The sequence below is a fragment of the Staurois parvus genome, unplaced genomic scaffold (genome assembly GCF_062004578.1).
Source record: "Staurois parvus isolate SC_StPar_1 unplaced genomic scaffold, SC_StPar_1.0 ptg001044l, whole genome shotgun sequence".
In the NCBI taxonomy this organism is placed as follows: domain Eukaryota; kingdom Metazoa; phylum Chordata; class Amphibia; order Anura; family Ranidae; genus Staurois; species Staurois parvus.
This window is the reverse complement of record NW_028318840.1, coordinates 480,292-552,380: the sequence shown is the minus strand read 5'-3', so window position 1 is coordinate 552,380 and position 72,089 is coordinate 480,292. Positions and strand designations below refer to the sequence as shown.

General features: G+C 44.2%; 1 long non-coding RNA gene across 1 annotated transcript; it reads left to right on the top strand.

Annotated features, from left to right (window-relative positions):
- Positions 1-29,948: 29,948 nt before the first annotated feature.
- On the top strand, positions 29,949-70,337 carry LOC149440954 (uncharacterized). Its single transcript, XR_016307460.1, has 4 exons — positions 29,949-30,272; positions 59,841-60,065; positions 65,321-65,382; positions 68,438-70,337. It is a non-coding gene; the product is annotated as an uncharacterized LOC149440954 (long non-coding RNA).
- Positions 70,338-72,089: the final 1,752 nt, after the last annotated feature.

Here is a 72,089-nt window from a genome sequence, read left to right as displayed (position 1 = left end):
TTGTTTTTAATAACGGACTTATCAAAGACTGTCCTATGTAATTTTTTACACTACACTTTTCTTTTTATGAGTAGCGGCACCATGTACCCCATACTCATTCACATGTCGGGGGGTCCCCTTGTTAAAGGGGGCTTCCAGAGTCCGATAAGCCCCCCGCCTGCAAACCTCCACAACCAACAGCCATGGTTGTGGGGAAGAGGCCCTTGTCCCCATCAACATGGGGACAAGGTGCTTTGGGGGAGGGGTGACCTCCTCCCATGATATATTGCTAAATTATGTTTTTTCAGCTTAGTTTTGGATAGACTCAGGGGACAGGAATTTATTCCGCATTAGGTGTCACCTACACAAGCATCAAGCCAGCTGCTGATGAACACTGTGAAGCTTCCTCTCATTTATTAAGCTTTGGAGCAACCACATTTGGAAAGTGCACAATCTATTTGCCTTTAGTTGGGGTTGATTTACTAAAACTGGAGAGTGCCAAATCTGATGCAGCCGTGCATGACAGCCAATCAGCTTCCAATGGCAGTCTGTTCAATTGAGCTTTGACACAAAAAAAAATGGAAGCTGATTGGAAACTGGAGCTGCACCAGATTTTGCACACTCCAGTTTTAGTAAATCAACCGTATTGTGTTCTCAATTTAGTATAGTATAGTTTCCTATCCTTAAGCCCTGATGAAAGGGGTACGTTTTGGCCCCCAAAATGCATTGATATATTTTCTTGGTCTTCCACCTGATTTTATACTGGAATACACTTGTATCTAAGCTATTCATTTGTGGTTTGGCAATTTACTCTCAGATCTATTTATTTGCATCAGATCTATTTATTTGCATACAAACCAAAGAAACTGGGAGTCTTTTGTTGTATAGCTGCCAACTCAGAATCCAGACACAATGTATAAACACAAGTGCATTAGTATTCCATAGTAATACCAAAAGGACAACCCCAGGGTTCCACTGCATCCTTCAAAGAGCAACCCCAGGGTTCCAGAACGTCCCCAAAGTGTAATCCCAGAGTTCCAGTGCTTCCTCCAAAGGGCAACCATTTTATTCCAAGAATTTCCCCAAGAAGCAACCTCACAGTTCCAGAAATTCCCCTAAAAAGGCAACCCCAGGAACCCAGTGCTTCCTTCAAAGGGCAAACCTTTTGTTCCAGGAGTTTCCCCAAGAAGCAACCTCCAAGTTCCAGCATTTCCCTTAAAGGGGCAACCCCAGGGTTCCAATGCTTCCTCCAAAGGGCAACCCTTTTGTGCTTCCTCTTGTTCCAAGACTTTCCCCAAGAAGCAACCACAGAGTTCCAGCAATTCGCCTAAAAGGGCAACCCCAGGATTCCAGTGCTTCCACCAAATGGCAAACCTTTTGTTCCAGGAGTTTCCCCAAGATGCAACCTCCAAGTTCCAGCATTTCCTTTATAAGGGCAACCCCAGGGTTCCAATGCTTCCTCCAAAGGGCAACCCTTTTGTTCCAGGACTTTCCCCAAGAAGCAACTTCAGAGTTCCAGCAATTCCCCCAAAAGGCAACCTCAGAGATCCAGCAATTCCCCCAAAAGGCAACCTCAGAGATCCAGCAATTCCCCCAAAAGGGTTCCAGCACTACCTATCCAATCCCCTAGGTAATAAAAACATGACAAGCATTCTAACCCCTCCTTACAAAGTGTGGATTCAGATATACTGAACGTGGTGTAAATGGACTACAACTGGATCTTGTGATCTAATGGAATGCCTTTATGACATTTCCTGATTTGAAGTTATGAGAATTTTACAAAACAAGTGTGGATTTGTACATTAACATAGTGCTTGCCCAGGCCGGTTTGTACAGAAGTCAAATCACTAAAAATAAAAATTTCCTTTCATAGGATGCAACATATAATTGTAGCTGAAAGTCAGCACAACTATGCTCATAGTCACATGGTCAACCCTAACAAAAGGCCAAGAGCTTTAGCTGATAGACTGGGATCAGGAAGGAATTTCGTAGACTCGCAGATGGAATATAGACAGATAAACCTGACTGATCTTTCAGCCAATAGGCAGAATAAACCCCAAGCAAGAAGGCAAGAAAAGAGAAAAAAAGCTTTCCGAATACTTTGCACTCAGCTAAAAGCAGCAAAGGAGACATCTCTGACAGGTCATCCAGTCTTCAAGAAGCGTTCTGATTCTTAAACACAGACCGGGGAGGTTTTGTTGAATTATTCCACGAATGAGTTATCTCGCTTTAAGCAAACTAAACTTTATTCCTGTTTGTTCCTGGACAGGATCTATATTGTTGAGGAAAATATTAAATATAAGGTATTGAAGGTATTGAAGCAAAAGCCATCTGCGAGAAGTCTGAATGACTTATTTTCCAAGAGGAAGCTGTTCGAGAGAGAAGAGTGATATATAAAAGGCTACAGGGAAAAAAGGCAGTTTATAAAATCATACATAGAGTGGACGTTCACCCTAGAATGTCTCTATGAATGTTAAGCAGCCATATAATACCTTGATAATTGATGTACCTTGGTAAATGCATAGCTCCATGTTTGACTTTTTCCCTTGGTTGTCCAGGATCAAGCATTGGAAACTGAAGGATATTTACCAGTAACACCATACAGCTCATGTTTCAGCAGAGCCACCACTATTTCAGATCCGTCAGGTGCAGATCGTTCCACCCTTTGAGTGATTTTAGCCAAGATACATTCATTTGAAATAGGTAATAGTAGGACCTTGGCTTTTTTGCTGATGCACCTAGAAGGGCCAACTGATTATCCTCTGGTCCTCCAGATGGCCAGTCTGAGTGTGGTGTGGTTGACCTAGTGCTGAGGCATAACTAGAACCTTCAGGGCCCTGATGCAAAAAACCATGAAGGTTTTTATTGTTCCTGGGACCCTTTCCATCGGTCCTGGAGCCCTTCCCTCCAAGCCTGGGGCCATTTACTCCCATCACAGGGTCCTTTTTTATGGTCCAGCAGCAGGACCCTTTCACGTGTTCTTTAGTGGGACCTCTTCCTGCTGTTTTGGGACCCCCCCACATGGTGACGGAATGCCAGGGCCCTGTTGTAGGTGTGACCTTTGCGACCCTGGTAATTCCAACGCTGACGCAGTGGTTGAAAATCACTGGTCTAGAAATTTTAATTGATCCACCTAATTGAACCCAGCACCAGCAGAGTACTTTTTTGGCTTGACATATTTTTGGCCTTACTGGAAGCTTTATAATTGATACATATTTAAGCAAGAGAAAAAAAATTCATCCTCTTTCCCTCAGAATTCCGCCGAGAGATAAAGCAGACCAGATACAAGAATGAACACCTTATGGCACATTAATAATTCAGGATTCTGATATTCCGAGAGCATCGGACATAATTTGTAGCTCTTAGCACATCTTAGTTAAAGAGGGAAAGCCCTGGTGGGCTGAGAAATCTTACTATTACATTTCCTTGTCAAAATGTAAATGTCAGGATCAATCAGAACTGCAGAAAGCTGTACAATCATATATGTGTAAGTCACTGGCGTCCAGATAATCTGACAGGACCATTGTTTCTCAAAACATAGGGACTTGTTTACGCGTTTCAGGAAAAAAAAATAATATGTTACTGCAGGAGGAGGAATGTGGAATATTCTATAGAAAAATGTTCTGTTTTTTGAATATCATTTAAAAGAAGCATTGCGTCTAACATTCCTATGTCTTTTAAGTGATGTACCAAAAATCCTAAATGTTCTTATTCTAAGACTCTGCTCCCTTACAAATAATCATCCTATCTAAAGGCAGACATATCTGAGCCTTGAATGGAGTAGGGTTTAGAACAGTGGATCTCAACCTGTGGTTCATGACCCCTTTGGGGGTCAAACGACCCTTTCACAGGGGTTGCCTAAGACCATCTGGGAAAACACATATTTCAGATGTGTAAAGAGCAGCTACTGTGTAGAAAGCAGCTACTGTGTTGAAAGCAGATACTGTGTTGAAAGCAGCAGTATTGGAGGTAAAATGACACTTCATGAATTATAATTACTGGGTAAATAATTTTATGGTTGGGGGTCACCACAACATGAGGAACTGTATTAAAGGGTCACGGCATTAGGAAGGTTGAGAACCACTGGTTTAAAACATTGGTGGTCAACCCACTGAATTTAGGAGGCCTCGAGTGTTACCCATGACATGTCTAAAGCATTGCATAATGGTTTCGTTTTCATAAATCTGTGTTGTGTTAATGCGTTGTAAAATGTATATCCCATCATGCATTACTGTAAAGCCTGGTAACCTTTGACCCAGTGAAACCTGATCCAGCCCCAGTAGTGGTCTACTTGATGGCAGAAACCAGCCATCAATAGATCACTATAGCAGTGATCTATTGCTGAATAGCAGGGATCTCCAAACTGTGGCACTTTGCTTGTTTTTATCCGGCCCTTGGGGCACTAGTCCTCAGGGGTGGACTGACCATTTGGAAACTCGGGCACTGCCCGAGGGCCCAGGGTCAGTAGGGGGCCCCATGAGATGCCCCTGGTACCTTTTTCATAGGCTTTTTTGAGGTTGGGCAAAGACACAGGGGCCCCATGATCCCCTATTGCCCGGGGCCCCATGAGTTGTCAGTCCACCCCTGCTAGTCCTTCCACTGATATGAAGCATTATTCCTTCCACTGACACAAAAGACAGGGCATTATTCCTCCAACTGACACCAGAGATGGGGAACAAATTCCTTCATTGACACCAATTATGGGGCACTATTCCTCTTACTGACACCAATGATGGTGTTTTTTTAATCCCAATGACCACCAAGCCTAGGACATTGTTTACTCCCACTATTGACTGAGCATGGTCTACTCCTTCTGACCACAGTCTGTCCCCCCTAATGTTTTAAGGGAAGTAAACTGGCTCTTTGTTTTTAAATTTTGGAGACCGCTGCTGTAGAGAGAGTCTGGACAGGACTGCTTCATCTACCCGAACTTCCATTCCAACAGGAAGTACCGTGACCTCATTTCACTTGGGATGGAAGCATGGTTCTGCATCGTCTTTACATTGCCTGCTGCCAGTGCCCCTATCAGAAGCCAGAGCAACTTTTATTCACATATTACCTGGTACTATGATGGCCTTACTCAGGCACTTCCTGTAAAAGAGTGACAACTGTTTCCCAGTTGTGCTCCAGCATCGTTACCCTGTCATATGCGCCCCCAATGGAGAGTACAAATGGCCATGCTGACACTGATTGTACAAGCACGGTTTGACGTCTCCAAGAAGCGGGTCGAGAGGAATGATGTGTAGCCAAAGGTGGGGTGAGTCCATATAGACAGGAAAAGACTGAAAAAGGCTGGAGGATGTCTGCAGAATTGAGATGGGAAGAGGATGGGAAAAGGATAGAGAAAAAAGGATAAAAACAGTATTTTCTTTAACCTCCCTGGCGGTATGATTATTTCAGATTATTGGTGCTGAAAGCGGTACCATTATTTTTCATGGAAATTTGTCGTTTTTTTATTGTAGGCCTGTAATTTTTAGGAATAACTGAAATCTGTCCGGACAAGAGTCTAGTAAACATCCCGGGTATGATAAAACTTGAAACACGAAATCATAAATTATAATTTAATAAATAATCATAAAAAATAATAATATAATAAGAAGAAATTTAATTCAATTATGTCATTAAACCAAAAACACTGAAATGTGAAATATAGCGCCAAGTTCGCACATCGCTGAGCAAAGTCGCAGAATCGTTTTCAGTGTCTGATGAGGAATTTCCCCCACAAATCATTATCACTCAATTCTGCAAGTGGTTCTGATTTACTATCGCTGTTCTCTAGCCGGTCTAAAACCGATTTTGACCTAAAGGGACGCTTTTTGGACGCCATGGACGTTTCTCAGTTTCCAGGCAGAAAGAACAGTAAAAATGCAGGCAGGGCGCAGGACAAAGCACTCGGGACAAAATGTATGTGAAATGCTTTGAAACAGCAATGTTTTGCTATGTAATAATCGTTTTTAAAAAAATTACATTTTTTAAAACTTTCAAATTTGCCGCCCGTACGTCCCAACGTCACAGGGACCGGAACACGGAAGCCGGATGCCGGCATCGGCCGGAGGAGATGGCCGGGGACACTGCAGGGGGGACATCGCGGGAGTGAAGGACAAGGTAAGTGCTGCAGGGACTCCCTGAGCAGCGCCGCATGGTAAGCCCGAGTGTAGCTCGGGGTTACCGCTTGTGGTACTGAAATTTTACCCCGAGCTACACTCAGGAATACCGCCAGGGAAGTTACGTCAATCTGAAGTTCTGTATTTAATCATGAATAAAAAAAGAAAACTCCTTCAGGTTCCATGCACACGGGGTGTTTCAATAATGCTGGTAACTTTAGCTGTGTAAAATCACGTTAAAAACATGAGTTTTTCATCTTTATTGCATTAGTGTTTAGCCGCGTTTTTTTTTTAGTTTACGTTTTTCCGCGTTTTTCTTTTTTGGTCAAAAAAAGTCCAAAAATGCTGGTTTGCCGCGATTTACTGTATATTGCCGCGTTTTTCAGAGTTAGAACGTTTTTACAGCTAAAAAAACTCCTCCTAGAATCCCACTAGTCCTGAGTTTTTTTCCAGCCAAAAAACATCCCAGCCAAAAAATGTTTATTACAGTCTGTGTGTGTACGGACACATAGGATAACATGCTGGGGGGGTTTACTGGCTGTAGAAAAAAACGTCAAAAGCCAAAAACAGCCGCTGTAAAAACGTCAAGTGTGCATGAGGACTCAAGGTTGACTTCTTACTGAATTGTTAAATAATATATACAGTACATTCTGCATTATACCAGACAGGTCCACTGATAGAGGGGTGAGTACTCATGTACTGGACCCAGGTCAGCAGAGGGACCAGGGCCCAGACCCAGCAGGGACTGACTATGGATGGCCCCAGTGCAGCGTAATTCCAAAAGTGCAAAAGTCTAAAGTCAGTTTATATCTCTGTTCTACTTACAACTCCCTGTTGTCGTATATTATAGAAGGGGAGGATGATAATTATTGTTATAATGAATGTTGTTGATGCAAGAGTTCGCTAGTCAATAGGGAATGTAAAACTCCTCTATCTCACAAATGTATTTTCCCACAGCAATAAGTTCAACGATTCTTTTCCAGAGCAGGGGCGGACTGACCACTGCCCAAGGGCCCGGGGTCAGTAGGGGGGCCCATGAGATGCCCCTGCTACCTTTTTCATTGGCTTTTTTGAGTTTGGGCAAGGACACAGGGTCCCCATGATCCCCTATTGCCCGGGAGCCCCATGAGTTGTCAGTCTGCCCCTGTTCCAGAGAGATGCATTTAATCAGCTCAGAAACAATCCATAAGACAAGGCAGATGACAGGGTATTTAGATTATTCATGCAACTATCAGACACCTTCAAAGAATCCACTTTCTCCTGTCATAAATTAATCAAAAGAACCTTCCCTAATATACACATTTTCCCCATTCAGTAAAATGACAAGCACTCAAATTGGCCACTTTTAGTAGCCATTTTGACCTTCGTGGTGACAGGTAAGGCCTTTTGGCCTTGGACAGCTGCAGTCATAAATTCTAATCGAAGTTGTCCAGATATTTCCTAAACTGGATTCTTTTACCATTAATTATATAAACAAGTTACCATATTAAGAATGCTATTTACCATACTTAATACCCCTTTTCATGTCATTAGATAATTAGATGCTGGACAAGTCCCTTCAAGTCCAGCTGAGCAATCTGCATTTAATCACCCTTGCAAGTTTCCACATCACCTCCTTTGAAATACAAGTTGGCCCCCAAGTGCCAAGGTGATCTTGCATAAAATTAACATAGCAAAGAGTCCTTGGCTATCCATCTAGCTCAGTCAAATGCTAGTCTGGTCAATAACATCAACTTGCACTATATATATATATATCTATATATATATAGCATCCCTACAAAAACAGAAAATGCTGGATGGGATTTTATCGGTTCAATAAATTTACTACTGCTTGTAAAAAAAGGCCAGAAGAGCCCTTATTTGTGAACAATGTTCCAGCGCATTTCAATTTTTTGAACGTCCCTGAAGAAGACATATGACATTCAAAAGTTGAAACGCGTTGGTGTGTTGTTCACAAATAAGGTTTCTTTCTGTTTTTTTCTGATTAATGAAGTTGATGGACTGTTACCGTATTTGCCGGCGTATAAGACGACTTTTTACCCCTTAAAAATCTTCTCAAAAGTCGGGGGTCGTCTTATACGCCGGTATACGGCATACTGACACTTTTTAGGGGGGCGGCGCGTTGCCGCCGCCGCCCCCCCCTCCCTTCCCCCAATGGAAGGGACACTAAGTACAGGGGTGGGCAGTGGCTGTTTCTTACCTGGTTCCGGTCCAACGACGATCCGGTCCAGGAAGCGCGGCTGCGCCTTCAGTTGAGCCACTGGATGTTCGTGCGGCTGCTTGGCTCCGCCTCCTCACCAGTGATTGGCCGCCAGAACTGTAGCTCAGGAAAGGCACACAGGCGGCCAATCACCGGCGAGGGGGTGGAGCCGAGCGGCCCCGCGAAAATCGACTGCAGGACCAGCAGGTAAGTGGTCAGTGTAGAGGTGCTGCTGCAACCACATATGCTGGCTGCAGCAGCACCATACGAGAACAGGGTCAGCAAGTGTCAGTGGGAGGAATAGTGCCCCATCATTGGTGTCACTGATACCAATGATGGAGCACTATTCCTCCCACTGATACCAATGATGGGGCACTATTCCTCCCACTGACACCAACGATGGGGCACTATTCCTCCCACTGACACCAACGATGGGGCACTATTCCTCCCCCCCACTGACACCAATGATGGGGCACTATTCCTCCCCCCCACTGACACCAACGATGGGGCACTATTCCTCCCCCCCACTGACACCAACGATGGGGCACTATTCCTCCCCCCCACTGACACCAATGATGGGGCACTAGTCCTCCCCCCCACTGACACCAACGATGGGGCACTATTCCTCCCCCCCACTGACATCAACGATGGGGCACTATTCCCCCCCCTTACTGACACCAATGATGGGACACCATTCCTCCCACTGACACCAATGTTGGGACACCATTCCTCCCACTGACACCAATGATGGGGCACTATTCCCCCCACTGATACCAATGATGGGGCACTATTCCCCCCACTGATACTAATGATGGGCCACTATTCCTGCCACTGATACCAATGATGGGGCACTATTCCCCCCACTGATACTAATGATGGGGCACTATTCCTGCCACTGATACCAATGATGGGGCACTATTCCTGCCACTGATACCAATGATGGGGCACTATTCCTGCCACTGATACCAATGATGGGGCACTATTCCTCCCACTGACACCAATGATGGGGCACTATTCCTGCCACTGGTGTGCATTGGAAGAGGGGTAGTCTTATACGGCGAGTATAGCTCAAACACTAAATTTTAGCAGGAAAAGTAGGGGGGTCATCTTATACGCCCAGTCGTCTTATACGCCGGCAAATACGGTATATGATTTTATATAAAAAGCTGTGGATATCACTGTGACTTTTGGTCTGTTTTTAATGAACTTTTTTTATATGATAAAACTTTATTAATCTATTGTTGCTTACAAGCAGTAGTGCATTTAAGGTGTTGGTAAAATCCTATCTAGCATTTTATGTTTTTGTACATGAAGTAGGTAGACTTTCCCTCATTTCCTGTTCTGTCCAACACTGTCAAATGGACCAGAAGTAGGTAGATGTACCCTCATTTGACTATTATGACGCCGGTCAAAGAGATTAAGAAGAAATATGCTCATCACCAGGGGCGGACTGACCATTTGAAAACTCGGGCACTGCCCGAGGGCCCGGGGTCAGTAGGGGGCTTCATGAGATGCCCCTGGTACCTTTTTCATAGGCTTTTTTGAGTTTGGGCAAGGAAACAGGGGCCCCATGATCCCCTATTGCCCGGGGGCCCCATGAGTTGTCAGTCCGCCCCTGCTCATCCCTTACAAGCCCATCACAGTGGGTGACCATCTTCGGTTGGCTAGGTTCCAATAACGGAGCAGGAGTTTGTCCTATGCTCTGAATTACCAGTGAGTCCCAAAAAGAAACAGCCACTCCATGGTGCTCCAATAAAATACCATGCAAATGTGGCTTTGTTCTTCCAAGTAAACATGAAACCCCACCTTGGATGGCCAGTGACGTGTTTCCCCCATAAACCGGGCTTAATCAGTCAGACCCAGGAAGGGGAAGGTATTTATGCAGTCATACTAGAACTAGCAAATAGTAGAATTGGGGGGGGGGTTTCTTTCATCTCTTGTTCGGTTGGAAACTGTTCAAAAGAAAGATTTTCCCTCATTTTTCATTGTGTCCTGGCACCTGGCAAATAATAAAAAAGAAAAAAAAGAAAAAAAGGTAGATAGATGTTCCTACAGGGAGTTGTAAGTAGAACAGAGATTTAAACTGACTTTAGACTTTTGCACTTTTGGAATTACGCTGCACTGGGGCCATCCATAGTCAGTCCCTGCTGGGTCTGGGCTCTGGTATATATATATATATATATATATATATATATATATATATACACACACATACACACACACAAAGCTCCACATTTTGTTTTTTTTTTTCAGATTGAACGTCTTCATGCGACAACGGCATTGGAGAAAACCCATTTTGTTTCCCTTGTACTGGTCTCATCGGATTGCTGCCCTGAGCTCTCGTGCCTCTTAATACTTATCTCTCCATTCAGTTTGGACGTGTTCTGTAGAAAGCCGCATGAACAGTTTTTCCAAAGCCTGACCTTTACAGCTACCGATTCAACAACTGCGTTTGTAACACATAAATAACTATAGTTCCATCTCCTTTTCTTTTTTTTTTTTCTTTCCTTTTTTAATCTCCTTTTCATAAAGGGAAAGTCCTTTAAGGTACAGATCCAATTCCACATTCACACTCTTCAAGTACACATCTAATTAAAACCAATCCAAAAGAAGTCATCCTCGAGGGCATCGGGAAGAAGGAGAAAACACAACATGTCGAGGTATTATGTGTGAGAGAGACATCAAAGTTAGCATTACGGGAGGCCGAGGAACAAGTGCGCTTTAATAAAATGCCAATCTTTGCCACGCCAACAGACACCTATCATGCCAAGTAAAGATTGGAACTTCATGTTCTCTATCATCCAAGAAAAGTCTTGAAGAAAAGCATAATCTATGCAAATTAAATGACGAAATGGATTTAAATTCAAAGGCAAGTAGATATTGTTTTGTAACATGGAAATCCCACTCATTGTCACACTCAGAACTAATGTAGTAGAGTCCAATTTTAGAACAGGAAATAAGGGAAAATCTCCATATTTCTGTCACTTGAAAGATCTCTGAAAAAATGAAATAAAGGAACACCTTCTTAAGTCTACTATTTGCCAGTTCTATGAATGGAAAATACCTCTCCCTTCCTGTAATGCCTTGTCTCGATGAGTAATCCCAGTTTTTGGGTCAATTGCATTAGTAGAGATCTAGGGTGGAGATTTGTGTTTTCCCTGTAGTCCCTTAAGAAGAAGTCGAAAGTGACGAAACGCGTCAGTGTCGTGACGTCAGACGCAATACTGGAAGGAGCGGCGCGGCCATCTTGGTTTTGGAATTTGGCTGTGTGAATTACTGGAAGGATGGATGGGTCCTATGCCTGATGTAAGATGGAAATAAAATATATGTGTTACCCTTATATACTCCACTGAATTTGTCCTTTCTGCCTTATGAGGAGCGGGGGAGATTGAAGTGGATACATCCGCAGGGAGGAAGTAATAACTACCCTGGAGTGTTTGTACTGCTAGATTTAACAGAGAGAGGGTAATTGTATGAAATCCTACTAAAGTGTGGAACCACTTAATTGAGCACATTATCACGGATTGTGTAATTGCTGTGGATTTATTTTCACGAGTGAAGAGTCACAGATTGTATATTTACAAATTGGAGCATTTAGTATGTTTATTTAGTGTCACAGAGTGCTGTGTATTTTGATTCACTTTATATAAGTGCATATACACATAAATTTAAAAATGTTTTTCTTTTTTTTTTCTCACTAGTGGTGTGCATGTACTCATTATGTTTGTTTTTGTATAAGGGTAATGCACTATATGTAGTTTTTCTAATTTTTTTGAGGTATTCGGGATTCTCTCACGATTTGGAAGATTGAAAAACAGTAGTTGTGGAAACTTTGGACTATATTTGTTGTGGACATTTTGGACTTATTTTGGTTATTTATAGGAAGTTTTATAGTGTATATAGGTTTTGTAGAAAAGGTTTTATATATATTTTGCACTTTCAAGGGTGAAAGTTTAACTTTTCATAGGGGGATTACAGTCAGAGTGTTATTTATTATTATTTGTTTTTTCTTGTCTGGAACAATAAAGTTAGCTTTCCTTGGAAATTTAATAGAGTGCCACTTTTTTTTTTTTTCTTTTTGGGACTCGCTAGCAATTAAGGGCATAGGACAATCCCCAGTTCAGTTCCTGAAATCTGTTTACCAAGCAGTCACCCACTGTGATGGGCTTGTGAGTGGGGAACATATTTCTTCTAGATCTATTTGAGAGGTATCAGATAAAACAGAAAATGAGAGAACATCTACATATTTCTTGTCTATATTCCAGGTGTCAGACAGACCAAGCAATGAGGGAAAATCTCCCTAATTCTGTTTCTTGACCGGGCTCCAACAAACCAAAAATTAGGCAAAACCTTCCTAATTCTAATACATGTTAATCCTATGGCATAAAGATTGGAACTTTAAGTGTTCTCAATCCACCAAGAAATGTCTTGAAGAAAAGCATAATTTATGCGAACCAACTGAAGAGATGGATTTAAATTGAAATGCACGTAGATATTGTTGTGTAACATGGAAATCCCACTCATTGTCACACTCATAACCAAGGTAGTAAAGTCCAATTTTAGAACAGGAAATGAGAGAAAAACCCCTATAATACTGTTACTTGACAGGCCTCTGACAATATGAGGAATGAAGGAAAACCTTCCTAAGTTTACTAATGGCTAGATCTACGATTGGATAAATACCTCTCTCTTCCTGTACCTCCTCATCTCTAAGATTAAGCCCAGTTTTTGGCTGAAATCAATCAGTGGAAGTCTTGGGACTCACTGGAGATTTAGGGCATAGGACTAGCTCCTGCTGTGATGGGCTTATGAGTGGCAAACATATTTCTTCTAGATTGGTTTGACAGGCTTCAGACAAAACAGGAAATGAAGGAACATCTACCTACTTTTTTTTTTCTTTTTTACTATTTGCCAGGTGCCAGGACACAATGAAAAATGAGGGAAAATCTCTCTTGAACAGTGTCCAACCGAACAAGAAATGAAAGAAAACCTCCCTAATTCTACTATTTGCTAGTTCTAGTATGACTGCATAAATACCTTCCCCTTCCTGGCCCTGATTGAGTAAGCCCGGTTTATGGGGGAATCACGTCACTGGCCATCCAAGGTGGGGTTTCATGTTTACTTGGAAGAACAAAGCTACATTTGCATGGCATTTTAATGGAGCACCATGGAGTGGCTGTTTCTTTTTGGGGCTCACTGGTAATTCAGAGTATAGAACAAACTCCTGCTCCGTTATTGGAACCTAGCCAACTGAAGATGGTCACCCACTGTGATGGGCTTGTAAGTGATGAGCAGGGGCGGACTGACAACTCATGGGGCCCACGGGCAATAGGGGATCATGGGGCCCCTGTGTCCTTGCCCAAACTCAAAAAAGCCTATGAAAAAGGTACCAGGGGCATCTCATGGGGCCCCCTACTGACCCCGGGCCCTCGGGCAGTGCCCGAGTTTCCAAATGGTCAGTCCGCCCCTGGTGATAAGCATATTTCTTCTTAATCTCTTTGGCCGGCGTCATAACAGTCAAATGAGGGTACATCTACCTACTTCTGGTCCATTTGACAGTGTTGGACAGAACAGGAAATGAGGGAAAGTCTACCTACTTCATGTACAAAAACAGAAAATGCTAGATAGGATTTTAACAATACCTTAAATGCACTACTGCTTGTAAGCAACAATAGATTAATAAAGTTTTATCATACAAAAACAGTTCATTAAAAACAGACCAAAAGTCACAGTGATATCCACAGCTTTTTATATAAAATCATATAACAGTCCATCAACTTCATTAATCCACAGAAAGAAGAAGCCTTATTTGTGAACAAACCTACGTGTTTCAACTTTTGAATGTCATATGTCTTCTTCAGGGACGTTCAAAAGTTGAAATGCACTGGAATATGGTTCACAAATAAGGGCTCTTCTGGCCTTTTTTTACAAGCAGTAGTAAATTTATGGAACCGATAAAGTCCCATCCAGCATTTTCTGTTTTTGTAGGGATGCTCTATATATATATATATATATGGTGCATGTTGACGTTATTGACCAGGCTAGCATTTGACTGAGCTAGATGGATAGCCAAGGACTCTTTGCTATGTTAATTTTATGCAAGCTCACCTTGGCACTTGGGGGCCAACTTGTATTTCAAAGGAGGTGATGTGGAAACTTGCAAGGGTGATAAAATGCAGATTGCTCAGCTGGACTTGAAGGGACTTGTTCAGCCTCTAATTATCTAATGACATGAAAAGGGGTATTAAGTATGATAAATAGCATTCTTAATATGGTAACTTGTTTATATAATTAATGGTAAAATAATCCAGTTTAGGAAATATCTGGACAACTTTGATTAGAATTTATGACTGCAGCTGTCCATCAAATTCATTAATCCACAGAAAGAGGCCTTACTTGTGAACACACCAACGCGTTTCAACTTTTGAATGTCATATGTCTTCTTCAGGGATGTTTAAAAGTTGAAATGCGCTGGAATATTGTTCACAAATAAGGGCTCTTCTGGCCCTTTTGTGAGGATTGACAAAATTGCTGAACTATATAAGTGACAGTGTATTTAACAAATTCTCCAAAAAGCAATAATCCTACAATCACCTTAATCCCCAAATTTTTACAAAAATATATAAATCCACTACAAATATAAAGTCCACTACAATTCTTTTTCAAGTCCACTAAAATATCCAATCAATTCTTCCAACGATATTCATAAAAATGTCCACCTCAAAAAAAGGAAAATTCACATAGTGCATTATCTTCCACAAAAAATATATATATAAAAAAACTTTCATATACTTCCTACAGTGAATATAGGTGAAAACAGTGAAAAACGTGAACCAAACGTGGTCAGTGAAAAACAAATCAGTGTACATAACACTCTTTTAGTGCCGCATCAAAAACTCAGATTCAAAAAGTGTACACTTCTATTTGCAGTAAGGGTACCCTTACCAACCATCCCAATATGGTAAGCTTTATAATAATCCAGGAACTTCACAGGCTAGACCTCTTAGATCCCTAGCCTGTGAAGTTCCTGGATTATTATAAAGCTTACCATATTGGGATGGTTGGTAAGGGTACCCTTACTGCAAATAGAAGTGTACACTTTTTGAATCTGAGTTTTTGATGCGGCACTAAAAGAGTGTTATATACACTGATTTGTTTTTCACTGATCACGTTTGGTTCACGTTTTTCACTGTTTTCACCTATATTCACTGTAGGAAGTATATGAAAGTTTTTATATATATATTTTTTGTGGAAGATAATGCACTATGTTTATTTTTCTTTTTTTGGGGTGGACATTTTTATGAATATCGTTGGAAGAATTGATTGGATATTTTAGTGGACTTGAAAAAGAATTGTAGTGGACTTTATATTTGTAGTGGATTTATATATTTTTGTAAAAATTTGGGGATTAAGGTGATTGTAGGGTTATTGCTTTTTGGAGAATTTGTTAAATACACTGTCACTTATATGGTTTGGTACACTTTCAGGGGAAGGTGTTGATTGTGTTGTGGGGTAATTATAGTACTAAGGAGGTGGTTAATTTATGAAAATTGCTGAACTGTTATGTGATTTTGTGCAATAAGCTGTTGTTTTTACTGTGACTTTTGCTCTGGTCTATTGAACTTTTTTTTGTATAATAACAGTTTATTAATCTTTTGTTGCTTACAAGCAGTAGTAAATTTATGGAACCGATAAAATCCCATCCAGCATTTTCTGTTTTTGTAGGGATGCAATTTAAAATGTAATTTAGCCTGCATGAATGTACTATGTTCTCTACCTACTTCCTCTTTATTTGATGGGTGTCAGACAGAAGAGTAAATAAGGGAAAATCTACCTACTTCTTATCTATTTGATGGGTTTCTGACTGTTCAAACATAACTCCACTAATGTATGGCCAGCTTAAAGGCTGGAGGCATAACAAAGTATAATTAGACAGGTTATGGTGAGGTTGGCTACAAGTAACCAAAACCCTCTACAGAACCAGCATGAAGCACAGCAGAACCTTGTTCATTTTCATCACAAACCTCAAAAATAAAGGGCTTATTCCTCTAACACCCTCCAGGTTAGTTAGGTAGTTTTTGTGAGATAGAGGCTGTGTAGCAGCCTGGGGATGAGTCAGCCTGGGGAGTGAGGTTACCTCAGGACAGGCTGGGAGGCTCTCACAGGTCAGGGCTTCTGGAGCCCTCTCACCTCTCCAAAAATCTGAGATCTTTGTGGAGGAGGGGAGGAAGCCTAGATCTGCATGTGTGAGGGACCCTGGCCAATTCCTTGGCAGGAGGCTGGGCGGGTGCAGTGTTGGGTGGTAGATGCATTGAGGAAGGCTGGAGTGTGGAGCCTGGGAGGGGGCCCCAGGGAGGGGAGCTTACCTAAAGGCTGGTCGCTGGAGAAGAGTATCTCCACTGCCTGTCTCCTGGAAAGGACGGCCTGTATAGCAGGCAGGGAGCCATGTAAGGCCTGAAGGCAGCCACCAACCGCAACTAGCTTCTCATCTGGGACTGTTCAAATGACAGCTTTTGGGCCCCCTTGCTCAGGGAATACCCTCAGGCATTTAGGTGAAGAGAAGTAATCATACAGGGTCTGAGGAGGTACCCCTAAGTGCCTTTGGTACTCTTCAAGAAAAGACTGTTGCTGATCTGAATCTTTGTACATAGTTGTTAAGGAGTTTTATTCAAATTCTACAGTTCCTCAGGCATCCCATATACCCCTAGACCTTATCCAAGTTTAACTGCTTAATAAAAACCACAAAACCGCTTAACAAAAACCACAAAACCAAGCTCAAGGATTGCTTACTGATCCCAGTGTGCAAAGTGTAAAAATACGTGTTGCCCAGCCGTGCAGAGCATAGGGGGACCAAGATCAAATGCAGTGTCCCTTATGATGAGGGTTGTGCTACATTCATTTTTAAGGAACGTTGGTGGAGCCATTATTATTATATTATTATACAGTATTTATAAAGCGCCGATAGTTCGCTCAGCGCTATACATTACAAAGGGGGACAGAACATGTGACAGAACAATACCAATACAATGCAAAACATGAGGGGATTGAGGGCCCTGCTCTTTCGAGCTTACAATCTAGGAGGGAGGGGATGGTGGCACAGGAGAAGATAGCTGTGGGGGATGGGGTGGTAGGAAGAGTGGAGAAGGTCGGCAAGTTAGCAGGGGGTGGGGTAGGCTTCCCTGAAGAGATGGGTTTTCAGGGTGCGCCTAAAGGAGAGGAGAGTAGGTGATAATCTGATGGGTTGGGGCAGGGAGTTCCAGAGGATGGGTGACACCCTGGAGAAGTCCTGGAGGCGGGCATGGGAGGAGGAGACCAGGGAACTAGAGAGAAGGAGGTCTTGTGAGGAGCGGAGTGTGCGTGCTGGGTGGTACTTGGATATTAGGTCGGTGATGTAGTTCGGGGCAGTATGGTGTACAGCTTTGTATGTCATTGTTAGGATTTTGAATTTGATCCGTTGCGCAATCGGAAGCCAGTGGAGGGATTGGCAGAGGGGGGTGGCGGAGATGGAGCGGTTGTAAAGGTGAATGAGTCTGGCTGCCGTATTCAGGATGGACTGAAGCGGGGATACCCAGCGGTGAGGCAGGCCAGTGAGGAGGGAGTTGCAGTAGTCGAGTCGTGATATGATGAGGGAGTGGATGAGCTGTTTAGTGGTTTCTGGGGTTAGGAACGTACGGATTTTGGCGATGTTGCGGAGGTGGAGTCTGCATGAGCTTGTTAAAGATTGGACTTGGGGCTGGAAGGATAGGTTGGAGTCCAGAATGACACCAAGTACTCTGGCCTGCGGGGCGGGTTTGATGGTGGCGTTGTTGGACATGATGGAGAAGTCAATGGGGGGGATGTACTCCTTTGTACCTCTAGGCCAACACTGCATCCAGAATCACTGGTTTCAAGCACAGATACAATCAAATATTATAGAGGTTTTTTAATGTCTGTGCTTTTACAGATATGCATTTGGGGGTGTTCATACTTTTATATAATGACTTTAAATCTTATTATTTGGTAATTTTTACACATATTTACCACATGATAATCAACTGTTAGCACCTAGTGAATTCACCAGCTTATGCTTGGTTTAGTTCATAATTCATATATGAAATATTATTGTGCAATGGGAATTTATTAACGAGAAACTTCACTAAGAAGACAATCAAAAAACAAACTCCAAAACTTTTTTTTTAATCATGAAGTGGTTGAAGGATCAGAGCCTCTCTGTACATAGAGGAGATTATCTTTCACTTTAAGACAGGAAATAACGGGAGATCTCTCCAGCGAGGGATCTGGTTTAGGCACTTCTAGTTGGGGTGACAACTGTCTACCAATATGCGCATGCATTGCCATCTTGTCACATGATCCACCTGTGCTACACATTGCGCAGGCATGGTCCACCACTGTCACCATGGGGAAGCCAGTATGCAGCAGTAAAAGGGCATAGTCGTAGGCTAAGCCCTACTCGATGAAACACGTCATTACATTACATCGAGTTTATATACTGTAGCGCCAAAGGGTTTGCTCAGCGCTGTACAATAGAGGGGGGGACAATACATGAAACAGTACAGCAACTACAAACAGCACACGAGGGGTTAGAGGGTCCTACTCTTTCGAGCTTACAATCTAGGAGGGAAGGGGTAGTGGTACAGGAGGAAGTGGCTGTGGGGGATGGAGTGGTAGGAGGAATGAAGGAGAACGGCTGTTAGGTGAGGGTGGGGTAGGCTTCCCTGAAGAGGTGGGTTTTCAGGGAGCGCCTGAAGGTGAGGAGGGAAGGTGACAGTCTGATGGATTGGGGTTGTGAGTTCCAGAGGATGGGGGAAGACCTGGAGAAGCCTTGCAGTCTTGCGTGGGAGGTGGAGACCAGGGAGCAAGATAGAAGGAGGTCCTGAGAAGAGCGAAGGGTACGGGTAGGGTGGTACCTGGGAATCAGGTTGGTGAGGTAGTTAGGGGCAGTGTTGTGAATGGCTTTGTAGGTCAGAGTGAGTAGTTTGAATTTGATGTGTTGGGCGATAGGGAGCCAGTGGAGGGAGAGGCAGAGGGGGGTGGCAGAGGTGGAGCGGCTGGTGAGGTGGATGAGTCTGGCCGCTGAGTTCAGGATGGTCTGAAGCGGGGAGAGCCTGCACTGGGGTAGGCCGGTGAGGAGGGAGTTGCAGTAGTCGAGGCGTGAGATAATCAGGGAGTGTACGAGTAGTTTAGTGGTGTCTGGGGTAAGGAAGGAGCGTATCTTAGCGATGTTGCGAAGGTGGAGCCTGCATGTGTTTGTAAGTGATTTGACATGAGGTTGGAAGGAAAGGTTTGAGTCCAGAAAGGCCTAGAGTGGGTACTGTCATTGTAGCGATAGTGGTTGTTTTTGCACAATAAATGTGGATTTCAATGATATCATTGATGTACGGCCATTTCTAATTCCTGCGGAGAGGTATGAGCATAGACTGCCCAGCTTGATTCCCAGCACAAGATGTTCGAATGACAGCAGATGCAGCTTGGAGTGGATAGGAAGTTGTCAATGCCATCCAAACATTCAGCAAAGCAAGCTATTAGCTAACTAATTTTCTGGCAGCATCAACAGGTATTCTTTGCACTTACTTAAATAAATTTAACAAAATAAGAAGATTATTGTTCAGGTTTACATGCCCTTTTATTCATTTTTCAGTTGTATCAGCCCATAGCACATTACAGGCGCTCACGGCGCTTGAAATATGAGGAAATCACTCACCCTGTGTAGTATAATACTTGTATGTTAGACCCCAGCTGCACATGCCGAAAATGAAACACATCTCATTGTATTATATCACGGCAACAGAGAATAGAGAGACACTTGTCTTTAATGGAAGCTGCCAGGCCGTTCTCATGTCCTAGCGGTACAGTCAGAAGAAAACAGAAGGTGCTATTTCGACTGCCACGGAATACGCAGGGAATGACGATCAAAAGGGAAAGACGGACTGAGATGGAAAGCTTGGTGATCCTTTAGTGTCACTACAGAATCAGCAGGGCCAAAGATTTCCAACTCTGTAGGCTACAAAAGTACAATAATCCTTTAGAAAAAAAGAAAAAAAAAAGCTGTATTTCTGTGCTTTCAAGAAACAAAAGCAAACATATGACACCCAAAAAACCCTTTTGACTTATTCATTCAGTCATTCAAAGAACGGCGTAAACCCATTACAGCCAATCACAATCCATCCTCTGCCAATTAGAACCACAGGGCACTAATTTGTAAAAATCCACTAAGCTGCAAAACTAAAAATGTTTTTTTTTCCATGCAATTAAAAACAAGTTCTTTATTACAGCTGGATAAATTCTGGTTGTCAGAAGGCCTTGGTGATGGGAATGGGTCAACCAGTGACCAACAGATCCTGCCCATGGGTTCCCCCACTTGCACCAACCCTCCAACATCCTGAGATTATGTCATCTGACACTGAACACTATACCAAGAATGAGACCCGGGGGGGGAGCTGTAGTGGAATTATTTCAAAATAATTTGGGGGATCGGGGTTGTATATAAAACCACTATGATATTTTCATGCAATCAAGTCTATCCATGTTTAAGATAATACAAGACACAATCCCTAATGCAGTGGTAGGGTTTGAACCCCAAAACATGTTGGTTTTCTTTCTACTGGTTATCCATAAAACATTATTTTGAACTCTCTGACCAACAGTGTTGCACTCTCAGGGTGAACCTGTAGACTGAAGGATGAATGCTGGTTCATCATGTAGATTGAATGTGTCTTCTGGAAGGGTTAAAGCTTTAGTATCCCCAATTTAAACAGCATCTGATTGTTGCATGTAAGTGTACAATCCAAACGCACACGTTCTTTATTACAGCTGGATAAATTCAGGTTGTCAGAAGGCCTTGGTGATGGGAATGGGTCAACCAGTGACCAACAGATCCTGCCCATGGATTCCCCCACTTGCACCAACCCTCCAACATCCTGAGATTATGTCATCTGACACTGAACACTATACCAAGAATGAGACCCGGGGGGGGAGCTGTAGTGGAATTATTTCAAAATAATTTGGGGGATCGGGGTTGTATATAAAACCACTATGATATTTTCATGCAATCAAGTCTATCCATGTTTAAGATAATACAAGACACAATCCCTAACGCAGTGGTAGGGTTTGAACCCCAAAACATGTTGGTTTTCTTTCTACTGGTTATCCAAAAAACATTTTGAACTCTTTGAGCAATAGTGTCAGGAATGGACTCAGCACTGGTGGTGGGACTCACCTGCCGTGTGGGCTGCAGTACCAGGGCTGACCAGCGGGTGGTCTCAGCAGCCAGAAGCTCACTCCTGCAGTCAGCCAACACCTGGGACTGATTGCAGGAGGTGTATTTAAGGAATGACCAGGCCTGTGATCAGGGCCTTGGTGAATGTTTCCCATGAGCCCCTGTACCTGGTATCCTGTGTTCCTGCCTATCTGCCGACCCTGCTTTGATCCTGACCTCTGCCGACCGTCTCCTGTTGAACCCCTGGCTTGCCTGACCATTCTTCTGCCTGATCCTCTGTACCGCGCTGCCCGTGAGTTACTGAACCCGGCTTGTGACCCTGACTATTCTCTGCCTGCTCCTCCGGTACCTCACTGCCCGCACGTTGCTGACCTGGCCTGCCTGATTACGCCTGACGCTACCCAGACGATCCATCCATCCAGTCACTACTCTCCAAACCTGCCAGCCCCTTCACATCAGACTTTCCCCCAGTACATACCCTCGGCAGACCCCTCTACCACAGTTGGGTGCACTCAGGGGCCGCGACCTGGTCTCAGTCCTGCACCAAGTCCATCCCCACCATCAGGGGCTCTGGTGAAAAGGCAGACTGGGGCTTAGACTCCGCGCCCTGGGGAATCGTGTTCTGTGGGTCACTAGAGATCCCGCCGGGCGGTGCCTGACAGTACCTTACGGCCCGCCTGACCATTCCACCTCTCCAGCCCTGACTACGCCTGTGTTCCTAAAGCCTGCTACTTCCCTGTGTCAGTCCACACATTTCTGGTCATACCCGGATCCCTAACAAATAGTGTTGCACTCTCAGGGTGAACCTGTAGACTGAAGGATGAATGCTGGTTCATCATGTAGATTGAATGTGTCTTCTGGAAGGGTTAAAGCTTTAGTATCCCCAACTTAAACAGCTTCTGATTGTTACATGTAAGTGTACAATCCAAACGCACACTTTCTTTATTACAGCTGGATAAATTTGGGTTGTCAGGAGGCCTTGGTGATCGGAATGGGTCAACCAGTGACCAACAGATCCTGCCCATGGGTTCCCCCACTTGCACCACCCTGCAACTTCCTGAGATTATGACATCTGACACTGAACACTATACCAAGAATTATTTAAAACTAATTTGGGGGATCGGGGTTGTATATAAAACCGTTATAATATTTTCATGCAATTAAGTCTATCCATGTTTAAGATCATACAAGACACAATCCCTAATGCAGTGGTAGGGTTTGAACCCCAAAACATGTTGGTTTTCTTTCTACTGGTTATCCAAAAAACATTATTTTGAACTCTTTGACCAATTGTGTTGCACTCTCAGGGTGAACCTGTAGACTGAAGGATGAATGTTGGTTCATCATGTAGATTGAATGCGTCTTCTGGAAGGGTTAAAGCTTTAGTATCCCCAACTTAAACAGCGTCTGATTGTTGCATGTAAGTGTACAATCCAAATGCACACGTTCCTGCGTTAAAAATGGCTGTGTGCATAAATCACATGCCTGACGAAGGGGTCCTGCGAGACTCTGAAACGTTGCCTTGCTGTAACTATGTGATCATTCATTAAAACTTTTGGACCCATATTGGTGATCCTCGGTGTGCTGGTGACATTTTCCCTTGCTGATTGTTGCATGTGACTCTTTCGGCTTTGGAGGCTCCTGATGTTAAAGAGGAATTTCATCCTGCCTAAATTCTCCTCCTGTTGTCCTACTACTCCCATTCTGAAGTATCTTTCACATGCATGCTGTTGTGCCGTAGGTTTCTATGAGGTACTATATTTTGAATAGACCTTCGGGAAACTCCCATGCATGCACACACATGCTGTTGGTTTATGAGTGCCAGTTTGCAAATATCTGGCAGAGACCAACGTAGTTTCTGTACATACATGAATCCCATGGCATGCATGCACTTGTCGGTAAAACAATGCCTCCAAGGATGTGTGACATAGACATCTCAGGAGGCAGGGGAGGGGTCCTTATGTCATTCTTGCCTAGAAGAAGAAGCTGGGCTGCAACGCAAAAAATTAGACCGAAAATGGTGGAACATTTTTCTATTGTGGGTGTGGAGGGGAGGAAACTGGAGAAAAAGAGTTCCTTTAATGGGTGAAGGTCCACTTCAAATGACTCCGAAGCTGAAGCAATGTTTCTTGAAGTGTTTTGTGGTTCCAGGAGAAAGCGTAATCACCACAGCTTACATTTACATCATATAAAGTTTCTACTGTGGTGGGGGTTGTATTTAAGCATACTATTGGGTCGAGGGGGCATAAATACATGTAAGTCTACTGTAGTCAATGACTTTATATACAGTAAAACTGCTGGTTGGGGAGGTGCATAGTACATATAAAGATGCTGGGTAGGCTGTGCACAAAGGATGCTGGGTGGAGGAGTGTATAGTACAAAACACTTTGGCTGAGGTGAATAGAACTTCATATATAATGACTTTGGTGGGTTTGGGTATATATTAGACTAGTGGTCTCCAAACTGCAGCTCAGGGTCCAGATGCGGCCCTTTCCTTGCTTTTATCTGACCCTTGGGTCACTATTTCATACACTAACACCAACAATGGGGCATAATTACCTCCCCATTGACACTAATAATGGGTCACAATTTCTCCCAATGACCAGCAATGTGACAGAATTCCTCCCAATGACTCCAATGATGGGGCACACATCCGATTAATGATACCAACGATGGGGCACAATCAGGGGCGGACTGACCATTCGAGCACTCGGGAACTGCCCGACGGCCCGGGGTCAGTAGGGGGCCCCATGAAATGCCCCTAGTACCTTTTATAGGCTTTTTTGGGTGTGCTTTGAGTGTGGGCAAGGGGGCCCCATGATCCCTTATTGCCCGGGGGCCCCATGAGTTGTCAGTCCACCCCTGGGCACAATAACACCAAAAGATGAGGCCCAATTCTGACCAATGATACTAGCAATGGGGCACTATAACTGTAAGGGACCACCTGGCAGCACCTCTAGCAATCCACTGATAGGGCCTCCCCAGGGCGCGGAGTCCAAGTTCCGGAGCACTTGTTCACCAGGGCCCCTGATGGTTGGGATGGACTTGGAGCGCTCCGAGACCAGGTCGCAGCTACTGGATATCCCTACCGGTGGTAGAGGAGTCTGCCAGAGGCTCCCGCAGGGTGAGAGTCTGATGTGAGGGGACCAGGGGGTCCTAGAGGGATGGATGGATGGAGGAGCGAGAGCTAAGTCAAACAAGCCGAGTCGGTAGCCGGGAGGTCGGTGCAGTACAAAACAGTAGGCAAAGAATGGTCGGGTCACACGCCAGGTCAGTAACAGGAGATCAGATCTAAAGGGGAACATCAAGGAGCAAAGTCAGACCAGCCAAGGGGTCAGGATAGGAGAAGGCAGCAAGGTCAGACAATCCGGATCAATAGTACTCACAACACAGGTATCAGATAACAGGAATCGCAGAAAGACCATTCGGCAACAAGTGTCTGTGCAGGGCTGGTTTAAGTAGCCCGCCCTGCACCTGACAGGTGCAGCCTAGGTCCTAGTGCCTGCCCAGTACTGTCATAGACGACGGGTGCGCCTGGGTCCTAGTGCCGTACTGCCTGCATGTCTTGACAGACACCTACGCATGTGTAGACCCAAGCGTCGCGATGGTTCCTGACAATAACACCGATGATGGGGCGCAAGTCAATGGCACCATCGATGGGGGCACAATGACAATGATAGGACACAATCCTATCATGGACACCAACGCGGTGGCACTGTTTACTCACATTGACGCAGGGACACTGTGTACTCCCAATGGTCACAGACCCCCTGCATTAGACTAATAACACACTGTAATAGCCCCTAATTTTTTGGACCTGACTTTAAGATTTTGGAAAGATGAGCTTAGGCCTGGCCAGAGAGTTTCATTTCATACACATACAACACATTACATTAGTTATACAGAACCTTTACAAAATATAATTACACTGAATGGGCCATCTGCAGGGCCGAGTGCACTGCAAACACAATGACATAATCATCCACGGTGATATTTTCAGGATATTTCCACTACACAACCTGTAATATACATTACAACGTATAGTTGGGGTTATTAATTAAATAGAGAGTGGGGTTTAATGCCATTAGACCGCTGTCATTGCTAATGAACGGACCCCATATCCATTCTCAAAAGTTCAATAACTCCGCAGAGCCGTGTTCTGGCGGCATCCTAGCAGGAAGGAGCCACCGCAATCTCATTACTAAAGAAAAGATGACAAGACGACGTATTCATTAAAACAGACATGACAGGCTCAGCAAGGCTCTTATTTACAACTAAATCACACTTATGTTGGATAATATGACATGCTTTTTAGATAAAATACCTCTCACTTGCTATAGAGCCATATTTCTTCTACTTTAAACAAGTCAGCCAACATCTCTCCATTTGCTGGAGAGGCACATAAATCCAGGATGTTAATTAGGAGAGATAAACAGGCGTAGCTTCCAAATATTCTTTTTATTAAAGGAACACTCCAGTCAAAATTGAAAATGAAACATCGAAATGCAAAGAGCATAGTCTACATGGGGAAAAAGAACTCAGCAGTATAAATTCTGGGAGGTATGAGGGCTACCATTGCTGGTCTCCTGGAGGCAATCCTAGTTGGCTCTCTGCTCCTTCGTCCTGGAAAATGGGTGCCTGCCTGGGAGTGTGTTCCCTGCTGAGCTGTTCCCCACTTGCAGAACCTGTTCAAAAAAGGGGACCCCAGATGGTGACACGTTTGAGACACGTTTAAGAATCTTGGAGTGCCTACCCCGAGTTGCGATTGGAAGGTGTATGACCCTGACCTTACCTTGGCAGTAGATGACCACTACCTGATGTAACAGGATAAATCTCACATGCGTATTTTTGACGCACTTCTGGTGAGTACGCATTTTTTACCCCAGATTCACCGTGTGGTACACTGGAACACTGCCCCATGCACTCATTAGAATCTATTGGATCCCCACGTTGGGCCTTCATTTATCTTGGGACTTTTTATTCACTCAATTTCACCTCAGTGTGATCTGATATTTGCACTTGATTTTATACTATAATAAGATGTTTATATTTATGTTATTTTAGCGCTGCACCTTATATGTATGTAATCCTAGTTGGCCAACTGTTTCTGTTTTAGGGGTGTATTAATAAAAAAAAAATGTTTATAGCCATTCTTTCAGTGAACGTGCATTTGTTCTGTGTGAATGGGGCAAATGGACACCCTGCACCAGGTCCCATGCACCATCTTTCATTCTGACATAATCAGGAAGCTGCCAAATCATCTGATCACACTGGAAGAAAATACTATATGTATGTGAATCAATGATGCAGTGGGCATTTTTGGACCTCCGAAACGCATTGACAACTCAACTTCAATTGACCCCGACCCTTAGTGCCATAGAGTCGTATCTGGTGTGGTGCTTCATTTCACATTTTTTATTACATTATGCCACCAACCAAAAACGGAGATCCTTTTTGGTAGTCATTCGCTACCAATGTTCTGTGGAACCCTAAGGTTACTTCACAGGTAGCTGGAGGTTGACTACTCTTTCAGTTGACCCCCTGACCCATACTGACATAGTCAGATCTGGACTTTTCAGAAGTGGTGTGGCACTAAAATCCACATTTTTGTTAACATACACTACAAGCCAAGGAGACCATGGAGATTCTCTGGGGGCAGTCATTCATAACCAGGATTCTGTGGAACCCTGCGCTTGCTGGAGAAAACCATTGGGTTTTCTCCAGTTGTGGCTGATTGACTACCTCCCATCTAATGGTGCCTGCATAGTTCTGAGGCCAAAGCCACTTGATGATGCCATCAACATGACACCAATGATCTTTTTAGCTGCCTGTAGGGGGGAGCATTTTGAAACCACTGTAAGATGGACATTTTTTCCACTAGCCACCAATGTAAGACACCCTTGATAAATTAACTTTAGCATGGGTTCCTGAGTTAAAATGTTATCCTAGGTGTCCATACACACATAGACTTTTAGACGCTTTTAGTAGAGGAAGCGTTTACCAGCAGGAAAAAAACCCAGGGCCAGTACATCCAGGACCAACAGCATTTTGGCTGAAAAAATGCTTGACGTGTGTAAATACGTCTAAACGCTTGTTAATGCTAGGTGCATTAAGCAATGAGTGTTAATTAATTTAAATGGCCAGAATAAATTATTCTGGCCAATTAAATTAATTAACCCCCCAAGCGCTTGACGTTTGTAAACGCACCTAAATGCTTGTAAAAGTGTTAGACACTGACAAGTATCAGGCGTTTTTTCTGCTAAAACGTTGCTGCCAAGAGGAGAAATGTTTTTAAACGTCCTGTGTGCATGAGGCTTTAACCCCCCCCCGGCGGTATTCCCGAGTATAGCTCGGGGTTAACTTTCAGTACCAGAAGCTACACTCAGGAATACTCTGCAGTGCTTCTCGAGTTAACTTGCCTTGTCCTGCGCTCCCGCGATGTCCCCCCTGCAGCGTCCCCGGCCATCTCCTCCGGCCAATGCCGGCATCCATCTTCCGGGTTCCATTCCCTGCAACGTCGGGACGTACGGTGGGATGGAACCGGCGGGAAATTCATAAATGTCAAAATGTGACATACACTAAAATCACATAGTACTCCATTCCTGTATCAAACCATCTCAAATACATTTTGTCCCGAGTGCATTGTCCTGAGAAACGTCCATGGCGTCCAAAAAGCGTCCCTTTAGGTCAAAATCGGTTTTAGACCGGCTAGAGAACAGCGATAGTAAATCAGAACCACTTGCAGAATTGAGTGATAATGATTCGTGGGGGAAATTCCTCATCAGACACTGAAAACGATTCTGCGACTTTGCTCAGCGATGTGCGAACTTGGCGCTCTGTTTCAAACTTCAGTGTTTTTGGTTTGATTATATTATTGAATTAAATTTATTATTATTATACTATTATTTTATGATTATTTATTATATTATAATCTATGATTTTGTGTGCCAAGTTTTATCATCCCCGGGATGTTTACTAGACTCTTGTTCAGACAGATTTCAGTGAGTTATTCCTAAAAATTACAGCCTACAATAAAAGAACGACATATTTCCATTGAAAATAATGTACCATTTTAAGCACAGAAATACTAACATAATCAGACCGCTAGGGAGATTAAATACCATGGTGCCTTTCTGGGAGGAGTTAGAGAAGGCTGCATAGCGATAATTAGTAATAAGTGACCAATAGTGCAATAGTTCCAGATGGGCGGACTGACAACTCATGGGGCCCCCGGGCAATAGGAGATCATGGGGCCCCTGTGTCCTTGCCCAAACTCAAAAAAGCCTATGATAAAGGTACCAGGGGCATCTCATGGGGCCCCCTACTGACCCCGGACCCTCTGGCAGTGCCTGAGTTTCCAAATGGTCAGTCCGCCCCTGGCTGGAGAGCAGGAAGCCTGGGAGGGGCCCAGATGGGCAGGGGCTCACCTACAACCAGGGGCGGACTGACAATGCATGGGGCCCCAGGGCAATAGGAGATCATGGGGCCCCTGTGTCCTTGCCCAAACTCAAAAAAAGCCTATGAAAAAGGTACCAGGGGCATCTCATGGGGCCCCCTACTGACCCCGGACCCTCCGGCAGTGCCTGAGTTTCCAAATGGTCAGTCCACCCCTGGTTCCAGATTGTTCAGATTTTACAGAAGGCTGCATAGCGATAATTAGTAATAAGTGACCAATAGTGCAATAGTACCAGACAGGGGCGGACTGACAACTCATGGGGCCCCCGGGCAATAGGAGATCATGGGGCCCCTGTGTCCTTGCCCAAACTTAAAAAAGCCTATGAAAAAGGTACCAGGGGCATCTCATGGGGCCCCCTACTGACCCCGGGCCCTCGGGCAGTGCCTGAGTTTCCAAATGGTCAGTCCGCCCCTGGCTGGAGAACAGGAAGCCTGGGAGGGGCCCAGATGGGCAGGGGCTCACCTACAACCAGGGGCGGACTGACAACTCATGGGGCTCCAGGGCAATAGGGGACCATGGGGCCCCTGTGTCCTTGTCCAAACTCAAAAAAGCCTATGAAAAAGGTACCAGGGGCATCTCATGGGGCCCCCTACTGACCTTGGGCCCTCGGCAGTGCCCGAGTTTCCAAATGGTCAGTCCGCCCCTGGTTCCAGATTGTTCAGATTTTACCATAAGCATTAAACTGAATTTTCACGTATCTACAATTTTTGCTGACGAAGTAAAAAGGAAAAAGACTCCGGTCCACACCGAGACACACATGCAGCATTAAAAATAGCTCAGGAGTTTTGTAAAATATAACAGACGTTGACGGGGTTAGCGGTGACGCCTCGAACATTTGTACAACACGGGCGACGATTTATTTCCTCTTCGACTCATTATTTCCGCGCATTTGCGCAGGTTCGTTCAGATTGTTTTTGTCAGCAAACTGGATGGCAGGTCTCCCGTGCTAGGCAAAACTGGAAATTTTTCATCATTTAGGGGGAATCGTGATTGCCATGTTTGCAAACTCGGCTTCTCCGCATATGGTTGACTATATCTGGTTGTTAAAACCGGCCCTCCCGAGGATGATTCCACCTCGTCAGATCAACATCTCCGGCAAAACAACCTCCCCGCTGATTAGCAACAATCAACTCTCGGCTCGAAACACATCTCTGAATATTTTACAAGCCACAGAGGTGTCATCTCCCAGCACCGGCTCTTCAGCCTGCTGCAAAAAAAAGACCTTCAAGACGTTTTCAAGGTTTTTAAACATTTAAAAGAGCAAACCACGTCTAAGGTAGTCTATGTTCTCACCCCTATTCTACACCGAAGCAGCAGGTAAGATATTGGCCGATTTTTAGATTTTATCTTTTTTCTTTTTTTTCTTTTCAAAGTTACAGGTTTGAAGAATACAGTAAAGAAAGATGTTGTCCTACCTTGGTGGAAACCAAGTCTCTTTTTTTTTTCCTAGGTGGGTCTAAAGGGATGATAAAAAGAGTACAACAAAAATGCTTCTTTTTACATAAGGATGCAAAGACTACAGAGGGATATGTGTGCTTTACAAAACACAACATGAACATCCCCTGTTGGGCCAAGGAAATCTTTACAAGTAGCAAGCGAGTGCTTAGTATCAAACCCTTGTGGTTTTTTTTTTTTAGGTCGACTCACTGAGCACAATAAAATAAATATTTCCCAGTAAATTATTTGTTAAAATTCTAGCAGTTTACAATTTTCAGTGCTGCTGGCTCCTGCTTTCTCGGTGCTGCTTCCCTGAGCTTCCACATGAAAGCGTTAGCAGTGGACAGTGTAGTCTGTAGTCAATCTGTTAGCTTGGAGAAGGAAGGGGGGAAGAACAGGGGAGTGCCTTGCCATCTTAGGCTATGGGGCTGTGTGTTTCTATTGATAAACACAGTGTAGGTATACTTCAGAGACCAGTGCATACATCCATACATTCTAACCTCAGCACTTGCAGTTTACAACTTTCAGTGCTGCTGGCTCCTTCTTTCCCGGTGCTGCTTCCCTGAGCTTCCACATGAAAGCGATAGCAGTGGACAGTGTAGTCTGTAGTCAATCTGTTAACTTGGAGAAGGGAGGGGGGAAGAACAGGGGAGTGCCTTGCCATCTTAGGCTATGGGGCTGTGTGTTTCTATTGATAAACACAGTGTAGGTGTACTTCAGATACCAGTGCATACATCCATACATTCTAACCTCAGCACTTGCAGTTTACAACTTTCAGTGCTGCTGGCTCCTGCTTTCTCGGTGCTGCTTCCCTGAGCTTCCACATGAAAGTGTTAGCAGTGGACAGTGTAGTCTGTAGTCAATCTGTTAGCTTGGAGAAGGAAGGGGGGAAGAACAGGGGAGTGCCTTGCCATCTTAGGCTATGGGGCTGTGTGTTTCTATTGATAAACACAGTGTAGGTATACTTCAGAGACCAGTGCATACATCCTTCTCTCTCTACCTTCATCCCCCCCCCCCCCCAACACTTATTATTATTATACAGTATTTATAAAGCGCCAATAGTTCGCTCAGCGCTGTACATTACAGAGGGGGACAGAACATGTGACAGAACAATACCAATACAATGCAAAACATGAGGGGATCGAGGGCCCTGTTCTTTCGAGCTTACAATCTAGGAGGGAGGGGATGGTGGTACAGGAGGAGATAGCTGTGGGGGATGGAGTGGTAGGAAGAGTGGAGGAGGTCGGCAAGTTAGCAGGGGGTGGGGTAGGCTTCCCTGAAGAGATGGGTTTTCAGGGTGCGCCTAAAGGAGAGGAGAGTAGGTGATAATCTGATGGGTTGGGGCAGGGAGTTCCAGAGGATGGGTGACACCCTGGAGAAGTCCTGGAGGCGGGCATGGGAGGAGGAGACCAGGGAACTAGAGAGAAGGAGGTCTTGTGAGGAGCGGAGTGTGCGTGTTGGGTGGTACTTGGATATTAGGTCGGTGATGTAGTTCGGGGCAGTATGGTGGACAGCTTTGTACGTTAGTGTTAGGATTTTGATTTTGATCCGTTGTGCAATCGGAAGCCAGTGGAGGGATTGGCAGAGGGGGGTGGCGGAGATGGAGCGGTTGGAAAGGTGAATGAGTCTGGCAGCCGTATTCAGGATCGACTGAAGCGGGGATAGCCTGTGGCGAGGCAGGCCAGTGAGGAGGGAGTTGCAGTAGTCGAGTCGTGATATGATGAGGGAGTGTACGAGTAGTTTAGTGGTGTCTGCGGTAAGGAAGGAGTCTATCTTGGCGATGTTGCGGAGGTGGAGTCTGCATGAGCTTGTTAAAGATTGGACTTGGGGCTGGAAGGATAGGTTGGAGTCCAGAATGACACCAAGTACTCTGGCCTGCGGGGCGGGTTTGATGGTGGCGTTGTTGGATGTGATGGAGAAGTCAATGGGGGGTGGTGTCCGGGCTGGGGGGAAGACAAGAAACTCGGTTTTGGAGAGGTTCAGTTTAAGGAAGTGGAGCGACATCCAGTCTGATATGTCGCTCAGTAGGTGTGTGATTCGGGCGGAGACTGAGGGGGTGAGGTGGGGGGTTGAGAGATAGATTTGTGTGTCGTCGGCATAGAGGTGGTAGTTGAAGCCGTGAGAGTGTATGAGTTGGCCAAGGGAGGAGGTGTAGATGGAGAAGAGAAGGGGCCCGAGGACAGAGCCTTGAGGGACCCCAACAGAGAGGGGGAGTGAGGGGGAGGTGGTAGCATTATAGGTAACGCTGAAAGAGCGTTGTAACAGGTAGGATGACATATTTTAAGATATTATGATATTATGATCTTATCAATTCATGATTTTATGTTCAGCTGGATTATGGACTTGAATTTGTATACGTTTTACTAATATGGATCTGCATTTGTTTTAGCGCTGCACTTTCTTTTTAAGTAACGTGTAACATGATGAAAGCGCAGGGGAACAATTAAGAGATGGGGCCAGGGTGTTGTCACTTTATAACAGGAAGTTCCTGAACATGGACTATCATGGCAGGATCACTCGGTTCTCTTGAAAGCTGCAGATTTTAGAATATTGAAAATGACTTTTGAAATGACATGAAGGTGTTAAAGCTGATAAGTAATTTTATGGAGTGGGTTTTCATCTACCAGGAAGGTTCCTTGAGCTGCCATATCTCTATGAATTCCTTCAGTGTTAACATTATTTTTTTCTGTCTGGCTCCTGTCATTACTTGGCTAAGGGAGGAATGTTTTGATGAAGGGAATGGAGCCAAATGACCCCCGAGGTCAAGAAGGAATTGTTTTCATCCTGAGTGGCAAAGCTGGCAACATCTGCACAGTTTCCTTCCAATGGCCCAGAGCTGACAGGTTGAACTTGATGGACATTCTCTATATACTGTGCAGCCAGATCTGTTGTGGGGTGGGGGTCATAAGTTTTAATTTACAATTCTTCCTTCTCTTTCTGTACGTGGATGACGGCACTGCAATTATTTTAACCCCTTGCCCTCCAGAGGATTTCTCTCCCTTCCTGACCAGGTCATTTGTTGCGATACGGCGCTGCGTTACTTTAACTGACAATTGCGCTGTCATGCAACGCTGCACTCAAATGAAATTTACGTCCTCTTTGTACCACAAATAGAGCTTTTTTTCAGTGACATCTGATCACCTCGCATTTTTTCTTTTTTACACTTTAACCTCTTCACGCCGAGCGCACGGCAAAAGTGCAGCCTCTTGGTGTCTGGGCCTTGACGCCGAGCGGCCGCACATTTACGTGCAATTAAAAAAAAAACATGTGCTGAGAGGTCCCGATCGAAAGAGCGGACGGGGACCTTTCCATGAGTACCTCACATGTGTGCTGGGAGCATGCAGGGCGTGCGCTCTCAGCACATATGTTTTTTGTTACATGAACGCAAATGTGCGGCCGCTCGGCATCTAGGCCCAGACGCCGGGAGGCCGCACATTTGCGTTCGGCCGGCGTGAAGGGGTTAAATGCCACGGTGCCTTTCCTGGAGGAGTTACAGAAGACTGCATAGCGATAATTAGTAATAAGTGACCAGGGGCGGACTGACAACTCATGGGGCCCCCGGCTAATAGGGGATCATGGAGCCCCTGTGTCCTTGCCCAAACTCAAAAAAGCCTATGAAAAAGGTACCAGGGGCATCTCATGGGGCCCCCTACTGACCCCGGGCCCCCGGGCAGTGCCCGAGTTTCCAAATGGTCAGTCCGCCCCTGCCCTGCACGCTCCCAGCACACGTCCTGTACTCACGGAATGGTCCCAGTCTCCTCTTTTGATCGGGATCTTTCCCGATCATGTGACCGCCGTGACAGTGAATCACGACAGTCACATGACCCTAAAGCCCCTCCCCGCCTCCCGGCTTCTGAAACCCTAAAGGGCCGGGAGACGCCGGCGCCAAGTGGTTAAATAAAAAAAGATTGACAATTTTGGGGAAAAAAAAAAACAATATTTTTGGCTTTATGCTATAAAACATATCCAGTAAACAAATTTAAAAAATCAAATTTCATAAATTTAGGCCAAAATGTATTCTGCTCCATGTCTTTGCTGAAAAAAATTCCCAATACGTGTAAATTAATTGGTTTATGGGAAAGTTATAGCGTCTACAAATGGCGGTATATATACTGGATTTTTTTAATACTAGTAATGGCGGTGATGAGCGACTTATACCGGGCATTCTGACACTGGGGGGGAACTGACTAACTACCATTGTCATCCCCAGTGACACTAATACAGGGATCAGTGCTAATAAAAAGCACTGACACTGTACTAATGGCACTGGGCAGGAAGGGGTTAACATCTGGGGCAATCAAAGGGTTAACTGTGTGCTGTTTTACTGCATGTGCTGTGTGTGTGTTTTACTTGGGAAACATGCTGCTGTGTATTTCTCTGCTGTGCAGAGAAATACACAGCAGCATGTTACTGCTGGCAGGAGAGAGACCCGTGTTGTTTACACACAGGCCTCTCCCCTGTCAGTGTTACTCAGCAATCGCCGGATGCCGGTGGAGAATCTCCGGTCGGGACCTGGTGAATTACATCCATAGCCACCAATGACAGCGCTTGGGTGGCACCGCGCGGGCATGTGCCCCCTACCCGGAAATGCAAATCATAAATATATATACGTGAGTTTGCACAGCCCTGTAGCAGAATTTCTGCTATAGGATGACGGGCAATTAGTTAAGTGGTTAATGTTGTGGATTTACTGACACCTTAAGCACTATGCAAATCTTTTGGCGCATAAAGCAATTGGTCCATACAGTACATGCTTGCGTCTGGCCATTTGCTCGAACTTGCCCTTTAACAAACCGCAAACTCTTCGAAAATGAATTTCCACTCCAGGATCAAAAAACTCTCTGAGGACAATTTGTGTAATAACTGGCGGTGACAAAGCCGCAACATAACAAGAAGCAATTTTTGACACCCTCGTACAGAAGTTTAATTTGATTAAAGTAATTCATAGAGTCTCAATGTCATTCCGCCCAGGTGTGACGCATCGTGTCAAGGAGTGACATGACATAATTCACTGTCACCCCTCTCCGTCCGTCAAAACTCACCCGCGGATGGATTTAATACCTGCTTTCCGTAAGGATGGCGACCCTTTCTTGCCAGGCCTCACTTAGGTGTTTACTCGTGCCATCGTTTAGCCATGCATCAAATGTGACGTGACAGCGGCATTAAACGGAAAGCTCGAGGATAATAAAAAAAAAAAGGCGTTCATTTATCTTCGCTGGCTAGAGCCTGGAAGAGTCTGTCTTGCGCAAAACTGTCACTGAACTTTCTTGATTATGAGAAGCCGCACTGTGAACTTTCGGCGTAAGGGACTTTACATGGAAAGTCAAGCATTGCAATTACTGAGAGCGGCATGTGTCAGGCCCGGCGCCCCGCTTATCCCCACCGGCCAATGAGGACGAGTGGCTTCAAAGTCACGCAGCCTCCAGTTTAAAGGCTGCCAATTGAAGAACTGTAATCTTGTAAAAGCAACATGCATAATTATTAGAGACATCATTTGCAATGGAAATTAAGTACAATTGAAGACTTGCACAATTGTATCCAATTTGCTACTCAACAACAGTTATATTGTTACTCTATTAGGGGAGTTTGATACCGCTTCTAATATAGAGTCCATACAACTTTTATTCTGTGTTGAGCCCCGATGGAGGGTGTTTTTGCCCCTGAAACGCGTTAACACACAAGCTGTCAAGGTCCTACCTTTCCTCAGGGCTTGTGCTGCTCCATGTGCTGGCATCCATCTTAGGTGTCTGCAAAGCATTGTGGGATCCTTTATGCTTTCAGCCTCTGCGGCTCCTCCCCCAGGAGGTGGCGGCTTATCACATATAAGTCTGCTGTTTGTAGCTGTCCATTGCATTCGTGTCCTGTCTGTTGCACAGCAACAAGCTCCTGTTTAGTTCTCATTGCTCTCCTGGATACCGACTCGGCTTTGGCAAGACTCCTTCCTGGCTTCTGACCTCGGCTCTGGCGACCATTCTTCCTGGCTTCTGACCTCGGCTCTGGCGACCATTCTTCCTGGCTTCTGACCCCTGCTCTGGTGTCATCCTTCCTGGCTTCTGACCCCGGCTCTGGCGACCATCCTTCCTGGCTTCTGACCCTGGCTCTGGCGATCATCCTTCCTGGCTTCTGACCCCGGCTCTGGCGACATCCTTCCTGGCTTCTGATCCCGGCTCTGGTGACGACTCTTCCTGGCTCCTGATCCCGGCTCTGGCGACCATTCTTCCTGGCTCCTGATCCCGGCTCTGGCGACCATTCTTCCTGGCTCCTCATCCCGGCTCTGGAGACCATTCTTCCTGGCTCCTGATCCCGGCTCTGGTGACGATTCTTCCTGGCTCCTGATCCCGGCTCTGGTGACGACTCTTCCTGGCTCCTGATCCAGGCTCTGGCGACCATTCTTCCTGGCTCCTCATCCCGGCTCTGGCGACCATTCTTCCTGGCTCCTGATCCCGGCTCTGGCGACCATTCTTCCTGGCTCCTCATCCCGGCTCTGGCGACCATTCTTCCTGGCTCCTGATCCCGGCTCTGGCGACCATCCTTCCTGGCTTCTGACCCTGGCTCTGGCGACCATCCATCCTGGCTTCTGACCCCGGCTCTGGCGATCATCCTTCCTGGCTTCTGACCCCGGCTCTGGCGACCATCCTTCCTGGCTTCTGACCCCCGGCTCTGGCGATCATCCTTCCTGGCTTCTGACCCCGGCTCTGGCGATCATCCTTCCTGGCTTCTGACCCCGGCTCTGGCGACCATCCTTCCTGGCTTCTGACCCCGGCTCTGGCGACCATCCTTCCTGGCTTCTGACCCCGGCTCTGGCGACCATCCTTCCTGGCTTCTGACCCCGGCTCTGGCGATCATCCTTCCTGGCTCCTGATCCCGGCTCTGGCGATCATCCTTCCTGGTTTCTGACCCCGGCTCTGGCGACCATCCTTCCTGGCTTCTGACCCCGGCTCTGGCGACCATCCTTACTGGCTTCTGACCCCGGCTCTGGCAACCATCCTTCCTGGCTTCTGTCCTACCAAGTCACCCACTGTTGCTGTTGGACTTACATAGACTCTGTCTTGTTTTTGTACAATAAACCTACCTTTAATTGCACCTCCTTGTGTGTCTGGCTCCTCGCTCCGACACAAGCTCTAATGTGTATTAGGTTGTGCGCTAATTTGCACTGTGCAAAGGTAGCCCGTTTATTTGAATGGGCTGCCTAATGCAACAAAATGTCGATTCTAATATAGATAGGTGAGGTCGTCTAAGATTTATTCTGTATTGAGCCCTGACGAAGGAGAAAGAATATGGTTTAAAAAAAAAAAAAACATTTCTCCTTCATCAGGACTCAATACAGAATAAATCTTAGATGACCTCACCTATCTATATTAGAATCAGCATTTGGTTGCATTAGGCAGCCCATTCAAATAAATTATACAAAACATAAAAACAGCGCAAAAAAAAAAATATATATATAATTATATTAAATACCACTCCAAAAAAATATAATATAATAAAATGATATATAAAATTATAAGTCCCACTCCAAGTAAGTGAAAAAATTAATTATATAATAAAAATAATAAAAAACCATAAAAAATTCTTAAAGTCCTCTTTCCAAAGAAACAAAATGTGCTTCCACCAAAAATAGTGCTCAACAAAATATACTGCACTCACCAGATATTGGTGAAAAAACGCCTCTAGGTTTTTTGGGATTCTAGACCCAGTCAGTAAGCCTCCAGATCTCCACTCTAAACCAGAATCCCTGACAGCATTGTATGGAAAAAACAAATATATAGCGTTCCCTACAATGCTCTGAGTGTTCTTGGAGAGTGGAGTCTGATGATCCCGGAGGTTGGCTATATTCTGGTTTGGAGTGGAGATCTGGAGGCTTACTGACTGGGTCTAGGATCCCAAAAAAACCTAAAGGCGTTTTTTCACCAATATCAGGTGAGTGCGGTATATTTTTTTGAGCACTATTTTTGGTGGAAGCACATTTTATTTCTTTGGAAAGAAAACTTTCAAAAAAGTTTTATGTTTTTTATCATTTTTATTATATAATTATTTTTTTCACTTACTTGGAGTGGGACTTATAATTTTATATATAATGTTATTATATATTTTTTGGAGTGGTATTTAATATAATTATTATTATTTATTTATTTTTGTGCTGTTTTTATGTTTTGTATATATTTTGGTGTGGGTTTGCACTGATGAGCAGCAGCATTTATTTGTATATTCAATTTGTTTAATTTTGGCACTGGTGATTTATGTTTAAAAAAAAAAAAAAAAAAAACATTCAAATAAATGGGCTGCCTTTGCACAGTACAAATTAACGCACAACCTAATACACATTAGAGCTTGGGCGTTGTTAAGGCATTTCAGGGGCAAAAACACCCTCCATCGGGGCTCAACACAGAATAAAAGTTGTATGGACTCTATATTAGAAGCGGTATCAAAATCCCCTAATAGAGTAACAATATAACTGTTGTTGAGTAACAAATTGGATACAATTGTGCAAGTCTTCAATTGTACTTAATTTCCATTGCAAATGATGTCTCTAATAATTATGCATGTTGCTTTTACAAGATTACAGTTCTTCAATTGGCAGCCTTTAAACTGGAGGCTGCGTTGACTTTGAAGCCACTCGTCCCTATTGGCCGGTGGGGATAAGCGGGGCGCCGGGCCTGAAACATGCCGCTCTCAGTAATTGCAATGCTTGATTTTTCCATGTAAAGTCCCTTACGCCGAAAGTTCACAGTGCGGCTTCTCATAATCAAGAAAGTTCAGTGACAGTTTTGCGCAAGAGAGACTCTTCCAGGCTCTAGCCAGCGAAGATAAATGAACGACTTTTTTTTTTTTATACCGTATTCTATGTGTGTGTATTGTGGCTAGGTCTCTAAAATTGGACATTATCTCCCAAATATACAGTACTTGGCATAAATGAGTACACCCCTTTTAAAAAGTAAGATTTGAATCAATATCTCAATGAACACAAGAACAATTTCCAAAATTTTGACAAAACTGAATTTTATAGGAAATTTGTTCAGCTCATTACATGCAAGTAAGGTTAATAATAGAACTTAGATTGCAAAATCTTCGGTTTCACTGAAATTAGTTGATGCAAAAATGAATCCACCCCACAACAAAAACGACTACATCTAGTATTTTGTATGACCTCCATGATTTGTAAGGACGGCACCAAGTCTTCTAGGCATGGAATGAACAAGTTGGTGACAAATTGCAACATCAATCTTTTTCCATTCTTCAAGAACGACCTCTTTTAGAGCCTGGATGCTGGATGGAGAGTGATGCTCAACTTGTCTCTTCAGAATTCCCCATAGGTTTTGGATTGGGTTCAGATCAGGAGACATACTTGGCCACTGAATCACTTTCACCCGGTTCTTCTTCAGAAATGCAACAGTGGCCTTAGATGTGTGTTTTGGATCATTGTAATGTTAGAAAAGTACCAACGACCGAGGGCACAGAGTGATGGGAACATGTTCTCTTTCACTATAGAGCAGCATATCTGTGAATTCATGACACCATCAATGAAATGCAGCTCCCCGACACCGGCAGTACTCATGCAGCCCAACAGAAGGACACTGCCACCACCATGTTTCACTGTAGGCACCTTGTATTTTTCTTTGTACTCCTCACCTTTGCGATGCCACACAGTTTTGAAGACATCAGTTCCAAAAAAATGTATCTTGATCTCATCACTCCAGAGTACAGAGTCCCAGTAGTCTTCTTTTTTCCAGCATGGGCCCTGGCAAATTTTAGGTGGGCTTTTTTGTGCATGGGCCTTAGGAGAGTCTTCCTTTTGGATGACACCCATGCATGCCATTTCTCTGCAGTGTACGCCGTATTGTGTCACGGGAAACAATCGCTTTAGTTTGGCTTCTACCTCTTTAGCTAACTGCAGTGAACTTGCATGGCGATTTTCTTCAACCCTTCTCATCAGAAGACACTCCTGTTGAGGTGTTAACTTCCATGGACGGCCTGGACGTCTCTGTGAGATGGTTTCTGTTCCATCTTTGTTAACTAATTGTATCACTTTTGCTACAGTATTCTGACTGATAAGTAAAGCTTTGCTGATCTTCTTGTAGCCTTCACCTTTCTTGGGTAAAGAAATCATTTTCTTTCTCAGGCCTTGTGACATTTCTCTTCCATGTGGTGCCATTGCTGCCACCATGAAATGGGAGGGGTTTTCTTAGTTAAGTAACGCCCTTTTATAATCACCTGTCTGCTGGATATCTGTTTATTCACCTGTAGTTGAATTCTTGTTAATTAGGATGTTGTCTTCTAAAATTTAGCTTTGTTCCTAAGACTTCCATTGGGGATGTAGTCATTTTTGCAACATGGTCTTGAATGAATTTGTTAGGAAACATACTTTTTTTGAATGTGCAAATTAACAAATCTTGTTTGCAATCAATGGCCGGCATTTGGGGGAGTATTTTGTAGTATAGCGTCCCATAGTCCCATGGATTCTGAAAGGAAAGTAAAGGATTTCTAACAAATCTGTTGGGGTGTACTCATTTATTCTGAGCACTGTCCATTGAGACTACAGAAATACAGCAGACCTCCAACATAGAAGACTGGGGCAGGGGGATACATTACGGTAGGCGTCACTACAAAGTATAAAAATACATACAGGCTTAATTATACGATAAGACACATCATATAGTTAAAATATAATCCATATCCCAAGAATTGTGATCACAATAGTGCAACTGTAGCACTTAGTGAATCGACGCGTTTCGCATACATCCAGTGCTTCCTCAGGATCTACGCGCTCTTCATTTATATGGATATGGAACATAGCACAGGATCTATAAAACAAAAGATGTCCCAGGAAAAATGGAGACAGATTGCGGAGGGGGGGGGGGGGGTTCACTTTCTTTTCTCTCTTCCCTCTAGTGGCCCTCCATCCCTCTTGTGATGTCATATAATGAAGGTAATGATATATAAGAAATGTTGATATATTGTCTTATATTAAATACCCTTTATTAAAATAGGTCTCAGGGGATGCCTCCTAAAAATGGAGCCCACCATACATTAGCATGATCAATATATTGTATAAAGTTTTAAATATAAAAAAAAATAAAATACAATTATATATATATATATATATATATATATATATATATATATATATATATATAATTTTTTTTTCATTTTATTATATATATATATATATATATCTCATATAATTTTATCATATATATATATATATATATATATATATGAAATGTGGCATATCTGTGGGTGGCATTGGCACCAGTGAGATATATTGCTTAATATCTCCCTACAAAATCATTTTCGGTATCATACTAAAATGAAATGACTACTAACAGAACAGCAATGCAGACAAAAAACAAAATTGTGTATCAGTACTCTGAGACTATAGCAAACTAAATGTCCGTTGGGTTTACATCGACATTGATTGCAACTCAACAGAAACATTTTTAACCTTTTTCTTTATTTTTTCCTGAGAAATCATAACGATAAAGGTCCGTTCCCTGTTATTGTAGAGAAAAGAGGAACATCATCAGTGTCAGAACACACGGGGGATGATCTGTGGATGAATATAGATATTTGTTCATTTTTTTTCACAACCGAACACAGAACTTGTTAAACAGAGTTCAGTGTCATTTACCACCAGCTGCCTGTGAGCCCAAATGTGTCCTCATCTCTGCAGATGGTTTCTATGTATATTGGTTTACATGTGTTCTAAACAGGTTACTACCAAGGTTTGCAGTGAATCTTGGGATGGGTGGGTGGGTGGATGGATGGAGGAAGGGATGAGGGGAGAAAGGGACAGAGGGGTGGATGGGGGAGGGATGGATGAAAAGAAGGGAGGGTTGGGTGGATTCAAAGATGGAGGGATGTGTGGATAGAGATGTGGATGGATGGATGGAGGAAGGGATGAGGGTAGAAATGGAAGGATGGAAGCATGGATAGATAGAAGAATAGGAGGAGAAAGGGATGGATGGATGGATGGAAGGAAGGATGGCTGAATGAATGGTGGGATGGAGGGAGAGGAATGAATAGATGAAGGGAGGGATGGATGTGTGGATGGAGGGAGGGATGCATGGATGGAGGGTTGGATGAAGACAGGAGGGAGGGATGGGTGGGTTAAAAGATGGAGGGATGTGTGGATAAAAGTGTGGATGATGTGCAGATGGATAGATGTAGAGGGGGATGGAGAGGGGGATAGTGAAAGGGAGAGATGAAGGGAGGGAGGGATAGAGAAAGGGAGAGATGGACAGCGGGAGGGAGAGAGGGAGGGAGGGAGAGCGGGAGGGAGGGGTAGAGAAAGGGAGGAAGGGGTAGAGAAAGGGAGAGATGGAGGGAGAGAGGGAGAGAGGGAGGGAGGGGTAGAGAAAGGGAGAGATGGAGGGAGAGAGGGAGGGAGGGGTAGAGAAAGGGAGAGATGGAGGGAAGGAGGGAGGGAGGGATAGAGAAAGGGAGAGAGGGGTAGAGAAAGGGAGAGATGGAGGGAGGGAGAGATGGAGGGAGGGAGAGATGGAGGGATAGAGAAAGGGAGAGATGGAGAGAGGGAGGGATAGCTGGATAGAGAAAGGGAGGGATAGATGGACAGAGGGATGGAGGCATGGAGAGAAGGAGAAATGGAGGGATGAATGGAGAAATGGTGGGATGGAGGGGGAAATGGAGATATGGATGAAATAAGGGAGGGGAAAGAGATGATGGATGGAGGGAGAGACAGAGGAAGGGAGGGAGAAGGAAGAGAGGGAGAGATGAATGTAAATATGGTGTAAGAGATGGAGGGAGGGATGGATGGATAGAAGAAGTGGAGGATAAAAGGATGGATGGGGGAAGGATGGATGGAGGGAGGGATGGATGTGTGGATGGAGGGAGGGAGGGAGGGATGGATGAAGAGAGGAAGGAAGGATGGGTGGATAAATAGATGGTGGGATCTGCGGATAAATGTGTGGATGGATATGCCAATGGATAGATGGAGAGAGGGATGGAGAGCTGGATAGAGAAAGGGAGGGATGGACAGAAGAATGGAGGCATGGACAGAGGGATGAATGGAGAAATGGTGGGATGAATGGAGAAATGGTGGGATGGAGGGAGAAATGGAGATATGGATGGAATAAGGGAGAGGAAAGGGATGATAGATAGATGGTTGGATGGATGGATGAGGAAAAGATGGATGAAAGGAAGGAGGGAGGGAGAATGTGAATATGGAGCAATAGATGGAGGGAGGGAGGGATGGATGAAGAGGTGGGAGGGATAGATACATAGATGGAGGAATATGCAAATAGATGTGTGGATGGATGTGCAAATGGATGGATAGAGAGGGGGATGGAGAGGGGGAGGGAGGAATGGATGGATGGATTGGGGAGATAGGAGGGAGAAAAGGAAGGATGGATGGATGGATTGGAGAGAGATGGGTGAATGGATAAATGGATAATTGTGCGGATGGATGGATGTTGTCTGAGAATTCAAATTTGCCAATTGAGAATGGAACAAAAATGACAAACATGACATCCAACTCCTTCTGACTAGATCCTGGGAATACAAAGCAGTGGAAAGAAGATTCTCTTACGATGGACTGGAGTGTCTTCTGACCAGATTTTGTCTGCTCAGCACTCCCCAGGGATTTTCCTGGAAGGATGGCGACATCCCACCCAGCAATGCAGAGACGGGGGCAGGGTCGAACTGACCATTCAAATACTCGGGCACTGCCCGAGGGCCCGGGGTCAGTAGGGGGCCCCATGAGTTGTCAGTTCGCCCCTGGTTGAAGCTATAATAATCATATGATACCACTGACTAATGCATACACATCTGCCAATATTACATAGTTTGGTTCAAATAAAAATTAAAAAACAAAAGTCCATTGAGTTCAACAAACTCTAAACCCACAGCAGCAGATCCAGGGAAAAAAAATTCCTTCCTCATCCAATAAAGCAATATTAAACTCTGACTTTAACCCTTCAGTTCATATCAATGCTGTGATTGGCTGTCACATTGGTCACAACGGGAAAGCTCCCAATCGCAAGTATGCATTGTGAGCTTACCGATTTCTGCCAGCTACCTTGCTGAGAGCATGCAGGGAGCCTTCATGCTTTCCATCAATTCCCGGCTGTCAAAATGACAGCCAGAAGTTGCTGTGTAAATACAGCAGCTGTAGAAGCTGTCAAAACAAGATACAGTGTTTATAAACATTGTTACCTTACCAAAAAGACAATTACAAAGTAGCATTGTTACATTTGCATTTATTCGGTTTTTTTTTTTTTTTAATTTGCATATATCAGTTAGGACCCCGGACACACTGGGTGCGACTTGGCATGCGATTTGCATGCCGTATGACTTGCAAATCGCATGGCAAGTCACACCCTATTGTCCGCAATTAGTGATATTGGTGCGGTTCCAGCTTGGTCGGAACCTTATCAATTTCTAAAGTACATACACTACTGTTGGTGCGATTTGCATAGACATCTGTGTCAGATGTCTTACAAATCGCACCTCAAATCGGCGTGTCATCCGACTTTAAAATCGTACAATGGCCCAATCATGAAGGGGGGTAAATGTTCTGGAGAGCAAGTGGGTGTGTATGTGTATATACAGTATGTGTGTGTGTATATATATATATATATATATATATATATATATATATATATATACACACTATATTTTTAGATCCAGAAGACGCACTTCCCCCCCCCCCCCCCCAAAAAAAATGGGGAAAAATGTCTGTGCATCTTATGGAGCGAATATGGAGCAGCCAGTCCGGTATTGCTGCCGCTGTGTCAGAATACCGGGCCGGCCGCTGGGCTCTTCTCTGCAGCAGAGCCTTACCTGTTCCTCGGTCCAGTGCTGTACGGTCTTCTCTCCTGGCGCCGGCATCTTTAGTGTGGGCACCCGGCTGTGACAGCTGGGTGCCCACTGCGCAATCGCGAGAAGCGCTGCGCTTTGTGAATGGTCCGGCAGTCTTCTGGAACCTGTCACCTGTCCCAGAAGATGGGGAGGAAGGACAACTCCGCGGATGTGGGAGCGGGTACCTGTCAAATTCTGGTACCCGCTCCCCCTCCCTCCCCAAAGATCCGCAGTCTTTGGTCATCTCCTGTACTGTGTCCGCAGTCTCTGGTCATCCCCTGTACTGTATCCGCAGTCTCTGGTCATCTCCTGTACTGTGTCCGCAGTCTCTGGTCATCTCCTGCACTATGTCCGCAGTCCCTGGTCATCTCCTGTACTGTGTCCGCAGTCTCTGGTCATCTCCTGTACTGTGTCCGCAGTCCCTGGTCATCTCCTGTACTGTGTCCGCAGTCCCTGGTCATCTCCTGTACTGTGTCCGCAGTCTCTGGTCATCTCCTGTACTATGTCCGCAGTCTCTGGTCATCTCCTGTACTATGTCCGCAGTCTCTGGTCATCTCCTGTACTATGTCCGCAGTCTCTGGTCATCTCCTGTACTATGTCCGCAGTCTCTGGTCATCTCCTGTACTATGTCCGCAGTCTCTGGTCATCCCCTGTACTGTGTCCGCAGTCTCTGGTCATCTCCTGTACTGTGTCCGCAGTCTCTGGTCATCTCCTGTACTATGTCCGCAGTCTCTGGTCATCCCCTGTACTGTGTCCGCAGTCCCTGGTCATCTCCTGTACTGTGTCCGCAGTCTCTGGTCATCTCCTGTACTATGTCCGCAGTCTCTGGTCATCTCCTGTACTGTGTCCGCAGTCTCTGGTCATCTCCTGTACTGTGTCTGTAGTCTCTGGTCATCTCCCGTACTTCGTCTGTAGTCTCTGGTCATCTCCTGTACTATGTCCGCAGTCTCTGGTCATCTCCTGTACTGTGTCCGCAGTCTCTGGTCATCTCCCGTACTGTGTCCGCAGTCTCTGGTCATCTCCTGTACTGTGTCCGCAGTCTCTGGTCATCTCCCGTACTATGTCCGCAGTCTCTGGTCATCTCCTGTACTGTGTCCGCAGTCTCTGGTCATCTCCTGTAATGTCTGCAGTCTCTGGTCATCTCCTGTAATGTGTCCGCAGTCTCTGGTCATAGGCTTTTTTGAGTTTGGGCAAGGACACAGGGGCCCCATGATCCCCTATTGCCCGGGGGCCCCATGAGTTGTCAGTCCGCCCCTGGTTGTTGCCTATGACCTACAAGAACACCCAGATCCTTCTCCATCATTGACTCCTCCAAGTGACAAGTATAATGTACACAACCAAACATAAAATACACAGCAAAACCTATTAATAATCATTTTATCCGCTGTCTCTTCCCCGTAGTATCTCGCCATCCCTGGATGTATGCACTTTTTAAAACCCTGCGCCACGCGGCAAACTCTTAAGTGCACCGGGCGCGAGGGAAACGAGACACTGTAACCTAATAAATACAGGATTTTCTTTAATTTTTTTTTTTTTTACCCGGAGAATTCTCTGCAGAATTTCTTCATTTCTGGCACCTTTTTTCATTTTTTTTCCCCAGGAATATCTTATCCATTTTTCATATGGTGAGAAAAGCATTTGGGCCCTCAATAGTTCATGGAGAAGTTTATTTTTGGCGAGCCATAAAACAAACCCATTAAAGCTAAAACCTACAGATAACTTTTCTACGTCTCTCCGGAGAAACATGAAGATCGGAGCCGTGCATGGAAGGAGGGAGAATAATCAAGCCGGGTTGTATCTGAGGCACAATATCCTGTTTATCTGTGAAGGATTTTATATGCTGGTGGATGGGGAGGCCAATAAAACCCATTCTTCCAGATCAATCTCGTATTGTTAATAGAAACCTCTACCAAGAACTTTACATAGGCTGTCATTGCCGCCCCCCGTGTCTCACCCTCATGTTGATCGTCTGACTTCAGGAAATAATATGAGAGCTGTACTTGCAAAAGTAATGCAAACGTAGGCAGAACGGTTTTTTATTAACTTCCATAAGTCCTTCCATGGGTCGTTCAAATTTCACATGTTGGTAGAGTAACCCTTCCTCTCTAGTAAGTCGTCTTCTCTTTTTTCATTGCAGGTAAATAATGGATTGCAAGCAGAAGCAACGTGCTGTCTTTACATTCTTGACGAAGAAGGGGTGCAAGCTGTCCGACGTCCATGAAAGTCTACAGAATGTTTGTGGAGATGACACCATTGACAAGAGCAATGTCTTGTTATTGGTGATTCTTCTCAATGGTGTCATCTCCATAAACATTCTGTCGACTTCTGTGGATGTTGGACAGCCTACACCCCTCCTTCGTCAAGAACATACTTGTGACGGGAGTCACTTTAGGGGGGGTCCCATGGAACACAGCTCATTTCGGAGAGGTAGGGAGACCCCTGTCTCAGCTCCCCATATTCCTCTTATGTGTATGTCACCCTGTTCCTGTTAGGGGTACAGGGTGACCTGTCCTAATATTGGGGTGGGGGGTTGTTGATTGTTTAATGTCATGTGGTTGCATCCCATTGTTCTATTGTGTGTCTTGCTTGGGAGTAAACTATTATGGGATGTATGTGTCTATGTGTATTAGCTTAGTGGTGGGGGGTGTCTCTAGCAGTCCTCCCTACTGATGGGACTGTCTGCTGGTGTGAAATTTGAATACCTGTGTATCTTGTTGCTAAGTGTAGATTGAACCACCCTGAGTCATTATGCAGGGAGGGGGAATTGTCCCGAGTGTATAAAAAGCCAGTTCGAGTTTCAAATAAAGAGTTCCATGTTCAGACAGACTGGTGTCGTCTAGTCTTGTATGGTCATCGGTGGTGTCTGTTGTCGGTGTTTCGGATGGGGAAGTGGTACTCTAACGAAAGTACCCAAGCGCAGACAGGGTCGGTTCTGTTACAATACTAGTTTGGGGGGAAAGATATACTGGGGAGATTTCGGCTTGGGTCAGGAGGTAATTTTTTGTTGTACTCTGTCTACTGACCTGTGCATTACACACTCATGACCCCCCTGTGCATTACTGATACCTGCATTCTGTGCATTAAGTATTCCTCTATTCTGCACTCTGTGTATTACTGCGCTCTGCACATTACTCACCCCTGCACTCTGTGAGTTACACACCCCTGGCTCCTGAACTCAGTACATTACTGTCCCCTGCAGTCTGTGCATTACTGAGCCCTGCACGCTGTGCATTTGGCACTTCTGACCCCTGCACTCTGTTCGTCACATACCCCTGGCCCCTGCACTCTGTTCGTCACATACCCCTGGCCCCTGCACTCTGTTCGTCACATACCCCTGGCCCCTGCACTCTGTTCGTCACATAACCCTGGCCCCTGCACTCTTTGCATTACACACTCTTGACTCCTGGCATTCTGTGTATTACTGACCCTTGCACTCTGTGCATTATACACTCCTGGCCCCCTGCATTCTGTGAATTTCGCACTTCTGATCCTTAAGCTCTGTGCATTACTGACCCCTGTGCTGTGTGTTTCACACTCTTGACCCCTGCATTCTTTGTATTACTGAGCCCTGTACTCTGTGCATTTTGCACTCTGGACACCTGAACTCAGTGCATTAGACACCCCCTGCATTACTGTCACCTGCCCTCTGTGCACTATGCACTCGTGATGTCTGCACTCTGTGTATTACTGACCCCTGCACTCTATGCATTATACACTCCTGACCCCTACACTTTGTGCATTACTAACTCCTGCAATCTGTGCATTATACACTTCTGGCCCCTGCACGCTATGCATTATACACTTCTGGCTCCTGCACTCTATGCCTTACTGACCCCTGCCTTCTGTGCATTATGCGCTCCTGACCCCTGCACTCTGTATTACTGACCCCTGCACTCTTTGCGTTTCGCACTCCTGACCCCTGAGCTCTTTGCATTTCTGACCCCTACACTCTGTGCATTATACATTCCTGACCCCTGCACTCTGTGCATTTTGTACTTCTGATCCCTGTGCACTGTGCATTACTGACCCCTGCACTCTTTGCATTACTGAGCCCTGCTCTCTGTGCATTTTGCACTTCTGATGCCTGCATGTTACTGACTGCTGCAATCTCCATTTCACACCCCTGACCCCTGCATTCTGTGCATTATGCATGCATGATCCCAATTAGACTCTTGCTTGTGGCATTATAATAAAATAATATTTTTTGGGCACAAGACTGTACCATATGTTACCATGTACACAGTGAGTAGGAACAGGTTTTAAGTCCCTCCCACTGGGAGCTAGTTTTCCTTCAAGTACCACAGACTGACCCCCCACCCACCACCACCATCAGGAAAAAAAATATGAAAGGTCCTACTTATCGATCTCATCCTGTAACTGGACAGTAAAAGTAGAAGCAGCCTGATGAAGTTGTCTCTCTGTCCTCCTTCCCTCCTATCCGCATGCTCCTATTTGGCCTTGCAGCACTGACCAGCTCCTAGTGCTGCTTCTCCTTTCCCCAGTTTGAGGTCTGCTGTACAGGAATTGCATTGATGGATGATGGATGTCACATTTGGATACTCAAAGTCGCATTATAAAAAACTACATGTAATGATGGATTAATAAATACCGAGCTGCACTAATTTATATACGTTATAGCTGCCTGGAATCCAGCTTTAAATTGAAATTCACTGTAACCGGCACAAAAATTACAGCCCATTCCCGGCACGCAGGTCACCATGGCGTTCACCCATAATAATATATGATTTTTTTTTTTCCCTGATCGTGCGTACTGTGAAAACGAGGGCAATTTTCAGCAATGGTGATTTGCCGCAAGCAGTGCAATTTCCACAGGGGGAAAATATCACATATATTGTTATTACAATTTTTCCACCCAGGGTTAAATGAAGGTAACTCCTCTACAACAGGGTTTAAAATAGTGTGACTGCACTTCAAACTACACACACAAGTCGAATATAGCGTATAATAAAAATATTAGTATTATTACCATCACCATTATTATCATTCCAGGTTTATACATCATATATTGCATAGTCCTTCACAATACAATAGAATATATTGCGGCCTCATCTGGAATATAGGGTGCTGTTGTGGGAACTGTGCTGTAAAGTAGGACTTCAGAAAGCTGAAAATGGTATAGATGGGCAATTTCAAGGAAGATTCCAGAAACTGGGCTTTGGAAATCGACCGATGTGCTGAAAATGGTATAGGCGGGCAATTTCAATGATATAGACGGGCAATTTCAAGGAAGATTCCAGAAACTGGGCTTTGGAAATCAACCAATGTGCTGAAAATGATATAGACGGGCAATTTCAAGGAAGATTCCAGAAACTGGGCTTTGGAAATCGACCGATGTACTGAAAATGGTATAGGCGGGCAATTTCAATGATATAGACGGGCAATTTCAAGGAAGATTCCAGAAACTGGGCTTTGGAAATCGACCGATGTGCTGAAAATGGTATAGACGGGCAATTTCAAGGAAGATTCCAGAAACTGGGCTTTGGAAATCGACCAATGTGCCGAAAATGGTATAGGCGGGCAATTTCAAGGAAGATTCCAGAAACTGGGCTTTGGAAATCGACCAATGTGCCGAAAATGGTATAGGCGGGCAATTTCAAGGAAGATTCCAGAAACTGGGCTTTGGAAATCGACCAATGTGCCGAAAATGGTATAGATGGGCAATTTCAAGGAAGATTCCAGAAACTGGGCTTTGGAAATCGACCAGTGTGCTGAAAATGGTATAGGCGGGCAATTTCAAGGAAGATTCCAGAAACTGGGCTTTGGAAATCGACCAATGTGCCGAAAATGGTATAGGCGGGCAATTTCAAGGAAGATTCCAGAAACTGGGCTTTGGAAATCGACCAATGTGCCGAAAATGGTATAGATGGGCAATTTCAAGGAAGATTCCAGAAACTGGGCTTTGGAAATCGACCAATGTGCCGAAAATGGTATAGGCGGGCAATTTCATGGAAGAATTTCCAAATGGTCAGTCCGCCCCTGGTATAGATGGGCAATTTTAAGGAAGACTCCAGCAATTGGGCTTTGGAAATCAACCAATGTGCTGAAAATGGTATAGATGGGCAATTTCAAAGAAAATTCCAGAAACTGGGCCTTGGAAATCGGCCAATGTGCTGAAAATGGTATAGACAGGCAATTTCAAGGAAGATTGTAAAAACTGGGCTTTGGAAATCGACCAATGTGCTGAAAATGGTATAGACGGGCAATTTCAAGGAAGATTCCAGAAACTGGGCTTTGGAAATCGACCAATGTGCTGAAAATGGTATAAACGGGAATTTCAAGGAAGATTCCAGAAACTGGGCCTTGGAAATCAACCAATGTGCTGAAAATGGTATAGACGGACAATTTGAAGGAAGATTGCAGAAACTGGGCTTTGATAATCAACCAATGTGCTGAAAATGGTATAGACCAGGGGCGTACTGACAACTCATGGGGCCCCCGGGCAATAGGGGATCATGGGGCTCCTGTGTCCTTGCCTAAACTCAAAAACACCTATGAAAAAGGTACCAGGGGCATCTCATGGGGTCCCCTACTGACCCTGGGCCCTCGGGCAGTGCCTGAGTTTCCAAATGGTCAGTCCACCCCTGGTATAGATGGGCAATTTCAAGGAAGACTCCAGCAACTGGGCTTTGGAAATCAACCAATGTGCTGAAAATGGTATAGATGGGCAATTTCAAGGAAGATTCTAGAAACTAGGCTTTGGAAATCAACCAACGTGCTGAAAATGTTATAGACGTGCAATTTCAAGGAAGACTCCAGAAACTGGGCTTTGGAAATCAACCAATGTGCTGCTAATTTAACCACTTGCCCTCCTGAGGATTTATCCCCCTTTCCTAACCAGGCCATTTTTTTTGCGTTACGGCGCTGCGTTACTTTAACTGACAATTGCGCGGTCATGCAACGCTGCAACCAAATGAAATTTACGAGCTTTCTTTTGGTGGTATTTGATCGCATGTGCACGTTTTTTTACTGCCTTGCTGAACAAAAGTACAGGACAAACCTGCCTGGCTTGATCCTGAGTTTCCCTGTTCTGTGTATAGATTGCTGCTTCTATTACCAGTGGATCCTGCCTCCCTTACATTATATATATATATACACTTTAACTTTACATGTAAACTTATATATTCAATATTATCCATCACATAACTCTGCTTTCCATGTCAAATAAATAAATAAATAAATACAAAATGTTGGCCTTTAACCGTCATGCTAAGACCCTGCCAAGACTTCTCTGTAATCCATATGGAAGTGTTTTCCTTATCACGGGAGGAGGATGGAAATGCATGCTAAAATGCTGATTATCCCCATATATGAATACTTGCTGTCACCAGGGAACAGGGCCAATGACATCGCTAAACTCCCTTTGGCCTGCCATGGGCGATTAGAATCCTTACATCTGCTTTGGAATACATATGTATGTGAAGTGTAAAAAAAAAAAAAATAATGATTTCAGGCAAGTATCAATCACTGGTCTGTTCCAATCTTTAAATCACAGATATGTATTGTTACTTGTGGCTCTAGAAGCCTTTATATTTCATCAAAAAGATTCAATGTTGCTCCTTACAGGAAGACAATAAAATATATTCCGCATTAAACAGAGATGACAAGCCTTAAACACGCACAGATGGATGCCCTTAGCATATCTTGGAAAGGGAAGGGGGGAGGAGAGTTATGGCATTGGAACTTTTCAGAAAGAGTTTTAGCAAAGTTCGGAGTGATGGATTGGAGATCCCTTGCCTAACTCAATGCAGCAAAGATCAGAGAGCAGCGTGTTGCAATGAACTAATTTGATTTTTTTAATTATTATTATTATTTATGAATTACCGTATTTTTCGCTCCATAAGACGCACCTGACCATAAGACGCACCTAGGTTTTAGAGGTGAAAAACAAGAGAAAAAAAAATATTCTGAACCAATGGACTGCAGACACAGTACAGGGGATGACCAAGAGACTGCGGACACAGTACAGGAGATGACCAGAGACTGCGGACATAGTACAGGGGATGACCAGAGACTGCGGACACAGTACAGGAGATGACCAGAGACTGCGGACACAGTACAGGAGATGACCAGAGACTGCGGACACAGTAAAGGAGATGACCAGAGACTGCGGACACAGTACAGGAGATGACCAGAGACCGCGGACACAGTGCAGGAGATGACCAGAGACTGCGGACACAGTACAGGAGATGACCAGAGACTGCGGACATAGTGCAGGAGATGACCAGAGACCGCGGACACAGTGCAGGAGATGACCAGAGACTGCGGACACAGTGCAGGGGATGACCAGAGACTGCGGACACAGTACAGGAGATCACCAGAGACTGCGGACACAGTGCAGTAGATCACCAGAGACTGCGGACACAGTACAGGAGATGACCAGAGACCGCGGACACAGTACAGGAGATGACCAGAGACCGCGGACACAGTGCAGGAGATGACCAGAGACCGCGGACACAGTGCAGGGGATGACCAGAGACTGCGGACAGTACAGGGAATGACCAGAGACTGCAGACAGTGCAGGGAATGACCAGAGACTGCAGACAGTGCAGGGAATGACCAGAGAATGCTGTCCTTTTGGGAAGGAGGGGGAGCGGGTACCTGAATTTGACAGGTACCCGCTCCCACTTCCGCGGAGTTGCCTTCCCTCTTCTTCCCGGGCCGGCTTCTGTGACAGCCGGGTGCCCACTGCGCATGCGCGAGAAGCGCTGCGCTTTGTGAATGGCCCGGCGCCTTCTGGGACCTGTCACGTGTCGCAGAAGACACCGGATCATTCACAAAGCGCAGCACATGCGCAGTGGGCACCCGGCTGTCACAGAAGCCGCCGCGGGAAGACTGTGCAGCGCTGGAGCGAGGAACAGGTAAGGCCCTGCAGGAGAGAACAGCTGAGCGGCCGTCCCGGTTTTCTGACATGGTGGCCGCAAAAATACCGGACCGGCCGCTTTATATTCGCTCCATAAGACGCACTAACATTTTCCCCCCTTTTTTGGGGGGAAAAAAGTGCGTCTTATGGAGCGAAAAATACGGTAATATTTCTGTAGCACTTTTTGTCCTGAGGATTTACAGCACCTCTTGTCAGACTCACCCATTTAAGTCAATGGGACCATGCCGCAACGGGCCAACAGGTGAGCCACAGAATGTAAATGCAAAGCCCCCTTAGGCTCAAAAAGAAAAAACAAACAACAAAACTGGCATTTACGAGGCAGCAGTATTACCTCTGAAATGCCTGGAAGCCGCTGCTCTACCGCCATGGATTGCTTTTCAGAATGATGGTAGAGACTGTCGCCAGTCTCGATTGGCTACCTCTACTGGAAGAGTTTTCCATGCATCATTTACTCGTTTGGGTTATATTAATACTAGAGAATGGGTCCATTGTTTATTGTAAAAGCCTTATCAGCAGGGATGAGCTTAGGTGCTTTTGGATCCTAGTCCTAACCCACTTGAGCTGTCCCACCAGGAAGATGTCGCTGTGGACCATCAATTTTAAGCAGCCAAGGCCACCTATGATTGGCAGTCCTTAGTGACAGGTTCCTGGAGGGATAACTCAGGCGGGTTCAGATCCAAACGCACCTAATCCATACTCATCAGTGAGTCACAACAACATAACTGAATACATCTATAGTAGTCACAATAATTAGGTTTCATTAGTGGTTGGGGATGGTTAAGTATATAATAATTAGTTGACTCTAGAACAGGGGTCTCCAAACTTTCTAAACAAAGAGCCAGTTTGTATTTCTTTGGACTTTAGGGGGGCAGGACTGTAATAAGTGAGAGTAGAAAATGCCTTGGTGTAAGCGGGAGTAACAATGCCCCAGGCTTGTTGGTCAGTGGGAGTAAGAAAATTACATGGCGTCTATGATCGAAGGGAACAGAAATAGTGCCCCATCATTAGTATTAGCGGAAGCAGTAATTCTTCATCTTTGGTATCAGTGGGAGGAATAGTGCCCCATCATTGGTGTCAGTGGGAGGAATAGTGCCCCATCATTGGTGTCAGTGAGAGGAATAGTGCCCCATCATTGGTATCAGTAGGAGGAACAGTGCCCCATCATTGGTATCAGTAGGAGGAACAGTGCCCCATCATTGGTGTCAGTGAAAGAAATAGTGCCCCATCATTGATATCAGTGGGAGGAATAGTGTCCCAGCATTGGTATCAGTGGGAGGAATAGTGCCCCATCATTGGTATCAATTGTATCACTGCCGCCAGTGTATACAAGTCCAATTCTCGAATGACTTGCTACCTCTACTGGAAGAGTTTTCCATGCATCATTTATTCATTTGGGCTATAATAATACTAGAGAATGGGTCCATTGTTTATTGTAAAAGCCTTATCAGCAGGGATGAGCTTAGGTGCTTTTGGATCCTAGTCCTAACCCACTTGAGCTGTCCCACCAGGAAGATGTTGCTGTGGACCATCAATTTTAAGCAGCCAAGGCCACTTATGATTGGCAGTCCTTAGTTACAGGTTCCTGGAGGGAACTCTAGAACAGGGGTCTCCAAACTTTCTAAACAAAGAGCCAGTTTGTATTCCTTTGGACTTTAGGGGGGCAGGACTGTAATCAGTGGGAGTAGAAAATGCCTTGGTGTAAGCGGGAGTAACAATGCCCCAGGCTTGTTGGTCAGCGGGAGTAAGAAAATGACATGGCGTCTATGATCGAAGGGAACAGAAATACTGCCCCATCATTAGTATTAGCGGAAGCAGTAATTCTTCATCTTTGGTATCAGTGAGAGAAATAGTGCCCCATCATTGGTGTCAGTGGTAGGAATAGTGCCCCATCATTGGTGTCAGTGGGAGGAATAGTGCCCCATCATTGGTGTCAGTGAGAGAAATAGTGTCCCATCATTGGTATCAGTGGGAGGAATAGTGTCCCATCATTGGTGTCAGTGGGAGGAATAGTGCCCCATGATTGGTGTCAGTGGGAGGAATAGTGACCCATCATTGGTATCAGTGGGAGGAATAGTGCCCTATCATTGGTATCAGTGGAAGGAATAGTGCCCCATAATTGGAGAAATAGTGTTTCATCATCAGTGTCAGTGGGAAGAATAGAGTCGCATCGTTGGAATCAGCGGTAGGAATAGTGCCCCATCATTGGAATAAAGGGGAGAAGTTATGTCCCATTATTGTTATTGGTGGAAATAATAGCGCCTCACCAATGGTGGGAGTGGGAGGAATTATGCCCCACTGTTGGTGTCAGTGGAAGTAATGGTGCCTCATATCAACGGTAGGAATGATGCCCCGGGGGCTGTATAAAGGCAAGTAAAGGGCCATATCTGGCCCGTGAACCATAGTTTGGAGACTGCTGTTTTAGACAACAGGAGCCTTGGACCCAATACTATTTATGAAAGTCGAGACCAGAGACAGGCAACAAAAAAAACAAGGAGAGACTCAAGGAACTTAATATATAAAGCCTCAAAGAAACAATGGAAAGAGGGGAGCATGAATTAAATCTTTAAATGTAATATAGGGTGTGAATAAGGTTCAGGATGGCAGTCATTTCGACATGAAGCTAAGATCAAGGACACAGGGACAGAAGGAAAGTTCAAAATGAACCTTAAAAGGTAGTATTTCAGGAGGTAGGAGTAGTGGATACTTGGATTAGATTTCCAGCAGAGGTAATGAGTCAGTCAACAGCAGGGGCAGACTGACCATTTGGAAACTCGAGCGCTGCCCGAGGACCCGGGGTCAGTAGGGGGCCCCATGAGATGCCCCTGGTACCTTTTTCATAGGCTTTTTTGAGTTTGGGCAAGGACACAGGGGCCCCATGATCCCCTATTGCCCAGGGGCCCCATGAGTTGTCAGTCCGCCCCTGGTCAACAGTAAGTGAATTTAAAAATTCTTGGGATAATAAATATATATATATATATATATATATATATATATATATATATATATACTCATATAAAAAGGTTAAACAAAAAGAAATAAAGAAAATTAAAATTCAATGGACTATCTTTTCTGTTGTTACTCTTCCACGGTCAGTCATTTTAGGAATCCATTATTTTGAATGAAATCCCTCATGACTGGGGGTATTGTGTACTTTTGTACCTAGAAAGTCTCCACTTCAAAGTGTGTTTTTCTTTTTAGTAACTAATTGTATTTTCTTTTTACCTGAGCAGCTGCAAAGTACAGGAGCACTCTTGTACAGGCCTATCGCTCTCTGCTCCTTAACAGTAAAGAAAAAAAAAGTTAGGCAAGATTTATTGTCTTACATTCTTTTTACCTAGTGCTAATTCTACTTAATTCCTCAAGACGTTTTGTTTTTTCTTTATTTTGGAAATAAACAGTTAAGAGAAATCAATAACTTAAGCAGATAAAGTAACCTGTGAATTATTGTTTTATGGGTCTTGCCTACGAGCGTTTCCACAGTTAAAAATGTATAATACTTTATGATTTATCGCTGGAGTCAAGGTTTGACTAATTACATTTGCTTTTTCCGTTTTGTGGATTTTTATTTTTACTCATTGGTTGAACGAGCCCTTTTTTTTTGTTCACTAATTCTCCAGGAAAAAAAAAAAAGAGCCTTTAAACGTGTCCACAGAACAGTAATTTATGCAATAACCTTTATCTGCTAATAAGCTAGAATGCGAACGCAATTCTTTAATTCCCTCAGTATTCCATTTTAAAAAAAAAAAAAAATAGGAATAATAGAAACCATATTGAGGTAGCTTAAGTTAAATAAAAACATATTATTTAAATAGTAATAAGTTCTTTTATTCCTAGCAAAAAAAACCTTGTGTAATACCTTGCATGGGGTGTCCGGGAACTTCCACACTTTCTTAGAGTTTCAAAATGTATCTTGAAACAAGCCTATCGTTAATGGTAAATGGTCAAACATTCAAACATAGCCTATCATGGAAAAAATAATAGGTAGAGGTGACATTCAGTGTGTCAAAATAACTAGGAGATCTTGGGAATTTAGACAGCTGAAGTAGTGCCAACTACTTCTGGAAAATTTTGGCTCTTTTCCCTTCTTTGTTTCATTGTTAGCCAATTTGGGCACCAGTCACATTAAAAGAGACACAATCAGCTACCTAAAGATATTCAAATGACAGGACTCTGCAAAAGAAGACCTATTATATCTCTGCGGCTTTTGACACGGTTGACCACCCCCTCCTCCTCATACAACTACACTCTCTTGGCCTCAGAGACTCCGCTCTCTCCTGGCTCTCTTCCTATCTATCACAACGCTCCTTCAGTGTTACCTATAACGCTGCCACCTCCTCTTCACTCCCCCTCTCTGTTGGGGTCCCTCAAGGTTCTGTCAAAGGACCCCTTCTCTTCTCCATCTACACCTCCTCCCTGGGCCAATTGATACACTCTCACGGCTTCAACTAACATCTCTATGCCGACGACACACAAATCTATCTCTCTACCCCTCACCTCACCACTTCAGTCTCCGCCCGAATCACACACCTACTGAGCGACATATCGGACTGGATGTAACTTCACTTCCTCAAACTAAATCTGTCTAAAATCAAGCTCCTAGTCTTCCCCCAGCCCGCGCCCCCCCGACATCAAGACATCAAGACTAACAGCACCACTATCAGTCCCTCCCCTCAAGCCAGAGTACTTGGTGTCATCCTAGACTCCAATCTGTCCTTCCAGTCCCAAGTCCATTCGCTGGCAAACTCATGTAGACTTCATCTCCAAAATATGTCTGTTCCTAACCCCGGAAACCACTAAGCAACTCATTCACTCCCTCATTATATCACGCCTTGACTACTGTAACTCCCTCCTCATCGGCTTACCCCACCGCAGGCTATCCCCGCTTCAGTCTATCCTGAATGCTGCGGCCAGACTCATCCAGCTTACTAACCACTCTGTATCCACCACCCCCCTCTGCCAAACCCTCCACTGGCTTCCGATTGCCCAACGGATAAAATTCCAAATGCTAACAATGACTTATAAAGCTGTTCATAATACTGCCCCAAACTACATCACCAACATGATATCCAAATACCACCCAAAATGTACTCTCCGTTCCTCACAAGACCTCCTACTCTCTAGTTCCCTGGTCTCCTCCTCCCATGCCTGTCTCCAGGACTTCTCCAGGGCTTTCCCCATTCTCTGGAACTCCCTACCCCAATCCATCAGACTGTCACCTACTCTCCTCACCTTTAGGCGCACTCTGAAAACCTCTCTCTTCAGGGAAGCCTACCCCGCCCTCTGCTAATTACTGAACTCCTCCACTCTTCCTATTACTCCATCCCCCACAGCTATTTCCTCCTGTACCACTATCCCCTCCCTCCTAGATTGTAAGCTCCAAGGAGCAGGGCCCTTGAACCCCTCGTGTATTGAATCGTATTGTTACTGTACTGTCTCGTGTACTGTCTCCCTTTATAATGTACAGCGCTGAGCACACTGTCGGTGCTATATAAATCCTGTATAATAATAATATCCATCCTTTAGGTTCCTGGTGCCCAATCTGTAAGCAGACCTTTGGTATATGATGTGCAGCCCTCAGACTTCAGCAGTCTGTGGTGGGATTAGGATAATAGCAGTGATCTCTACTAGCCGCATGTAACATGTTACCATTTTTTTATTGTCTTCTATAGCATATCTCTAGCCTAAAACATGGCATGTCCATAGTCTCTGACCATCATTTTCTCTATTAGGTCTGCAGTCACAAGACTTTCCAGCATTGGATACATCTAGTCCATCTGCTACCCGCTACATCAATACTGTACATAGCAGTGACATTTGGGTTGGATGATGGAACCACAACGCACAACAAGGGACATAAGCAAATGAAACTCACAAAAGTTTCAAATGCCAAAGCGTCTTGTGGAGGTAGCAGCACTGGAATGAAAGGAAAGTAGTAGACACAAGGCATCGAAGAAGTGAGTATATTATCTATAGTCTCTGATCATCATTTCCTTCTATTAAGTCTACAGTCTCTGACAGTATTCTCAAGCAATACATATACTGAACGTTATGTGTGGCCCTTGGGTGATGTCAGGGGCCGCAGTTGAGGCCTCCTATAAGTTCATCAGTTGACAATCACTGCCTTAGGTGGTTTAAGTCTCCGGCCTTTGCTCATTTCCAGCACTACAGCCTCCATCAGATTTTCCAGCATTTGATATTTATAGTCCATCTGCCAACTCTTACATCAATATAGTACACAGCAGTAACATAAGGGTTGGGGGGTGGAACCACAGTGCACTACAGGGGACACAAGCAAATGACACTACCAGAAGTGTCAAATGCCAAAGACTCTTGGGGAGGTACCAGCACCGGAATGAAGGGAAAGTAGGAGACGCAGGTCATCGAAGAAGTGAGAAAAAAAATCCCTCTTCTTTTGCAGGGAACTGGTATGAGGATTGTTTTTTTAAGATTTGACAGGATTAACAAACTGGAATTATACTCCACTTTTACATTTTGCCTTACAGGTAATACCTCTCACCTGTAGGTACCATGAATATCTCCTAAACCTCACCGTTTAAGAGATATTCACATCGACTGTAAATCATGGCATCACGTTCAGGTGCAGTACAATCATAGTATTCATGTAGTACATGTAGTGTGCTATGAATGCAGAGAGCTCCGTGCCACAATGGTGATTCCCATGAGCAAGTGCAGGAGTCATGTCATCATGGCCCAGCCATTCAAATGGCCGGAGAGAGCAAACCTGGAAAGAAGATGCGCAAACTTGGAAGGAAACCCGGCAAACTGTACGGTTTACATTCGCTTTAACGAAGAACTTCATTCCACCCCTCTCAATTCCCTCTTAAGAAGTCTATAGAATATGTGATTTTCTTTCCTTCCACCACAGGTGGAAGGAAAGAAAATCACTTGATTACCCCATCAACAGAGTAAGTGTTGATGGCAGAATCCCTCCCGCAGCACTATAGTGTTCGGTCAGTGGGGAACCTTCTCAAAAGGCAGAATACAATGATTACTGCTAGGGGCTATAGCCACTGGAAGTAATCATATGCAAAAAATCTGATAGGCTGGCTGTACCCAAGTTGATCCATGGAACGATTTGGGTACAAAAAGTCTGCCCATATATGGATCTAATCTCAGCTGGTCCCTGCTGAACCAGCCAAAATTGGATCCATCTATGGTCGGCTTTACCAGTTATGCTGCTTTCTCCTAAAACAACATACTCACCTGCCCAGTGGATCTGGCATTGTCCTGCAGAGATCTGCTGTGTGAGTATAACAGCCTGTGTCCTGTGCCATCATCTTGGTCCTCTTTAGCTGGTTGCCTCTTTTGGGATCCATCTATGGTCGGCTTTACCAGTTATGCTGATCCATCTATGGTCGGCTTTACCAGTTATGCTGCTTTCTCCTAAAACAACATACTCACCTGCCCAGTGGATCTGGCATTGTCCTGTAGAGATCTGCTGTGTGAGTATAACAGCCTGTGTCCTGTGCCATCATCTTGGTCCTCTTTAGCTGGTTGCCTCTTTTGGGATCAGGCAGACTGGCTCCCAATGATGCTTGAGGTTCTGACCCCAGGCCACTCCGTGAATGGGCCTTCAGGGATATGTGACAAGGTCAGCCCAGGGGGTTGCTGGAGCATGACACACCATTCTGGCTTAGACCAGAATGCCAGAGGGGGCAGGGTTGTCTGGATTTTTTTTTTATTCTAAATAACCCTCTCTCAAGAAACGTTAGTTATTATGAGTATAGACTGGGAAAGGAGCCATGCCCCAAAGTTCATTTTTGGAGTAAAGTTCCTCTTTTATGTGTGTTGCCCTGAGATTATTGAAGGCCTCCATTCAATTAATTTGAAAAAAAAACTGCATGTCAGAGGCACCATTGACTTCAGTGGGTTTAGTAGAATAAACATTCCCTGCAAATGTTTTGTCGAAACACAGCAAAATGTGTGGATCCCATCTGGTGTGACTAAGTCCTGAGAGATATAAGAGCCCGGTGAGTTTAGGAGGTCTAAGCTTTTATTTTGTAACGTTTGTTGGTGAAAGACTTTTCATGGAAACTTACACAGATGGCTAGGCCACAAGTTCCTAATTGCCCGATATGGAGATTCTAAAGTGTCAAAGTTCAGCCCGGAAATCTTTGCGCACTTTTCACCAAGACCATTTCTGAGTGAACACCGAGCTAAGCTTAGAGCTATGGAATTTAACGTCCCCATTTTAATTGCTCGCAGGATTTGCTGCGCTGTATCTTCCAGGGGAGCCATATAATCCATATTGATGAGGCCTTGGGGACCATTACCCACTTCCAAATGCCTTGTTTGTTGAAATCTGCTTGTCAAACCATTACTAAAAAAAAAAAAAAAAATCAACATCTTCAATTGCACAGTCTGGCTAAACTCTTAATTAAATCAAAATGAGCCAATCCCCTTTATGCTCTGAATGTTTCAGGTGTTGTATAAAACACCAACAAAGAGATACTTGACATTAAACAACGTTGTTGTGTGTGTGTTTTCTGTTTAATACTTGTTTGCTGAATAGGATGCATTCATTAAAACATTTCTCTGGGGTATAAGTGGTGCTGTATAATTATGAGGCATTATGAAACATTACATTATGTACTGTATATTCACAGAGTAATGTTAACACTAAGCTATCTTCATCTTCATAGACAGATAACCATAACTCCAAATGTATTACCGACAATATGACCATATTTAAAAATTCCAAACTGGAGGTGAACTTGAAATTTTATATATTTGAATGTCCACATTGCAGTATTACTATTTGGATGCCCAAAAGGCTGCTGGGGGAAGGGACCAAACTCTGCTCCAAAGGTTGTTTCTACCTTATTTCTGCTTCTGCTGTTGCCTGAGCATCCTTAGCTTGACTGCCAGTGCCGCTAGGTCCCACCCTTCCATCTTAGTATTTCTGGTAGAATTTTTCAATGAAGTGACCTAGGTTGTTTTTTTGGCCACATCATTTCATAACAAAAGCTTTCCAAACCATTCTGCACAATTTTAATGCTCTGTAATACATAGCGTGACGGGAGTCACTTTGGGTGGGGGGCCCATGGAACACAGCTCACTTTGGAGAGGTGGGGAGACCCCTGTCTCAGCTCCCCATATCCCTATTATGTGTAAGTCACCCTGTGTCTGTCAGGGGTACAGGGTGATCTGTCCTAATATTGGGGTGGGGGGTTGTTGATTGTTTAATGCCACGTGGTTGCATCCCATTGTTCTATTGTGTGTCTTGCTTGGGAGCTAACTATTATGGGATGTATGTGTTTATGTGTATTGGCTTGGTGGGGGGTGTCTGCAGCAGCCCTCCCTCCTGCTGGGACTGTCTGCTGGCATGTCTCTTGTTACTAAAGGTAGATTGCCCCGCCCTGTGTCATTATGCAGGGAGGGGGGGGGGGGTTGTTCCATTGAATGTACTGTATATACCTTCTATCTGTGTTAAAATAAATTAGTCTATTTCCTGGTTTTACTTCAAGACTGGTGTTATCTAGTCTTGTACGGTCTGCTGTGGTGTCTGTGGTTGGTGTTTGGACGGGGAAGCGGTATCCTAACGGAAGTACCCAAGCTCAGATGGGCTCCGGTTCTGTTACACATAGTTTTTTTGAGGCTGGTTTGGATTCTTATTGATTTCAATGGAACTTCCATTTTTGTAAGCTCGTAAGAGCAGGGCCCTCAATCCCCTCATGTTTTGCATGGTATTGTTATTGTTCTGTCCCCCTTTGTAATGTACAGCGCTGAGCGAACTATTGGCGCTTTATAAATACTGTATAATAATAATAATAATTTTGGAGGTTTGGGAATTTATAGGTTATACACATTTTTAGCAAGTTTGGCTAAACCACAACTGACTTTTCAAGTTTGCTTATCCCTAATTCAAACCCACTTTCTAGTAATGGTAAAAAAACGAGAGACGCACTCCACCATTAACTTGTCTTGATGCCCTATTCCATACACCATAGAATGGCTGCATATATTTTTACCTACTCTATCCTTGTGAGCAAACCCGTCGGGGGTGAAGTGCATATAGGGAGTGTGGTTCTAGAAACAGCATGTATGCAGCCATTCTATGGTATATGGTATATGGAATAAAGCATCAGGACAAGTTTAAGAAGAGGTGTAACACTCAATTTTTAACATTATCATGTTGGACCAGAAGCAAGCTATTGCAGCCACCACCCAAATGGTCTATGAATGTTGAGAGGTGGAGGTTTGGAGTGATGTTGTGGATTTAGATATGCTTTTACTGTCCACTTTCTGCTAAACCACTCCTCATTTATAACCTCAAAACCAGAACAATCCTTTGACACTTGGGACCGTATGGGCCCACCTATGTGAAAGAAAGAGAAACTGAGGTATTGTAGGTAGACACCTAAGTGGATGTATTCTAGGAGCAAATTACAATTCTGAAGGATTGTTCAGATGAAGGGGGTCAGCCTTCATGTACAGTAATCTCACAAACTACCAGGTGTCACTTTATGGCCTTTTTAAAAAATGTTGCTTGCAAAGTAGGGCCTCCAATCTTGTGGTAACAGTTTGTTGAAGAGCCTTTTGTGTTCCAGCATGACTGGGCCCCGCTACCTTCGTAAAGCCATGGTTTGATGAGTTGGTGTGGAAGAACCAAGTGGCCTGTACAAAGCCGTGATCTGAACCCTACTAATCACCTTTGGGATGAACTGGAATTATGATGTCCTCTTATCCAACGTCACAAATGCTTCTTTGGTTAAGTGGGCACAAATTCCCACAGACATGCTACAAACTTTTGCCACAAAGGGAAGCCAACCCCATAGTAATGTCTACAGGCTTGGAGGCTCATACTGGTGATGGTCAGGTCTACAAAAAAACAATAGCACACTAAACACATATGACTCCCCCCCCACCCAACTATCACCTTATGGCAACAGTCACCCTGACACTACTTATGCTGTCACTTCAAGAATTAACATTCATCCTTCCCCTAACCTAACACTTAAAATGAACCTAGGTAAGTATATACATTATTTCTACCTAGGTTGGCCATCAAAGGTGTTAGGAAGGGGATGAGCATTTTTAAGACCAGTTAGGTTTTGCATGGAAATCTACTTTAAGTGTTGAGTAGGCTAAATGATATATACAACGGCTGGTAAAGCCTGGAGTGGTGACATCACCCATAGCCTCCCAAGGTCTATCCATTGTCAACGGTCCCTCCTTTTTCTTTCAGCCACCGCTAACTGACACAGGGGAGCAGTATCACAGGACTGAACTGGAGTGGGCTGAGAATAAGTAAGTATATACATCCTTATCACAAAAGTTAGTCAGCAGAGGTGTTAGGAGGAGGGAGGGAACAGTTTTAACACTAGTTAGGTTTAGCTTGGAATTCTACTTAAAATTTTTAACTTGGCTTGGTTGTACTTTCATGGAAACTGCAGTGGCTAAACCAAATAATCTGTTGGGTACACTGTCAAGGTTTAGCTTTCATTCATAAGTATTCTTAAGCACCCTAAGAATTGAGATGTTTGAAATTGGGGCAATTTATCCAAATAGGTGGATATTACAAACGATGAATGTCAGGATAAAGCAGTGTATGACCAACACAAAAGAATCCCATTCCCCAACGTACATTGGGCATAGCCTGCCAGAATCTTGATGAGACTTACCGGTATACACATGTACTGCAGCAAGAAAATAAAAAAAACCTCAGAGAGCCATGTGTGTGTGGGTAGGTTTCAGCAAGTGTGCATACATAAAACGTATAGACAGCCAGCTCAATGTATATTCATCCAAACACACATTTCTTCTTGAAACAAAGAAGCGGGTGCAATCTGTTCTTTTTCATGAGGAACGTTTTATATCAGTTGCACAAAACAAATGGAAAAAATATCCACCGAAACCATCTGTGCCTCCTTTTTGTGCACCAAAAAAAAAAAAAGAAATCTGCAGATCTGCTCTTGTGAAGACTGTACATCCAAAGACAGAAGAAACAAAGACGCCGGTGTCAGGAACTGGCCCACTTCTGCTGGAAGCTACTTAATTAATTATCCCTGCGACAGGAGGCTCCAGGATACAAACAACTAAACATAGCTCTTCCTTCGAGGGTGAGGGAGTAAAGTAAAACTGATCCAAGGCTTGTAATAACCAATTTAAGGGAAGGCAATGGAAGGCGGACCAGTTGCAATGCCCAACTGGCAACTGCATGGGGCTCCTAAAGTTCATGATGAATGTAGTGGATGTTGTAGTGAACTATTACTGTTCTATATAGGCCTTGGAACATTGCTACCTTTGCTATGTATAATACAGAATATTCCTAGTAAAGTCATACTATCCTGCAAGTTAGCATGTTGGTACATGCAGCAATACATGGTCTTCTATGTAGGGTTATTGTCAGTTGCATGTGTGCAAATATGCACTCTGCAGGCAATGACATTAAACCAGCTTTTCAAAGCTAAGCTCTGCATAGGCTTGGTGCTCAATGATCTTCCACATATCCTGTGTCCATCAACTTGCTATCTCTTTTATTACATCTGTTCAAGAAGGCTATACCAGCCCACCAGCTGGTATGTTGGCACATGCATCAGTACATGACCCTCTTCCATGTGTTTTTCATGGTGTGTGTTTGGATATGCAAGCTGCAGGCCTTGGCATCAAACCAGCTTTTTAAAATGAAGCTTTGCATAGACTCAGTGTTCAATGGTCTTCAGAAGTATCCTCTGTCCCCAACCTGCTACCTGTATTTTTGATTGCCTCTATATTATCAGCAAAGCTTCTCCTATGACCCACACTTAATCTTGCCTATTACACATCTAGTGACTTGCCGATTGGTACCACTTTGCCCAATTTGGCTAATCATGGCCTGTTTCCTAATAACGTAGGAGATCAATTCATCGTTGCTAAAGGAACCGCTAACAAGAAGAACTCTAGTTGACAATGGCTGCTATAGACACATAATCAGTGCCCAAAGCAGGACAAATCTAAGGGAAGGCAATGGAAGGCAAACCAGTTGTCCTACCCAATGGCACCTTGCAGACTTAAACCTTTTTGGCCAATTGAGCTAATCCTGGTTCCTAATGACACAAAAGATCAATTCATCACTGCTAAGGGAATCTCTAACACAAGGTTTCTCAACCTTTCTTCCGTCAATGCATCCTTTAAAATTATGCATGCTCTTGAGGCACCCCATTCTTAAAAGTAAAAAAACTAAACTAATACCTTTATGTAATGCAGCAACATCCCCACACATAGGACAATCAACATTAAAGGTGATTTATTCTACCACAGCATATGCACCTTTGCACACTGGTACTGACTAGTATCCAAGTCTTCCTCTTCACCCCCAGCTTCTCTCCCTCACTAAGCTAAAGTGACCCTAGTGCTGATAGAGAGATGCAAGGGAGTGACAAACTAGGATGCAGTGTAGGCCCCTGATGGCTTCCTTGCCAACCAATGATGTCATTGGTTGTTAGCACACCAGTGACTAGAAGGTTAAAATGGTGCCCAATGGCATGTGGCTTTGTAAAAAAAAGACAGGCTTCATCCACCCACTGGCTTGTATACAGTTTTTGGTCAATTTTTAGATATTTTGTCAAGGAGCCCCTGAAAAAGTCTGGCCTGTTCAACCCAAAAGGGAGCTTGCGGAAGTGTAGGCGTAGGCCCTGAGCTTTCCCTACTCATCTGGAACCCCTCCCTTCCACTAATGCTGTCTCTGAAAGACTGGTGTTCTCTCCCTACACTAGCCACTTTGGAAATGCATGCCAAAACTTGACGGCAGGGAGTTAAAAAGACTCTGCATGACCCAAGATGGCTGCCAGGGTCACCTGGATGTAGTGTAGCTAACCAGAGCGTTGCTCCAGGGAATCATAGAAAAACAAGCTTCCCCTTGGCTTCCCCCTCCAGTTACAGTACTGCTCCAGATGAGCACCACCTACAGTAGAGAAAATAGACTGCACCTGCCTACACACAACCACGTTAGGATCATTTCAGAAAGAGTAACGATCTTCTGGGGGGGGAAAAAAAAAAATTATATATATATATATATATATATATATATATATATATATACACATATATACACACTGTATATATACACACAATTCTACCAAGCACAGAAAATGTTCATGCCTTGGTTTCAAAAAGAAAAAATCCCATCTCAGCAGGTTAACTGTGACATCAGATGTCTCTTCAGAGAGATCTTTTAGATCTAATGATGTTTCTTTGATGAACAAACATTTGACTCAAAATTTCTTGTATCTCCAGACCATTATTTCATGTCTGTAGGTTGTCATAATGTACTGAGTCAGCTGCATCATTGGCTAGTTATCATAATCTACCTTTTCTATTTCAGAGTTTAAAAAAGCAACTTGACCCTGCCGGATTCAGCCTGTTTTGCCTGATGATGTTTGTGGCCAATGCGGAGAACCTAAATTGATATTGATAGGTGGCAAGAGAAGAGGACAGTCTCCCAAGCAACTCTCTGTCTATGCCAATCTCCTACAACCTGTCCAAGCATCCAGACCTAAGTATGAAGCATGGTATGTCACAACCCATTACCGATTGCTGATCAAGGAAGGGGCTTGTATGCGAAATAAATTGATTCTGGACACATTTCCTAGAGTCAGTTATTCTCCCGAGAAAATCCTCTTTTACTTCATTGGCTTGCAAACAGGTTCATCCTTACACCAGATAAATGATTTAGCCACTGACTGAAGACAGAGTTCTATACAGAGAGGGGCTGAGGAGATTAAAATATTTAATCTGCATTTTATTTTTTTATTTTTATATTTTTTTAATAGCAGTGGGATGTTTATGTCAAGATCATGACTGGTGAGAAGCATATGCCTACAGCTATATACAGTAAACAAATTAAAACATCATCTCTCAACCGTTTCGAGGAACCCTTGAATTAACCTTCAGGTCTCAGAAAACCTTTGCGATAGTTATATCTACATCTAATAATTGTATCTACAGGTACATCATCATGCACGGTAAGTTAAAGGGTGCCCCTTGACTCACTATGCTCAGATGCAGATGTAGGCTCCTTTAACTCTTTTTCCAAAAACCTTTGGGATCCCACAACCCCCTGGATTTCCAAAAGCTCCTTGACAGGCCCAAGGAATATACAGTATGTACTGTATTGTTAACTGAAATAGTGGTTGTTCCCTAGTATCTCTAGCTTTTGAACAGGGGTCTCCAAACTGCTGTCCAGGGGCCGGATGTGACCCTTTGCTTGCCTTTTTTTTGGCCCTTAGGGCACTATTCCTCACACTGATATGAGACACAATTCTGCCCATTGGCACAAGCAACAGGGCATAATCCCTGGAACCAATTTCAACAATGGGGCACTATTCCACCCAATGACACCATTATTGGACACTGTTCCTCTCTATAATACCAAAGATGAGACAATGTTTACTCCCACCGATGCCAGGAAAATGTTTACTCCCACTGGCCACGGTCTGGCCCTACTAAAGTCTGAAGGATAGTAAACTGGCCCTTTCTGCAGAAAGTTTGGAGACCCCTGCATTGGAACCAGGGGTGGACTGACCATTTGGAAACTCGGGCACTGCCTGAGGGCCCAGGGTCAGATGCCCCTGGTACCTTTTTCATAGGCTTTTTTGAGTTTGGGCAAAGACACAGGGGCCCCATGATCGCCTATTGCCCAGGGGCCCCCTGAGTTGTCAGTCCACCCCTGGTTGGAACCTTATAGAGATTGTGCTGTACTACCACCTACCTAGTGTCCTTATTAAGTCACAGAGACATTGCTCTTATGAGCTATTGTTTATACAGCTTAATAATCGCTTTAATATTGTTGTCAGGAATGGACTCACCATTAGTGGTGGGACTCATCTGCCGTGTGGGCTGCAGTACCAGGGCTGGCCAGCGGGTGCTCTCAGCAACCAGAAGCTCACTCCTGCAGTCAGCCATCACCTGAGGCTGATTGCAGGAGGTGTATTTAAGGAATGGCCAGACCTGCAGTCAGTGCCTTGGTGTATGTTTCCTATGAGCCCCTGTGCCTGCATCCTGTCTGCTTCCTGCCTGATTCCTGATTCTTCTTGATCCTGACTCTGAATGAACTCCGCCTGTCTTGACCCCGGCTATTCCTGACCACTCTCCAGCCTGCTCCTTTGGTACCTTAATAAATGTAGATCACTAATTTTCCCCAACTCTTTGTAAGCACACTTCACCTCTACCCTTAGAGGTGTACAAATATAAATATAAATATGCTCAGTGACAATTAATAAAAGAAACCTTTCATTATATAATAATTTCAAAAATCCAAAATCTATAATTTTTCAAATTAAAGTCCAATTTCAAATTAAAGTCCAATATCACAATAAACTAAATAAATAAATACGTGTAGTCCAAAAATTGATTCAAGTGTAAAAACTCTCCGCTGCTTGCAAAAACTTGATTACCTCAAAAAAAACAAAATATACATAGTGCATTATTCTTTATAAATAAAAATTTACATGTGAGATCATTCCGGTAATATTCACCCAAGTGAAAAGACGTGTATATATCAAACCACATACACATGCGATATACTGTGCAAAACCATGCATGTGAAACACTCTACTGTGCTAAAAGACTAAAATTTTTATTTATAAAGGATAATGCACTATGTATATTTTGTTTTTTTTGAGGTAATCAAGTTTTTGCAAGCAGCGGAGAGTTTTTACACTTGAATCAATTTTTGGACTACACGTATTTATTTATTTAGTTTATTGTGATATTGGACTTTAATTTGAAATTGGACTTTAATTTGAAAAATTATAGATTTTGGATTTTTGAAATTATTATATAATGAAAGGTTTCTTTTATTAATTGTCACTGAGCATATTTATATTTATCCTTTGGTACCTTGTCTGCCTGATTGTTCCCGACTCGGCCCGTCTGACTACACTCTGCCTGCTCCTTTGTGTCTTGTCTGCCCGATGGTTCTTGACCCAGCCTGCTGACCACTCCACCTCACCAGCCCTGACTGCTCTTGTCCGTGTACATTCTGTTATCAGTTGGAGGTTTGGTTTTGTTATATTGCGCGTTATATTTGTGTATACCTTTAATAAATGATATTGTTACACCATACTTGAGCCTGCGTTTCCCTGTTTCAGTTCACACATCTCTGGTCTTACTGGGAGCCCTGACAATTGTTCTGTACTGTATGCACATCCTTTTGCCATTTTGACCCTTAATCCTACTTTATAGCTGTCTAGTAAAGTTCAAGTTAAAGCAACCCCCTTGTCTGATCATGGCTGATTTCTCAGTCTTTTACATAAGCATGGTCCAGGAACACTGCCCTAGGGCCCTTTCAGACAATAGTCTTTACTTTACTTACAGTACCTAGAGGCGTACTCAGGAAAAACATATTTTTTAGGACCCCTATGCCCTGAAAGTTGTTCTGTCTGTTCTAGACAGTGGGTGTGCATAAGGACAAAGAAAACAGTCACTGCTCTACGAGTAAGCCCTGTTGGGTGAAACGTGTTCGTTGGGAGGTCCCATAGGTGAGGACTGTTTTCATACCTTCTTGTGCATAGAAAACATGGATTAATACAATGTCATTGGTGTGCGGTGGCTCTTTTCTTTCTCTTTTTGTGTTTGAAACATGGACAGCTTGTGTTGCTACTGTAGGGCTTAATGATAGCATAAATGTATGGAAGGGTGCATTTTGGTTACCATGTATTGTTTTTAGAAGCTAGGCATCTCCTATCCATATGCTAATGAATAATTTAACTGGTTCATGGAGCTCATGCAACAAGAAGTGATGTTGGCAGGAAGTAGGTAGAGGGAACAAAGTACAAGGAATCAGCCATGTGCTGAAGACAAAGGAGCACAAGTAGTTTTTGGAGGACTCCGAGAAGCAAGGAGCAGTCTGGAAGAGATCCTGGATAAATGGAAGAAAACTCCATCACTAGGAACAACCCAAGTTATAGGACCAACCCAAGCTATAGGACCAACCCAAGCTATAGGAACAACCCAAGCTATAGGAACAACCCAAG